The 72089-nt window shown below is 42.7% G+C and overlaps 1 protein-coding gene across 2 annotated transcripts; it reads left to right on the top strand.

Annotated features, from left to right (window-relative positions):
* Positions 1-32685: 32685 nt before the first annotated feature.
* On the top strand, positions 32686-62386 carry NUF2 (NUF2 component of NDC80 kinetochore complex). 2 transcript variants are annotated; one of them, XM_060644441.3, is made up of 14 exons: positions 32687-32813; positions 36109-36257; positions 37498-37572; positions 38538-38614; positions 39111-39172; positions 43867-43964; positions 45110-45183; positions 46487-46583; positions 47870-47932; positions 51398-51535; positions 53525-53665; positions 54826-55001; positions 56104-56239; positions 62038-62386. In XM_060644441.3, the coding sequence occupies exons 2-14, from the start codon at positions 36135-36137 to the stop codon at positions 62170-62172; spliced, it is 1395 nt and encodes a 464-aa protein (XP_060500424.3). In that variant the 5' UTR covers positions 32687-32813; positions 36109-36134; the 3' UTR covers positions 62173-62386. The 2 variants fall into 2 exon arrangements, with proteins under 2 accessions (XP_078297484.2, XP_060500424.3); XM_078441358.2 differs by lacking the exon at positions 62038-62386 and having other exon boundaries at positions 32686-32813; positions 54826-54993; positions 56104-56223.
* The last annotated feature ends 9703 nt before the right edge of the window (positions 62387-72089 follow it).

Below are 72089 nucleotides of genomic sequence, written 5' to 3'. Positions count from 1 at the left end.
TGGGCTGGAGAGCCCTGCGTCTCTTTTCGTAGAGGTGAATTCCCTGCTGGGCAGGGAGAACTCAATCCCACAGACTGGTCTGGGTGGCATCTGACTGCTGCCACCTCTCAAGTCGGCTCACCCACCCCTGCCCAAACCCACACTGATGTGCTCAAGAACTTCTGGAAGTCCATTATCTGGATTTTACAGCTCAAGTCGTCTTCGTGAAGCCTAGACTGGATATAGCTTGCTTGACATGCTTGCATCTTCCCACATCTTTAATCCCAATTTTCTCCTGGCTTGCTCCCTTGTAGACCCACTCCGTCCACATTCTTGGCAATCTTCCCGTTAAGTGTTGCCTACCAGGAGGGCTTTTTGCCGAATCCTTCAACTGTTCACTCTTCTCTGTATTGAGGAAGGAGATCACTTCCTTAGAATCTGGAAATCAGTTCTTTCCCTTGTCGAACCTCTCTAAAAATGGTTTGGGGTATTTGTATCTCCCGTCATCAGATGGGTATCCCCGGAGCCAGCTACTAGGCTAAGGGTAACTTAGTTACCATTTTTTGCCCCCTGCCATATTCCAGGCACTACTGTTGGGTAGAGAAGGAGCCCCAGTAACTCCAAAGACCTCATTCCTTCATGGATAAATTCTGGGTGCAAACAGTAGAGGCAAGTGGGAAAGAGGAATTAATTCTTTTTCTTTCTTGGTTTCCTGCCTTATTAGTCACGCTGTGTCAAACAGAAGAAATAAATGACCACAGCGTTGTCTAAAAGCAGGCAGTTCTTGCTGTCAGAAAGGTTGGTGTTTCAGAAATATTTTGTGTAAGAGGAAATGGGAGTCATTGGAGAGAAGTGGACAGTAAGACCATTTCTTTATGTTGTTGTTTTTAAGTAGAAATACTTTAAGGAGCCTGAGGCTCTCCATCCCTTAGCTCCTGACCCCTTCAGCTGGCATTTTTATCTGGGTGTGGTTGAGTTAAGTTGAAAGTCAAGCAGCAGGTATGGTGTGGCACAGGGTCATTTCCACTCTTTACCGGGGGGCAGCTGAAGAGGGGTTATGGCTGACGCATGTACGTAAGCCGTTTGTTTTCTTTGGCACAAACTGGGAGAAACAGTTTCTTCTCTCCAACCAGTAGTTCCTGGAGAACCAGCTCTTACAAGCTAACAGGCTTTAAATCGCATACTTTGGCATCTTTTGTTAGAATGAAGGCATTGCATCTTTAGAATATGTCTGTGAAACGTGTGCCCTAAAGGGTTAAATTTTATCTCGGCTAATGCTGCCTATTATCCTGGAAAGAACACGACATCCGCAGTCAGAAAATGTGAGCTTGGATTCCTGCTTTGTCACCTCCCGGCTGAGTGATCTTTGTTTCACAAGTCCCAACTTCAAGCTCTGTTCCTTTGTCTATAAAATGAGACTAATAATCATGTCTGTGTCATAGGTTGGGAAGGTGAAGTACAATGATACCTGTGAATAACACTTTGTAAATTCTGAGTTGAATAGAAGCTCATCTGTTCATTATTTACCCTATGTTCCATCCTACACGTCTCTCACTAAACCCGCTGGTATGACTTACAATCTTCATTTTTGCCCCAATTCCCGCCAAGATCACCTATGACTGCGTCATGTATTTGGATGCCCACCCAACAAACTGATCTTAAGCTTGACCCCAAAGGCAATCACATGGCTGATCCTGGACCTTGGATTACCCTCACGTCTGGAATGGTAAATTCCAGAGATCTGACAAGCATCTCCTAGCCTACAGCTGTTATAGTCCCCTATGTTGACCTACTCACCAATCTCCTTGAGACTTTGTTCTTCAATTTTTCCCCCTTTTCTCCCAATTCATCACTTTCCTGATGGTTTTCCTTCTCTTCGGTCTAAATCTATGGGGAATCTCTTAAATTCCTCTCACCAGCAAGCACTTCGAAGTCCAGAGACCCTTCCCCCTCTGTATCCACCCTGTCAACTCATAGCCATTGACAAACAGACATGTGCTTTGTCCACTCAGACCCTTGGCTTCTGAGCATCAATACAGGACATTCCACACCTGTGTGTGCTGTTGCCACTAGGACTTGGTGGAGTCCAACTCAGAAGCGCTCACCGCACCACCTGACAAACCTCCTACCCATCCCCGCTCAGCTCCCTTTTCCGTCCCTCGCGTGGGCTGGTCCACAGTTATTTTAGACTTCACAACCCCTATTAAATGTTCATTTTCCAAGATTCCCCTCAAAACTTCCTTTTTTTCTTGGGGCACTGGGGTGGCTCAGTCAGTTAAGCATCTGACTTCGGCTTAGGTCATGATCATCTGACTTTGACTCAGGTCATAATCTCATGGTCGGTGAGATGGAGCCCCTCATCAGGCTCTGTGCTGACAGCTCAGAGCCCGGAGCCTGGAGCCCAGAGCCCGCTTTGGATTTTGTGCCTTCCCCTCTCTTTGCTCCCTCCTCCTCCTCTCTCTCTCTCGCTCTCTCTCTCAAAAATAAATAAACATTAAAAATTAAAAATAAAAAAAAACTTCCTTTTTTCTTTGTGAATTCTTACTCCACTCCCTCCACGCAGGCTCTCTCAGCTCTTTCTGATACAATGAGTTATTTTCTCTTTCTTACTACTCATTTCTTTGTCTGGACTTAATACTCTGCATCTTGGGTACTATACTGCATGTAAGATTTACCTCTTTCTCTGGATTGCAAGGCAAAAGAAAGCAGGGATGTATCATATTCACTCATACCTTCCCAATACCTGCCATGGTGCCCGAAAATATCTACTTAATGAGCATTAAGAAGAAATTAAGAAGAATTAAAGAATTGAAGAAATAAGAGGGGCAGTTGGAACCCTAAGTGGACTTTGGAAGATGAGTGGCATAAAACCATGTGTGACAAACAGCTGAAGGATATTTAGAGACACACTATTGTCACAATGGTGCTCCTTATAACGCCAAGAAGTGTCCTTCACATGCCGTTGTGGAGTGAATGTTGGTATTCACATATAACACACGTGCTAAAGCCCTAACCCCAATGGGATAAATAAGTAATGGGGAGATCATGTACAGCATGAGTGGGACTTTCTTTCTTAATGTTTATTTTATTTCTGAGGGAGAGAGACAGAGAGAGAGGGCATGAGTGGGGGAGGACAAGAGAGAGGGGGGACCAGAGGATCCAAAGTGAGCTGTGCACTGACAGAAGCAAGCCCAATGTTGGGCTCGAACTCATGAACGCCGAGATCATGACCTGAGCCAAAGTCAGACACTCAACCAACTAGGCCACCCAAGCACTCCCAGTGTGGGACTTTAAGGCAAGGAAGTTTGAATTATTAATACTAACCTCACCTCATTTCTATATTCTAGGGCTAGAAATGAGCTAGGATTATGCTGGTTAAGGTTACCCATTAATTTTCTAATTTATCGTTGCAGCACTGTACAGGTATTAAGTTATTGTTAACTCCATTTAATATATGAGAACAAAAGAAAATTGAAGATTTAAAATGTCTAAAATCAGAGTCATTGGTAACACAATAGAAGATAGCTTTAGTTTTCTGACAATAATTTCGAATTATTTAGAATAGCCAACATATGGAAGCAACCCAGAGTCCATTTGATAGATGAATGGATAAAGTTGTGGCATATATATCTACAGGGAATATTACTCAGTCACAAAAAAGAATGAGATCTCGCCGTTTGCAACAACACGGATGGACCCAGGATGTACTATGCTAAGTGTTTCGTGTTGTTTTTGAAGTATTTGGGGGAGATAAGAAGGTTATTTAATCACCAACCTGCAGGCAGACAAAAACTGACTCGACTTTCTTACTTCCCTGGAATGATCTTTTTCCCTCTTGAATGGAATGAATGAATCATTTATTTTGACATTATGCACCCTGCCAAGTCTAACCGGAAAAGGGGACATAAATTCAAATGTAGCAAAGAAATGGGAGATCTGGATTATTAAACTCGAAAGGGTGACTATTTACTAGTGTAGAACTATAGTTGTTATATGCTGGAGTTAGGAGTACTGACCTCCTGTGTAGTCAAAAATCCACATATAGTGCTTGACTCCCCCCAAAGTTGACTACTAGTAGCCGATTGTTGACTGGAAGCCTCACTGATGACATGAACAGCTGATTAACACACATGTTGTATGTTAAATGTATTATATACTATATTCTTACAGTAAAGTGAGTTAGAGAAAAGAAGATGTTATGAAGAAAATCATAAGGAAGAGAAAATATATTCATAGCAGCGTACTATTAAAAAAATCTGCGTATGAGTGGACCCACACAGGTCAAACCCGTGTTGTTCAAGGGCTAACAGTATTTTCAACGTTAGGAATGCACAAAGTTAGCATGTATATACTTGGGGTCACTCTCCATAATTGCTCAGAGATATTTGAATTTTTGACAGAGTTTTTTTTTTTCTTTGCTTTGCTTAAAGACTTTGCAAGGAATAGCCTGCTATCCTGAAGGTTTGTGTTCCCCCCAAATTTATATGTTGGAGCTCTAATTCCCAATGTGATCGTATCTGGAGATGGGGTCTTTGGGAGGTAGATCATGAAGGAGCCCCCATGAATGATATTAGTGCCCTTCTAAGAAGAGACGCCAGAGAGATAATCTCTGTCTGCCATATGAGGATATAAGAAGGTGGCCATCTGCAAACCAGGAAGAAGGCTCTTACCGGGAACTGATAGGCCGGTACCTTGATCCTGGACTTCTCAGTTTCCAGAACAGCGAGAGGTAGATGTTCATTGTTTAAGTCACCCAGTCTAGAAGGTGTGTGAAAGCAGCCTGAACTGGTTAAGACATGGCTCTGTAGTTAGTTTCATCTGCGGGGGCTTCAGAAAGGGAATTTACTGGTCTAGAAAGGAGATTATTAGGCAAATAAACAGAGCTACTGGCAATCTTTCTTGAAAAACAATTTAAAAAATTCTACCGTTTTCATCATTAATGAAATTCATGCATCTGTTATTTGGATGTCTTTCCTCTGAGGACAACAGAAAAAGTCAAACGTCCTCTAGGGAATTAAGCATTTAAATTTCCCATAAACTTTTACTACTGAAAGCAGAGTTAATCAAGTCAGACGATGAGAAAGAAAAATAATCATTGTGTAACTCAGTTTTTGTCTAAATATACAAAGCCAGACTTGGCCAGAGACCTTGGTCTTTGCCCTTCCTCTTGATTTTTTAAGACTTTTTTTTAAATATAGCTTTTTTGAGTTTTATTCTAAATTTTTTGTCATATTCAAAGCATTTCCTCGAAGGGAGACCTCTGGCCTGTCATTGTAACTTGAAGTCCCAAACCTACTTTTAATCCTTTCTGACCATCCTGCTAATTGAGCATCTTTTAAGCCATAAAGCCAGAAACTAAATTAAGTGTTTCCTTTAGAAACTGGATACATCTAAAAGCACACAGTTTCCAGAAACCCGTCTCTGACCCTAACTAATCCTTATCACTTTCTTTTCTAGTAACAGACACATCAGAACCTGTAAATTTGGATCCAATAAAAGGCTGACCGAACCAATGGCTCTGAAGTTATACTCCCTAGTCCTCTACTGTATTTAAACAACGCATGAATAATAGTAATCTGCCCATGGCTTTTGAGTACTTGAGAGAGAGTGGAGGTGAGAGAGGACATTAAGTTTTGTAACGGTATTACATAGTAGGAAGAGCCCTGGAATGGGAGTCATTTCAGCCATTTGTTGTTCCATTGTGCAACATGATTCCCAACACCATGGTTGTCAAAGATTTACCAAACATGACCCAACTCTAGTAATGCTTCTCAAGCCTTATCTTTCTAGACCTCACTGCTGCATTTGACATTGTTGACCATTCACTTCTTGAGATTCATCCCTCTCCTCTGGCGTCTATAACAACTCTATCAACTGTCCCCTTTTCTTCTCTGATCATTTCTTTTTTTTTTTTTTTTTTTAATTTTTTTGACGTTTATTTATTTTTGAGACAGAGAGAGACAGAGCATGAACGGGGGAGGGGCAGAGAGAGAGAGGGAAACACAGAATCCGAAACAGGCTCCAGGCTCTGAGCTGTCGGCACAGAGCCCGACGCGGGGCTCGAACTCACAGACCACGAGATCGTGACCTGAGCTGAAGTTGGACGCCCAAACGACTGAGCCACCCAGGTGCCCCGTCTGATCATTTCTTGATAGTTATGTTTGCATGTGGTTTACAGGTTTTCAGTCAATAGTCTTGGTTATTTCTGTAATCTCTTCAGTTATCTCATCCATGTTCATCATTTTGACTAAGACTCATAGAGTGATGACTCTCAGATACTACCCCAGTCTGACTCCTCCTGAACCAGAGACTCATAACCTTTTGGACATGTCAGCTTGGTTGTCCCACAGGCACCGCCAACTCACTGTGTTCAAATCTGAATTCATTTTTTATCCCAAACACAACATCTCCCGTGCCAGTACTTGGGCACCATCATCTGTGCAGAAACCTGAAAGCAAGCATCGTCTTCTCATCCCTGGAAATTCTACCTTTTCGTGTTTCTTTTTTATTTTAATGGGTTTCTTCCTAATTGCAGCTTTGTTGGAAGATAGCTAACTTTCCACAAAGTTCACCATGTTGAATGGCACAGCATGGTAGTTTTTAGTCTGCTGACAAAGTTACATATCGATCACCACAATCTAATCCCAGCACATTTACATCACACTGACAAAGCCCTCCTTGCCCACTGGCAGTCACTTCCTACTTCCCCTTCCCCTCAGTCTCTTTCAATGATTAAGTCTACTTTTGATTTGGATTAGGGTCGAGTTGCACTGAGCCAGAAGGTTGATACCTGTCACTTTCCAATTCCGAATCCAATTGATTGGATTTTCCTATTCTGGACATTCGATATAAGTATAATCATATAATATGTGGCCTTTTGTACCTTACTTCTTCCTTGGCATAGGATTTTCAAGATCCATCCATACTGTAGAATATAACAGACTTTTATAGAAACAGAGAGTAGAACGGTGGGTGCCAGGGATTTGGGGGGGAGGTGGGAAAATGCGGAGATGTAGGTCAAAGGGGACAAACTTCCTGTTGTAAGATGAATACGTTTCAAAATCTAATGTGCACCACGGTGACTGTAGTGAATAATACCGTATTGTATACTCGGTATTTCCAGAGAGTAGATCTTAAGCTTTCTCACCATGACAGCAAAAAACTATGTGGGGTGATGGGTGTGTGAATTACCTTGACTCTGGTAATCATTTCATAACGTACGTGTGGTCGGATCATCATGTTGTACACTTTAAAGATAGACAATTTTGTCATTTTTTTTTCCTCAATCAGGCTGGAAAAAAATTAAATAATTAAAAAGGAATGAAGTTCTGCCTCCTCATATGTTTTGAACCTGCTCCTTTTTGGCATTTTTTGTTTATTGTTGTTGCATATTCCAGTTTGATCACTGTTCTAGGTTGTGGCTCTATCACGTCTTGCCTGGGCTGCTCTGATCCCTTCCTAACTGGTCACCTTTTCTCCATGATGCAAATAGAAGTTCGAGTAAATTCAAATGCATAATATGTCCAGGCTTAAAACCCTTTGCATGCCCCATATTTCTATTTTAAAGGATAAAGTCCAAGTGTCTGTCAATGATTCCCTGCAAGACCTGTTCCTGCCTCAGAAAACTATCACCACCTTCGGCCTCCACATTTTTCTTGTTGTTAGTTCCTGTATGCACAATACCCCTCTGCCTTTGCTCCTTCTTTGCATTTCCCTAGGATACCTTTCCTCATGTTCTTGGCTTGGCTAACTCATGTATCATCTTTCCCAGAAAGGTTTTTCAGAAACTCAAGTCAGGCAATTCGTACACCTCTCTCATAGTACTTATGTTACCATACTCAAATTTTAAATCTAGGAAATGCATGGCTCTCCAATCAGATAGTAGGGTAATCAGATAAATGGGAAGATTTTTTTTTTAATCTTTTAAGAAATCTTTGTTCTCTGAGCATCTAAATACCAATGCATAGTAAGTACCTAATATAATTATGTTGCGTTAAACTTAATCGTGATAGTGACTGTGACCTTGGAAAAGTCCACCTTTCTAAACATTATTTTTTATACTTTAAAGTGCTAGGGTTGGATTAGTTGGTTAGTTGGTCTCTTCCAGACCTAAAATTCTAATTATATAATTCTATTACCTTCTGGTTCAGTGAAGCTATGCCCCAATTCATATTTGATCTCACAAACAATATTTGACTATTCTCTCCTCCTATATAATTCTTGCCAGAGCTATTGTGCAAAATTTCTTCATCATTTACTAAGCCATCCGAATATATTTGTCTCTTTAGGATAATCTAATTATGTCTTTGTTGCTAACAGAAGTTTATGGATTCTCTTGTAATAAATAGCATATTGAATATTACCATATTCAATATTATATTCATCTCTCTCATGGCAAAAAATCCACATTCAAGTATCTTGTTCAGAAGATACGGCAGCTCATACAGAAAAAAATACATGAAGCTTTTATAGATCAAGACTTTAGGGCCTCCATAGCTGGAAGAGAAAAAGGTAAGCCTTTAAATATCATAAAAAGTGTTTCCATTCAATTCTTCTTTCCATAACTTCACCAGATGAAGGCTATTCTGTGAGATCAACCCAATTTGAATTTTTTTACTTACAAAAAAATTAAATACAGTCCTAGTCATGGCTGTTAAAATAAGAAGTATCACTTGAATAGAATTCTTTGGGCTTAGTAGTAGAGAGAAAAAGGCCCAAATTATGTTTATAAGTGGCAACCACCAGAATTTAATGATTTCAAATAACAGAAGAGTTGAGTCACACTCTGTTGTTCACCCCCTGGACTATATTGACTTAACCAAACGAATCAAAACATTTCTTTTGGAACTATATGGATCCCAGTGCTGCAGACTGTATTTTGAGAAAGAGAAACCAGGCCATTTTAAAAAAGTAGTGTCCTCTGTTGAATCAAAAGACTCAGCTACCTCATGTCAAATCTCTAGGTACAGCTTCATTGTTTTATTTAATGTGTTGTGAATTCCCAAGATAAAAGGCATAGATATGCCAACACAATTACTTCAAAAATTTTTTTTTGTTTAATGTTTATTTATTTTTGAGACAGAGAGAGACAGAGCATGAACGGGGGAGGGTCAGAGAGAGGGAGACACAGAATCTGAAACAGGCTCCAGGCTCTGAGCTGTCAGCACAGAGCCTGATGCAGGGCTCGAACCCACGAACCGCGAGATCATGACCTGAGCCGAAGTCGGACACTTAACTGACTGAGCCACCCAGGAGCTCCAATACAATTACTTTTTAAAACCCAAATGGAAATGGTTTTAATGTTGGACAACATTTAGGGTTAGACAAAATCTTTTCTATTTCCTCCGTCCTTATTTTTCTAGAAATCTGGAATTGTCAATAGGCCTAATAGCCATCTTATTTGTGGGACTGATACATCGATTCTTTGTGGTGCAGACTAGATGGTATTAAGGAAAGTATTGTGTGTTCATGTTCCATCAGGCACATTATTCTGATAAAGAACCTTAAAAGTATTGGTATCATATATTTTTGCCGTTTAATCCTAGGTTGGCGGTAAAATCACTGGCCGTTGGAATCTGGGAGAATACGTTCCAAGGGAAATCAGGCACTTCTTTTTGGTTTGGTTTCTCGATTTATAATTTAGCCTGGATAATTTTCCTTTGTCTCAAATAACATTTTGGAGAGGACACAAACATTTTAAATAATGTCATTATTTGTCAAAGTAATTTGAGCATATTAAGGTCGTTCAGAAAATATGCAACAATATAAAGAAGTACACGAAACTGGCCCATCAGCTGATCTCTGGAGGCACCTATAATAAATAATTAGGGCTAACCTGTGCCCATAGAGTTTTGTCCTGCCTTAAAAAAAAAAAAGGATGTTGTGAGCACTTCCTTTCTTAGCACTTTGAATAAAAAGGGAAGCACAAGATTTTCTGTAAAAAAATATATGACTGAAAACTAAAAATAGGAAAATAACCTGTTGCCTTAGTGGACTTAGCTCAAGAAACAAACAAATCATGTAAATTTGAAAAAAAGCAGGGAGCTTGAGCTATTTCCTCAGAAAGAGTTATAGAATCAGCAGAAACAGTGATGGTATTATGTTAGCCGGAAAACCAAAGGCATTACTGTGCTATGTAGGGAATTTGGAAACCAAATGAAATGGATCATCATTTAGGACCGTAATAACCAGAATTTTTGTCAGCTGATTCAACATACATATGTAGTCCAGAAAAGGGGCCAAAATGCTTGCACACTTTCCTCATCAGAGTCCCCCACTGATTCAACAGAGACAAACTTAAATATTTTATAAAAATATTTATTTATTTTTGAGAGAGAGAGAGAGAGAGCACATGGGGGAGGGCAGAGAGAGACAGAGAGACAGAGACAGAGACAGAGAATCCCAAGCAGGCTCCTAGCTATTAGCACAGAGCCAGATGCAGGGCTCGAACTCATGAACTGTGAGATCATGGCCTGAGCCAAAATCAAGAGTCAGATGCTTAACCGACTGAGCCACCCAGGTATCCCCAAATTTAGATATTAATGGCTAACATTTATAAAATGCTTACTTGTCAGCCACTGTTCTAAGTAATTGACATGGACTAACTCATTTAATTCTTAAAATAACTCTTGGAAGTCAGGACTACTATCTTCCTCATTTAACAAGGTAACAGATTCAACCTTAGCCATTTGATTCCAGAGAATCTGAACGCTAATCACCAGATTATCCTGCCTCCCAGATCGAGACATACAAGATCCTTTCTCTCTCCCTCTGGTCTTCCTCCCCTTTTTTTCTTCTTTTTCTGCCCATCCCCACATACTCGAATCCATTTTGGAAACCCTCTAGGCATCAAGGTTTAAAGCAAATATCCGGGCTCCATCCTTGATGGATGACATCACATAGATACTGTGCATCTTCAGAGCAGGCATTTTGTTTCTTAAATTCCTCAGAGTATGGTATTTAGAAGACAGAACAAGAGTTCTTTCTCTTGACAATTGACTGCCACTTGTTATTACCGTCACCAAGTCTCAATCTTTTTTTTTTTTTTTAAATCAGTTCTCCATTTCACGGAAATGGCCAGAGTAGAGAAAAAGGAATGAGGAAGAAAGAGAATTCCCTCTTACCACACATGTAATTGAGAACAGGGAGCAAAATGAAATAGATCCACAATTGTTTTGTAAAAAGACAATTTAATCATAATTGAGTTTAAGATGAACAAATTATTCTGATAGCATCTGTAACAGCACACATAATGTTTTGTTTTACCCTATTTTATTTTTTGAGCTGGGAACCATTGATCGCCAAGTCATTAAGGAACATATCAAAGGTCGGTTTTGCTTGGGAAGGGGAAAGAAAAACACTGCCATAACTGTTTATCATTATCCATTTGTAGATGGGACTTTTAATTTCTTTCATTTCATTTCTGATTGATTTGACAAATATTTACTGAGCACTAATGATATCCTAATGCAAGGAATGGAAGGGGACCCAGGGCAGAGCAATAGGAACTGTAGAATGTACCTGTGCATCATCTCATTTGGGGTGATAGGTCAAGTACATACCTGTGTGTATATCACAACTAGTTAAATTCCAAATTACTGTTATGATTGCTACTATGCAGGTAAAGTAGATCATTACTTACCTTGTGGCTTCTGGCAGGAAGAAACAAATTCATACTTCCCTGTAAAAGGACACTCACGTTTCTGTGATGGAAGCATAAAACTGACAAGATGGCCTGTTGTGTGTTAACCTTGTCCCTACTCGGAAAGTCAAACACGTGTTTCCCAAGATGGTGAAGCCAGTAGTATGTTCTCTGTTTTCTCGGGGTAGGCACTGAAGGGATGGAAAAGGAGCCGTGTAGTGCAGCCCCTGGAAACCAGATGATCAAAGTGGACAGGGTGGTTGTACAAGAACGCATGTTCCTTTTCGATCCTTTTCTATCTTTGGGCAAGCGCTCGGTGTTTACAATGCCAGTCTTCTTTCCTTTACAGATTTTGCATCTGGTAGGAAAGACCTGTGGGGAAGCCAGTTGCAGAATGGCCTCTGTTCCTTTTGGTATCTTTCCCAATCTTGCAGGGCTTTGCCACACCATAGGAGAGTGACAGCAAAGAACTCAGAGGTCTTTGACCCTGGGCGGAGGCGCACCATGGCAGAGACTTTCCAGTTTGTCTCTGCTCTGCCTCCACAGTTTAGGTACGCCACACAGGTCCCTTCGCTTCTCCCTCTCTGCTTCATGTGTAGAATGAGGGTAGTAACATCAGCACGGGGTTATTATTGTAATACACAATAAAGGAGCACGTACGGAAATACCTTGAAAAATACGTACAAGGTACTGGTCTTTGCTGATGGAGACTCTGCAAGGAAAACCGAGATGTCTTCTCATGTAGGGAAACCATCTGTGGCACCGGGATGAACGTTTTTGAGAAATAATGGTTTGGATTCTGGTTCCCAGAGGCCTCTGCTATCTTCTGAGAAAATGTCACTTATCTATGATTTTGATCTGGGTGTTATTCTTTCCTACCTGAAAGGCAAGCCAAGAGTTTTCTCCTACCAATGGTGTCTCCAGTGTTTCAGGTTACAACTTTAGTCGGTCATTGCTTGGGGAATATTTGGGAGAAGGGGCAGAAATTAACCTTGTAAGATGACTCATCTGTGTTTTCTTAAAAAAAGAAAAGAAAAGAAAAGAAAAGCACACACGAGGAGCACAGATTACTTCAGAATATCAAGTCCCACTTTTTTTTTTTTAACGTTTTTATTATTTATTTTTGAGACAGAGAGAGACAGAGCATGAACAGGGGAGGGGCAGAGAGAGAGGGAGACACAGAACGAAACCATGAGATCATGACCTGAATGGAAACCAAGAGTGAGACGCTTAACAACTGAGCCACCCAGGCGCCCCTATCGCGTTTAACTTGTACTTTTTTCAAGGTAAACAGTAAACTTGTCCCTCTTCTAGAGAGGCAGAAAGACAAGGAGGAAGAAGGGGGTCACGCTGATATCTGATTCCCAGAGGGTGACTGACACTAATGACTCCTGTGGGGAGTAAGGCTTGTCAAGCAGATGGGATGGAGGCCGATGGTCTCATCATTGTCACCTCAGCATCACCTGGAACAGAGAGTGATGGCTTGCACGTGGGGGCCACCCAGACAAACGAGAGCTGCGTTCTAAAGCAGCCTATTCTCAGTGTCCCCAGACATCGAGCCTAAGATGCTTCCATCCTGAATGTGACTGATCCTAATTCCATGCTCTGTGACGGAGCGGCCTTCACTGTCTCCACCTTGACTTCAAAATGTCCATCAGCGCTCAAGCACTAACCAGGTTTTCAAGCGCCACCTCCAAATCATTTGATAAAATTGTCGTGGGCGTTGCCTGACCATTCCGTTCTTCCTTCGTGTTGCGGTCTTATTTTTACGTCAGCTGTTTTAAGGCTGAAGGTGCTCTCACAGTTAGCTCCTGGGGGCTCTGACAGACCTCAGCAGGATTCACGAGTCTCACGGGAGACGCAGCTTGGAGAAGGGGAAGGTCACCTTTATCTAATTGGAAATAAATCTGAGAGTCTCACAAACACGAACCCAGAACATTATTAAAAACAAAGAAGGAAGCAGGGCCAAGAATGTTACCCAAGCAAATCACTCAAGGGCAGGTCTTCTGGGACTGGTAAAATCACGTACGTTTGCTGAAAGCCTGTAGGAGTCCTCCTGTGTCACAGCTGTGCGCTTACCGAGTTTATTGACCCCAAATACCAAGTATGAGAATAAAGCTAAGACACAACTCACGCTGTGCTGTGCATAGGAATGAGCTCAAAGCAAGCTGCAGGCCTGGCACGAAAGGCAAAGGACTGGGTAGTTTTTCTTCCACTGCAAATCTATTTTAGATGCTCGGTAATGGGGACAGGAATGAGGTTGAGGAGAAAAGATATGAATAAAGGTAGCTACTGGCAATAATTCATTTGTAAAAGAAAAACGCCCAAATGGGGAGGCATTATCTGTAAACACAATTTCAGCAGTCCTGGCTATATCAGACTTTGACAGGATGCTTTGGGTGACTGTTCCTCTTGGTGCTTTTCTCACAGATCTTAGAAATATATCATCAATCTTTGTGGCCCATTCTATGTCAACAACTGAGACAGAATTCTAGCGGACAAAACCAGAAACAAGAAGAATTATCCAGAATGAGTCTCTACAATGAGTAAACTATTCTATTCCTGCTCCAGTCCCCCTTCTCTCGGGCTTTCACAGGCCATGAACACCAGACTCTGTTACCCCATCAAGCACAGAACATCCCTGAGATTCCCTGGTTCACCAGCTGAGCTAAAACTTTCACACCATCTGGACAGACCAGAGATAATTAAGTAGAAATGCCTACTTTCATTTAATAATTACCCAAAGACACTCAAGCTCTTCCCAGGATACCCATTCAAACTAGATGATGTTTCGGGGCGGGGGGTGCCTGGGTGGCTCAGTCTTTTGAGCATCCAACTCTTGATTTCAGCTCAGGTCATGATCTCATGGTTCTTGGAATTGAGCCCCGCGTTGGGCTCTGTGCTGAAGTGTGGAGCCTGCTTGGGATTCAATCTCTCTCTCTCTCTCTCTCTCTCTGTCTCTCTCTCTGCCCCTTCCCTGCTCATTCTCTCTCTCTCTCTCTCTCTCTCTCTCTCTCTTTCAATAAATAAATATTTAAAAAAATGATATGATATTTCAGGACAGAAATCTAGTTTTCCTTTGGTATTGAGAAAATCATTTGAGAGCAACTGTTTCACCCAAACGTTCCAAATATTAACTTCTTGGCTTTTCTTTTTCTTTCTTTCTTTCTTTCTTTCTTTCTTTCTTTTTTTTTTTTTTTTTCAGCTCAAGTGGGTATGTTGTTCCTTATTTTAAAAGATTTATTTCTTCATAAAGAGAAAAAAATGAATATTGTGAAAGGAAGTTTTCTATCTCCTAACAGCATCTTCACCTGTTACCACAAAATAAGACACTTGAGGCTAGAGGGGAATAAGTAGTAAGTAAAATAATAATTCACTTAGCAGTTAGTATTTAGTGAGCTCCTCCTGTGTTCCAGATATATGTTGGACTTACTCATAACATCCAAGCATAACTAGAGCGTTGTCGGTCCCAATTATAGATAAGGAAACTGTGCTTCAGAAACCAGAAATAAGATCATACAGAGGGGAAATGTGGATTTGAACTCACAGCAAAGCTTGTGATCTTCTCATTTTATCCCATTTCCCCTCTACTTACTATATTTGTTTTTTTTTTTTAATTTTTAAATTTTACTTATTTTGAGAGGGGGTGCGTAGGGGCAGAGAGAGGGGGGAAGAGAGATAGAATCCCAAGCAGGCTCTGTGCTGTCAGCAGAGGGCCCAGCTTGGGGCTTGAACTTACTAACCATGAAATCATGACCTGAGCTGAAACCGAGAGTCAGACGCTTAACCAACGGAGCCACCCAGGGGCTCCTTTACTACATTTGTTAAGATGGGCGTTTTCTTTTGTGAACAGAGATGACGTTAACGGACCATTTTTTCTTGGAGATGATTGGTTGGGGACGATTCCTTCACACTCTCCCTTCTCTTGGTGTGAGGTGTCACCTCAGATCAAAAACCTTCAAGCACCCAGTACAACACCTGAGCCTCTTCAGATTTCCAGCCTCCATCCATCCTGTCTCTGGCCAGGCTCCTGTGGTGTGGCCCAACTCTACCTCTCCAATCCCTTCTGCCATGATTTCCCTTCTCACAGGCAGACCACAGGCCCATGAAGTGACTAGTGCCTTCTCTTATTCTGTACTTTCCTACCTCCAAGACCTTTCTTTCTTTTTTTTTTAATATGAAATTTATTGTCAAATTGGTTTCCATACAACACCCAGTGCTCATCCCAAAAGGTGCCCTCCTCAATACCCATCACCCACCCTCCCCTCCCTCCCTCCCTCCCCCCATCTACCCTCAGTTAGTTCTCAGTTTTTAAGAGTCTCTTTTGCTTTGGCTCTCTCCCTCTCTAACCTCTTTTTTTTTTTCTTCCCCTCCCCCATGGACTTCTGGTAAGTTTCTCAGGATCCACATAAGAGGAAAACATATGGTATCTGTCTTTCTCTGTATGGCTTATTTCACTTAGCATAACACTCTCCACTTCCATCCACGTTGCTACAAAGGGCCATATTTCATTCTTTCTCATTGCCACGTAGTACTCCATTGTGTATATGAACCACAATGTCTTTATCCATTTGTCAGCTGATGGACATTTAGGCTCTTTCCATAATTTGGCTATTGTTGAAAGTGCTGCGATAAACACACGGGTACACATGCCCCTATGCATCAGTATTCCTGTATCCCTTGGGTAAATTCTTAGCAGTGCTATTGCTGGGTCATAGGGTAGGTCTATTTTTAATTTTCTGAGGAACCTCCACACTGTTTTCCAGAGTGGCTGCACCAGTTTGCATTCCCACCAACAGTGCAAGAGGGTTCCCATTTCTCCACATCCTTGCCAGCGTCTATAGTCTCCTGATTTGTTCATTTTAGCCACTCTGACTGGCGTAAGGTGATATCTGAGTGTGGTTTTGATTTGTATTTCCCTAATGAGGAGCGGCGTTGAGCATCTTTTCATGTGCCTGTTGGCCATCTGGATGTCTTCTTTAGAGAAGTGTCTATTCATGTTTTCTGCCCATTTCTTCACTGGATTATTTGTTTTTCGGGTGTGGAGTTTGGTGAGCTCTTTATAGATTTTGGATACTAGCCCTTTGTCTGGTATGTCATTTGCAAATATCTTTTCCCATTCCGTTGGTTGCCCTTTGCACAGCAACGGAAACAATCACCGAAACTAAAAGGCAACCTCCAAGACTTTTCTAGGGCCACCAACTCAGTCAGGAAGGCCCTTCTCCCTGCCCCTTCTGCCTTCATGAGACTCACTCCTGCCACTTTCCCAGCCCTCCTCCAAGGCTTCCCTTACTTCTCGTGGCTGGAAGCAATTTCTCCTCGTGCACTTTTAGAGCATTCTCTGTATATTTTGTGTAAACTTATCCCTTTTCACACTGTAATATGGTATTTATATTTGAGTCTTATTTCACACTTTAGAGCCAAGGGAGGGTCTATACCCAATTCACTGTTTTCCACAGAGCCTAGCTTATAATTTTAAGGATGCTAGATTTAGAAAAAAACTATATATTTAAAAAGGACATCTACTTAAAATTGAATTTCAAATAAAGTGTAATTTTTAAGTATAATTGAATATATGGGGTGCCTGGGTAGCTCAGTTGGTTAAGCACTGGACTCTTGGGTTTTGGCTCAGGTCATGATCTCGTGGTTTGTGGGTTGGAGCCCCACATTGGGCTCTGTGCTGGCAGTGTGGATTCTGCTTGGGATCCTCTCTCTCTCCCTCTCTGCCCCTTCCTTGCTCGCGCTTTCTCTGTCTCTCAAAATAAATAAATAGATAAACATTAAAAATATTTGAATATGTAAACTATTACATAGAACATACTTACATTTTTTAAAAAGTACCTATTCCTTATCTGAAATTCAAATGTAAGTAGGTATCCTGTATTTTACCTGGAAACTTTAAAAGTAGATATTCAAATTATTTAAAAAACTTTTTATTTATTATTTTTGAGAGCGTGAACAGGGAAGGAGCAGAGGGAGAGGGGGACAGAGGACCCAAAGCGGGCTCTGTGTTGACAGCAGAGAGCCCGATGTGGGGCTTGAACTCATGAACCGTAATATCATGGCCTGGGCTGAAGCCGGATGCTTAACCGACTGAGCCACCCAGGTCTCCCCTCACCACGTGGTTTTTGAATGAATGAATTTCGTGCAAGTCTCCAAATCTGACTGCTGTATCATTATAAGCTCAAACAGTCATAAATTACAGATAGCTTTGGAAAGGGTCATAATGGCAATTAAGCCCAACCTTCTAGTTTTAGGATTATTTTTCAAAGCGGGCTCTCTCTGAGACTTGCTGCAAATCACACGACTAGCTGGTATTGTTTTAAAAATATAACATAGATCCCTGAAGCTTTAGAGAGCTCTAAGGTTGGAGAGAACTTGAACCTTCTGGACGTACTCAGTGGCTCGTTCTGGGGTTTCCATGTATGACTGTTTCAGCCTCTGTTTTGCTGCCCTTATGTCTCTCTACACATCTGCACATTGTTTCAAACTATGAAGTCTTAAGAATCAGGGACTGTCCTGTCTGTTGGGTCACTGGTCAATCCTGCACGCTAAATAGAATACAATTACAAAAAGACCCCTGCTATATGTCAATAGAACCAGGACGGACCTCAGGAAAGTGATGGAGGCCCCACCTCTCTGTCTCCTTGCCCTTTGGAAACTCAGCCCAGCCCACCGAGCTTCTGTCCTTACAGGGCCCCGGGTCTCTGGCCCTCCTTCCTCCCTTCGGAGGCTTCCTCCTGTCATCCGACTGCCAAGTGGAAAAACAACCTGACAAACTAAGCTGAACGTTAAATGCCGACATGGATTTAGTGGGTTTTGTGTGCACCTCCTCCAAGAACCAGCTCAAACGCTATACTTTGTGTGAGGACTCTATTGATTTCCCCCGGAGATTAACTGCTTCCTCTTGGGGGTCTATCACCACACTTCAATCAACTCCGTGGTATCATTCTTCACGGGCTGAAGTACAATTAGCTGTTTATAAACACACACACACACACAGACACACACACACACACACACACACACACACACGCGCGCAATGACCTCTTCAAGAACAGGGACAATACCTTCTTTATATGTGTGCTGCTAACATCTAATATAATGTCCATCTAATAATAGGCAATCAGTATATATTTCTCCTATTTTGATAAGTTTATTGAATTGGGATTCCTAGGTGTATAACAGCCAATACAGTGACTCTCAAATGAGTAGAGGGTCGAGCACCGAAAATAGCCAGGAAAGAAGCTTTCTTCTTGTCTCATGTTCTAACGAGCCGTCTTCAGTTATGTCTAGCAGTCAGGCCTGGAGATTCCTTCTAAGAATAGGATTATGACTGGTTCAGGAGTGTTTACAATGCTAAGCATTATAAATCTTAAACTGTTTTTTTTCTTCTAAGTGTTGCCTCCAACGAAGCTGTTTTGAATCTCTTCTGTTTCTTTAATAGCATCTTGGGCAGATTCCATAACTTTCTGGCCACTTTTAATCATTAAAACACAGACTTGTCAGTTCAAAACAGGAGGGGAGAGGGTGAGGTTCTTACCCTACTCTCATTCCTTCATTCTGGGCCCATTTTCTTTGAAGTTGAGGGCAAGGAGGAGGGACAGGAGAATTAAAGGTCAACTTATAAAACCATCCCTATCCTGGACCAAGGTATAAGGCATTTCTGGAATTCCCCTGGTTTGGAATGGCTCTGTCCTTCACTGGTGGCTTCTGTTGAACCAGTGCTGGTCTCTCTGTAAGGAAAGTGTCCTTCGTTTCTTGGAGAGGTGTTCACTTGTCCCAAGGCTAGTCTAAGTCCAGCCCTGCTGCCATATTTTTTGGGGGGTAAGGGCTCCGTCCCTTGGTCCTATGGCTGCCTGAGCTGCTCTAGAGACCCTGCCCCCACCGAACCCCTGTATCCTGTCATTTGGAATGACAGATATGATGGGTTCTCTTCCTAAATACTTACGTTGGTGCCTTTGAGCCCTGCAGGTACAGGCTACACCAGCATACTTTCTGTATTCGTTAATATAAGAATAAGAATACAAATATAAGAATAAGAAATAGGCACTTTTGCCATGTTTACAAACATGCTCTTCCTCTGAATCCCTTGTCAGGTTTCCCTAAGGACTCCCTCCCCACGCTCCACCGTTTTCCAGTGGGAGCTCTACAGTGAGCTGCAGGCTGTACAGGTCAGCAAGGGACAAGGAGACAGACTCTCCCTTCTGTTGGCATCTCCAACTCTACCCAGGATTCTCTTGCAGCATATGCCCCTTGACCATCCTCTTAGGCAACTTTTCTTAAGTAGGGTCAGCGGCCCTCCCCTGGTCAGCCGTGAGCGATGCTCTAAAACTACATCACCAGAGTTGCGCCGCCCCATGCTGGTCTAGAACTCCTTGCAGAACCCACTGTTAGCAAACCAGCCTGTTAGCAGCAGTCTGGGGCTTGGGCACATTTTAAAAGTTGTTTCTACGCTGACACTTTGTTATTCTTCTTTTTAAAATTTTTTTTAATATTTATTTAAATTTGAGAGAGAGAGAGAGAGAGAGAGAGAGAACAAGCAGGGGAGGGGCAGAGAGAGACGGAGACACAGAATCCGAAGCAGGTTCCAGGCTCCGAGTTGTCAGCACAGAGCCCAACGCGGGGCTCGAACTCACGGACCATAAGATCATGACCTGAGCCAAAGTCGGACGCTCCCCTGACTGACCCACCCAGGTCCCCCAGTTATGCTTCTTTCAATTTTAATCTTCACGTAGTCACTAAGTGCCTAGTTTAGAATTCACAGACGCTGTCATTCCTGCGAAAATTAAGACAATCCTCTCTGCTCTGTTGGATACAACAGAACATTTTTTTCTCTATGAAAGAGATCCAAAGTGTCACCAATTCTATCAACTTTCTGTTTGTTCCTTCTGAAGTTATCCAAGCAGTGCTTTTTAAGAGGATGGTTTCTAAGAAAAATAAAATGAATCACATATATTCAGCATGTTGCTCTCAAAGGGCATTAGTAATGCAAACATAATAAGTGATTAGTACTCAATTTTAAAAGTACAAATCCAGTAATTGTATTCTGCTCAGAGGGGAGCTGGTGCATTTGTCCTGGCTCAAGCCCTCAGGCTATTTATGGACCCTGTGCAGGAAGGCTTTTGGTTCATGATGTTGTGAACCTTGTTTTTTGGGGTTAAATGGTGTTCTCCAAGAGAGGTATATTGAAGTCCACATCTACAAAACCTCAGAATGTGACCTTATTTGGAAACAGGGTCTTTATGGGCATAATCAAGTTGAATGAGGTCATTAAAGTGGCCCTGATTCCAATATTACCCGTATCCTTAAAAGAATGGGAAATTTGGACACAGACGCACACAGACAAAGAATGTCATGTGAAGAGAAAAGCAGAGACCGGGGTGATACTTCTACAAGCCAAAGAAAACCAGAGACAGCCAGCAAACTACCGGAAGCCGGGGGGAAGCAGGGAACGGGTTCTTCCTCACAGCCTCCAAAGGAATCAATCCTGCTGACGCCTTGATCTTGGACTTCTGGTCTCCAGACTGTGAGACCATGAATTTCTGTTGTTAAAGGCAGCCTGTTTGTGGCACTTGTTATGGCAGCCCTAATCCATAAGGCCTTTCTCTTGATCTCTTAACTTCTAAACTCATGTACCAAGGGCACTCACCTCCCATTTGGGAGAAGCACCTATAGGAAACGAGGCTAAAACAGAGGGCAGAGCTCCTGGGATTCTGTGGCCGTGCTGCCCGAAGTGTGGTTTTCCTGCCCTTCCCCCTCCAGCCTCTTTACCTCACCCCCTTTCTGAGGCAAGAGACGTCATCACCCAGGAAAAATGAACTATAGTGCATTCTTTGTTCTTTTCCCTGAAATGAAATTGTTTTCTCCAACATAAATGTAGAATTCTACATCGGCAAAGTGGCAAATAGTTGGGGAACGTAACATATTTGTGAAACAGAAATGAGAACTTTTTGGCTTTTTTTGGTGGAGGGGAAGCACCCATCTAGAAAAAGCCTCTGCTTCACTGAGAAGGAAACTGAAATAATAGTAAAAATATACGATGTCTGTCCTCCTCTGCATATTCTCTCCACCCCCACTCCCATTCCTGGCACAGAGCTTCTGAAACCGTCGTAATATCCTCAGTGAAAAGGACACTAGGAAGATCTTTTGTTCTAATATTTGGTTTTTGAGCCTAGTTCCTGACACAGGGCTCCTAAATCCTTTGGAATTTCTCGGGTGATAGAAGAATCTTTTGTTCTAATGAGAGGACTCGTGGTGGGCTTCGTGGTGGGCTTCTGGATAGCTTCAGGATGGGGGCTGGTCACCAGGAAGACGAAGCCATGATTAGAAGCTTAGAATTTACAGCCCTTCCCCCGTTCTCAGGGCAAGGAGAGGGATAAAGATTGAGTTAATGATCAATCATGCCTGTGCGATGAAGTCTCCATAAACATTCCAATACTACGGGGTTCCGAGAGCTTCTGGTAGGTGAACACATTCACATATCAGAAGGTAGTACCCCAATTCCATGGGGACAGAAATTCCCAGACCTCGTTGTGTGTCTCTTCATCTGGCTGTTCACCTATATCTTTTATCATGTCCTTTGCTATATAATAAACCAGTAAATGTTTTTCCTGGAGTTCTTTGAGCCATTTTAGCAAATTATTGAACCTGAGGAAAGGGTCATGGAACCTCCAGTTTATAGCTGGTTGGTCAGAAGCATGGGTGACAGCCTGGGGCTTGAGACTGGTATCTGAAGTAGGGCAGTCTTTGGGTTGAGTTTTTTAAGTTCTTTTTGTTTGCTTTTTAATTTTTTAATGTCTATTTACTTTTGAGAGAGAGAGAGAGAGAGAGAGAGAGAGAGACAGAGTGTGAGAGGGGGAAGGGCAGAGCGAGAGGGAGACGCAGAATCCGAAGCAGGCTCCAGGCTCCGAGCGGTCAGCACAGAGCTGGAAGCGGGGCTGGAACCCACAAACCGTGAAATCATGACCTGAGCCGAAGTCAGACGCTCAACTGACTGAGTCACCCAGGCGCCCCTTAGGGGCTGACACTAACCCCCCCGGGCAGATGGTGTCAGAACTGAATTGAATTGTAGGACACCCAGCTGGCACTGGAGAATTAGGTGGTGTGGAAAAAACCACACACATTTGGTGACCAGCAGTGAAATGGAACGTTGACGGGAGTAACGGTCTTCCCTTGTCACTCACCTAGAGAAGAATAAAAAGTTAAGACATTATTTTGCACTGGCCAGTAGTCTGCCCCAATTTGGGGTTCTGAAAATACAGTGCCTGACACATAGAAGTGTTCAATGAATTCCTGTTGACAGACAGTGATTATCACTATATTTATAATCTATACAAAATCTTTGCAGTCCTTGCCAAGTGTGATTTATCCTGGGGTTAGAGTCTTAGTTCTAACCATGCGGGTGGTTTGGCACCGTGCTTTCTGTCTCCAAGCCGAAAATGAAAACCCAAGAGGGGTGAAATAAAATGTCCTCATTCCCTCACACAACTACACCCTTGCCGCGGTTGGTTAGGGGAGAAATAAAGTGATCTTGAGATAACTAATTCATTGTCACTCCGGGTAGGAGTGATCTCTGAGCATAATATAGCTGTTTTATTTCTAAGAAATAAGGTCAAAATTATGTAAATACTATGACCATGAAGTTTTCATGTAGAGAAAATAGTGGTTTTCTTAAGGAAATTAATGCTTAGGGTGGGGATAAATTACTAAATGTGTTTTGTTTTAGTTCATATTAACTGCAGGAAAACAAACAAACAAACAAACCAACCCACCCTCAGAGGACAGCAGGTCAATGAACGGAACCAGAAGCAAGAGGCAATCAACAAACAGCTAAAGCAGTGAGATTTCCTTTTAAGACAAAGGGAGAGACTGGGAGGTCTTGGGACTTTCCTCCCTTTGGAGAGACGGTAGGTCCTGGAGAAACGGGGGCTGGGAGAGACCTGGAAGCTGTCAAATTGTGGAAGAACAGGGTTGGGTATGAGACGATATCTACACAGGACACCTCTGAAGGCCTAGAATACCCTTGTGAGACTGCCAGCCCACCCAAAAGCCTCCAGAGGGTCATAAGGCCTCGAACAATCGAACAACACAAGGAGGCAAATTAGTTAGGTCAAAGGTTCCATGGGCTAAACCCTTCCCAAAGGAACTGCTTAACGCCCCCCGGGGAACTCTCTCATTGGATGCGTGTGTGTGTGTGGGGGGGGGGGGGGGGGCAGGGGTCAGGTTGCAGTAGCTACAGACAGATCTTTTATTATGAGGTTACTCGGGGCCCAGTTTTGGTTCCCTGCTTTCTCAGATACGTGACTATGAGTAAACTGTTAACGTTTTCTTACGTGATTTACACTGTTGGCTTTTCATCGGAAAATGGGCCTAGAAACGACTTCAGGCAGCTGTGAGCATTCATGAGGTAGTGCACGGAGAGGGACTAGAACCTGGGAGAGCTTCTATGAATCTGAGTAATTATTAGTATTAGAACACCACAAGTAAAAGATGTATGAAAGGGAAATGTCTTAATGGGCTATCCTGGGAACACTATTCGGTATTAATTTTGAATTTATATGGCCAAACTCTATTGACCAGGTCGAATCTGCTTGATAACAGTATTTTTAGAATACTGTTACTTAGTACTTACGTAGAAGTTGTTGATAAAACGTGGAGTCTCTTTCTTGAGAGAAAACAGAATTAGGGTCTATGAAAAGATGTTTGCAATTGAGAAGTGATTTCCCTGTAAGGGTTCACTAACTACAATGTGTATTAGACTTACCCTGAAGGTTTACTTGTCTGTTTGTTTGTTTGTTTGTTTGTTTAGAGGGTGGGCAGAGAGAGAGAGAAAGAGAGAGACCAAGTAGGCTCCACATTCAGCACGGAGCCTGATACGGGGCTCAATTCCATGACCATGAGATCATGACCTGAGCCAACATCAAGACTGAGCCACCCAGGCACCCTTAGACTTATTCTAGGTAAGAGAAGTCACTAGCATAAAGGAACTAGCATAGGAATGACAACACGACACAAGAACTATTGTTCTTGACAAGCTCTTGACAAGAGCTATTTTCCCCCCCGAGTTTTCTGATTTGTGACACTGTTATTATTGGTCTCACTGTAACTTTCTTTTCCAAAATTTGTTATGAATGATACATTTTAACATTATTATTTATTAATAGTTTTTCAAGTTTTTTTTTTTTTTTAATTCCAGTTAGCTAACATACAGTGTAATATTAATTTCGGGTGTAGAATTTAGCGATTCATCACTGACATACGACACCCAGTGCTCATCACAAGTGCCCTCCTTGGTGCCCATCACCCATTTAACACATCCCACAACCCGCCTCCATTTGCTCTACAGTTGAGAGTCCGTTTTCTGGTGTTCCTCTCTTCTTTTTCCCCCTACGTTCACCGGTTTTGTTTCTTAAATTCATTAATACTAATGTTTTTTCTTGCGACTCTCATAAACACCCTTGAAAAAACTGGAATTACCACAGGATGTTAAAATATCAACATTGGAAATACCAGAGTATAAAATTTGTATTTGAAAAAAAAATGTCACATTGGACAGAGATTTTTATCAGTATCCAATTAGTTTGGGCTATTAATCCCTAAGGTATTCTACATTACCTAAGTTAAAACAAGATGTTGGTGTGAAAGTTGGGGAGAGGACACGAGAGGGGTTAGAACGTAACACACTATGTGTTTGCTCCCTTGGATCTGGTTTAGAGCTCATCGAAAATGAGCCAAGGACATGTATTTTATGGTTCCGACCTAAACATTCCATTTGAGTCCCTAACAAAAATAAGGTTTAAACTGTTGCAAATGCACAGCTCAGTTCCCAAATCCACCAACAAAAGTGAACACAGCCAAGGAATGAAGGAGATCAATAGGTCTGGAACGATTAAAAGGCAGTAAAAGCAGCAGCTACTTTGACTTCAATCCTCTGTGTCTTCTTTAGCCTGAACTCTAAACGTGTAGTTTAAAGCCAATAAATTTAGAATCTAATTATCCCCCCCCAGAACATTGTGTGCGATGCTTATCACTCTAATTCTTTTGACTTATGTAAAAGAAAATGAAATAAAACTTTCAAAGGGCATAAGGTTAACGTTAATGCAACCACGCCACCCAGTGAATATGCCGTGCATACAAAAATGTTCCTAGAATTTAGCATTTTCTTTAAATATTAGTGCATTTTCAGTAGACCTACAGCCCCAACTTTTCCTATAAAATCATGCACTAAAATAGTAGTTCAAAACAATATAAGAGCATTATACATTTCTACCTACTCATACAGAATTACAGTTAAAATGTTCAAAGGCTAGTCCAACCCTTGTAAATAAAGGGTTTTGCATATTCGATGTAACCTCTAATGTTGGCAAGCAATAGAGGTTAGATGACAGGTGAAGGAGGCCCATTGTTTTCTGTCTTATGAAATGTTAGGCAGGCACAAAACAATGACATGCCTTTGCAGTAGGAAATGTTGTCTACACCTCACAATAAGAAGTTTCAGAGATTTTGTCTGATGCCATTCAAGCAACATGAGCTCATAATTTCACTTCAGCTTGCTATTCGTGGTTAGTCATCATTTTTAAGAAATGAATGAATATTATTAATAATTCATAGAAGTGGGTTGAATAATGGCATCAGTGATACAGCAAAATAATTTGTGAATTAAGCGACGTGATGTGGTCAAAAATGCTGTCATGATTTCATGTAGGATTACTATCCTACCTTCTACCAATCAGGCCATAGATATTGTTTTCAGTTTAAAGTTCACAAAAATTGAATAGACAACTTTTTTGGTCATCCTTTTATTTTGCTTAGAAATATAAGCCCTCTTAAGAGGGGGACGTATGAAGAACCAAACGAAGTACAATAAAAACCTCCTTTCACTCTGACCCCCAGTTTCCCTGCTCAGAGGCTACTACTGTTATTACTACTTTCTTTTGTTATGAATCATGTTTATTTATTTATTTTTTAAATGTTTATTTGCTTATTGAGAGAGAGAGAGAGAGAGAAACAGTACAAGCGGGGAAGGGGCAGAGGGAGAGGGAGACACAGGCTCCAGACTCTAATCTGTCAGCACAGAGCCCAACGTAGGGCTCGAACCCACAAAACATGAGATCATGACCTGAGCTGAAGTTGGAGGCTTAACTGGCTGAGCCACCCCGGTGCCCCAGATGAACCATGTTTAAAAAGGAATAGTTAATTTCAACAACAGACGTTAACGGGGTGTTCAGTTTGTGCCAGACGTAGCGTTAGGTGCTAGGGAATCAAGTCATTAAGAACCAGCCCCGTGAAGTGGTTGAGACAGACACAAAACAGATCATTTCCATGTAACATAAACTTTTATTTTTTTTAAGTATGCAAAGAATCCACTGATCTCTTCCAATTGTCATGTATCTGGACATTTTCATGTGGATCTCCCACAGGCATCTCGAGCTTGACGGGTCCAAAACTCAACCACCACTCACCACCCAAAATGAGCTTCCTTCTGTAAATCAGAGAATGACACCCCATTTATCCAGGCGCTTGAGCCAGAAAACTCTCGCTAAACAGACATTTATCAAGCATCTACAACAACTACGGACTTGTGCTAGGCTATGAATATATGACGGTAAATAGGGTAGTTCTTGTCTTCACCAAAACCTGTTTATGAGACTCTGTCCTTGCTTTCTCATACTTCTGCCCTCCTTGTCCAATCAGTCATCAAGTTCTGCCTCTTCTACTTCTTAAATTCCTCTGAGACCTATTTCCATTACACTGGCAATACCCTAGGACAGGCTGCCCTCTTCTTTCCTCTGGATTACTACACTGATGTCCCAGTTGGTTTCTCTCCCTCTTGGACTGGTTTCCTTGCCAATCCTGAATTCCATTTTTCTCACAAATTTCAGAATCATCATCTGAAATACAGACCTAATCATGTTTATATTAAACCTAAACCTTCAAACTTTCCATCACCTTTAGGAAGAAGTCCAAACTCCTTAACTAGTCCTAACTCCTTATGACTAGAATATTCTTCATGATCTGGTCCCTATTTACCTTCTCAGTCCTGAGTCTACAATCTGTGTTCACAGACTGTGCTCTCCTGTCATGCGTGGGCCTTCACACGAGTTGCTACCTATATCTTCAATGCTTGCCTCCCCTCCACCCCTACCTTTAACCTGGCCAATTTCTAGATATTCTCAAGCATGAAGCCAGTGAGACTGAACTGCATTAAAAATTTTTTTTTTTATTACTTGCCTCCTTTCCCTATGAGAATATAAGATTGGTCAGGTCAACTATTAGATTGGTTTTTACCACATTTGTTTGTTCACTATTCTATTTCTAGTATCTAGCTCAGTATCTGGCATAAAATTAGGGGCTTAATATTTTTGTATGAATAAATGATTGCTGGGGACAAGTCAACTAATTCAGACTGTGGAATAGGTAAAAACTTCTTGAAAGACATCTGAAAAATAAGTAAGGATAAGTAAGAGTCAGGCAAAGAAATCAGGATAGTTCAGAGAGTCAACAAACATAAGTCTCAAAGTATAAAACAGCCTCATGAACGGGAAGTAGGTGTGATGGGGAGGTGAGGTTGGAAACATAGATAGTGACAAGATCATGGAGGTCCCAGCAAGCCAGGCTATGGAGTTAAGACTTGATGTTGGAGGTGAGAAGAAGGATGGGCAGAAGAAATCTAAGCCGACAAGTGAAATGGTCAGGTTTACATTTGAAACTGATCATTCTGGCTGCTACTTATAAGATGAAGTTGGGGGTGTGGGCAGGGGTGGTAAGGCTAGAGACAGCACTGAGATAGTTGAAATGAAAGGGTCAAGTTAAATTTGGAATGGCTCATGCGCCCTCCCAATGTAACTATTTAGAAGGCAAAGAAATTATTGAAGGAGTCACCAGGAGGACATGACCGCTGGTTGACCTACGAGTTGGATGCTGGCAACTGGAGGCTCCCCCCTGACCACCCTGCCCGTCCTTGGAACGTGCATCCAGCTTGCCTTCCCCCCTCCCAGAGGAGGTTCCAAGGACACAGCCTTGTGACAGTGATGTGGTGTGGAGAGCCATCTGGATTGTATATGTGACTGAAGGATTCTATATAAACTGTTAAGATTTGGCAGGCAAGTGTGGAGGTCCACTCCTCTTGTGGGCACCCAAGACAAGCCTTGTGTGTAAATTCCCTTGCCGATTCAATGTGCTATGTACCAACCTGGAGTGGCCCATCTCCCCCAGCCCTCCAAGTATGGGTCTGGTTACACCCAGGTTACACCCGGCCAAGGAGTTTGTGAACCAACAGAAATAAAAGCCTGAATCTCAAGGGAGAAGTCAGGAATAGCAATAGATTTAGGCTCCATGAGCAAACGGATTAAAAAAGTGAGAGTGGATGATAATCCCAAGGAGAAAATATAGACAAAACAACAACAACAACAACAACAACAACAACAACAACAACAACAACAGGTTGGAACTTACACTGGTTAAGACAGAGAAAGAGCCAGCTAAGAAGTGGGAGGCAGGTAGAAGAAACAGGGAGGGAAGCAAAGGGAATTAAGTTTCAAGGAGGGTCTGTCTGCTCTAAGGTAGCAAATGTAGCCCAGAGGTCTAGAAAGAGAAGCACCGATGCATAGCATTGGTGGAGGTGGTATATTTCATTTTCTGAAATAAGCAAGGAGGTACATGTGGCGGGGAGGGAAAGGGAGAGGCAGGAATGTGTTGCCTGATGGCTTGAGTTTTCTCACTTCCCTGGAAACAAGACTACAGGAAATGTGTGTGGCCCCTAGACAATCTCTGTTCACATGAATGGGTGCCTGATGGCAAGTAGGGAGCAGGATCCAGTCTTAGGATTTCCCCTATTTTCTACCACCCTAGACCAAGTGAAGCGACTTTTCATCCTTACTTATCTCCCCCAAACAAAGCAGAGTAACAATTTGGAACCCAGCACTTAAAAAAGGGATTTACTTTAACCCAAAGTACTAGCTTTGTGTTACAGGATGCCATCGTCTAGCTGAGCATCCCCATCACGTGACTCAAAGGTCTGTTCGGTCCTTACAGGTCTGTCACACAATCTCTCTGCGCTCTAGGGAGGGAACATGAAATGGAAATGAGAAAAGGTACAGGCATAAAAACTGCAGGTGAACGTGCACGTGTGTGAAGTGCTTGAAAAATACCTTTGGCCACACTGGCCCCCTCCTCCTAGAGAGAAGGAGGGGCTGGGAAGGGGTTGAGGGAAGTGGTAGTTTGTTACAAAGTTTCCTGAAAGCTGTTAAGATGGGAAACAGAGGGATGATAAATTAAAAGCGTGTCAAGAATCAAGAGGTGAGCTGAAGCTGGAGACCAAGACTCTGTCATCTGTCCCCGTGTATTATTTCCTCGAGGGTGCCAGGGTAGGGATCTGTGGGATCCATTCAGGGGTAGTTTTGACAGCACCCGGGTCAGAGGCACCGGACGCAGGGAGTTTGGATGCTGATAAACCCTGCAGTTTAGGCTGGGAAGGGAGGCAATGGCCTGAGGGCTAACAAGGATAATGAAATAAAAGTATAGATATTAGAGCATGTGAGGGTACACAGGTACCGAAAAACAAGAGGCCACAGTTGTAAAGAATGCTATAGGTTTCATTGTCTGCTGTAGTTAGTGTCTTTCTGGATGATGATGAAAACTCTAGAAAGTCTGAGATTTCTACCCTTCCAGTCTCTACCTCACTACCTCACACTGCTCAGTGGCAGGCAACTGAATTTCTTTTCTTTTTAAGAAATGTTTATTTATTATTGAGAAACAGAGACAGAACATGAGCAGGGGAGGGGCAGAGAGAGAGGGAGCCACAGGATCAGAAGCAGGCTCCAGGCTCTGAGCTGTCAACACAGAGCCTGATGCGGGGCTCGAACTCACAAACTGCGAGATCATGACCTGAGCCAAAGTTGGACGCTTAACCGACTGAGCCACCCAGGCACCCCTGGGCAACCGAATTTCTAAAAAATCACACTTACCCTTGTAACTGAGTTGATTTTAATAAATACCCATTTGCTTTTTCACACTTTTCATTCTAATAGAACTACCAAATCGCCACAGCTCTGGTAAAATTATCCCCCAACTGAACAGTTATGCTGTAGAGTTCTCTTGCTCGTCCTTCATCTCAGTTTTTCCTCCCCTATTGGGTCCATTCTCTTCTTGGCCTACACAGAGGTCACTCTTTTCTCCTTTGGACTCTCAACAGTTTACATATTTTGTTAAGCTCTTACCATTTGCAAGATATTTTACCAGGGACCAAGTATAAATACTATCAGTCAAAAGAACAGCTAACATTTTTTGATTGCCCACAATTCTTTCTTTCTTTTTTTTAATGTTTATTCATTTTTGAGAGAGGAGGGGGGAGGGCACAAAGAGAGAGGGAGACACAGAATCTGAAGCAGGACCCAGGCTCCAAGCTGTCAGCACAGAGCCTGATGCAGGGCTCGAACCCACGAACCATGAGATCATGACCTGAGCAGAAGTTGGATGCTTAACCCACTGTGCTACCCAGGTGTCCCAAGGGCCCACAGTTCTGCCAGGTACTTTATAAGAACTAATTCATTTAATCTTCATGACACCCTGTACGTTGAATAGAAAGGTTATCTCCATTTTTGAACAGGTGGAGACCAGCTTAGGTTAAACAACTAGCCTGAGTCCACATAGGTAGTAGTAGGTAGTGTGATTGGGGATTGAACCAGCTACTTCTGATTCCAGACCTGTGCTCTCTGTCCTTCAGTGTCCCCACTTCCCCTGCCTCTGAGGAGATGTGCTCCCGTAGAGGAAGTGTATGTACAAGTAATGAATTTGATTTGGCAAGTGCCAATGAAAGGTCGTTTTTCTCTCCTTTCCTCACTGACTCTCTGAGATCTCTAATATTCTATTTTCCTAACCTACTTTTGAGTTTTACGAAAGTCTGACTTTGAGATTTACCTAAGTACATGGGCTTAGATAGGGGAAAATTAGCCCTCAACTACTTAATATGGAACGTATTTGTTCGAAACGGTATAGACTTCTCTGTGAATACGCACAACAAAGCACCAGAACGTCTACTTCCAACACAAGATTTTCAGCGTTTTCACTTTATCCAGTCCAGACTCCCCATCCAACATACGACCCTCACCAGCTAATACTCTACCCTGCCTGCAGTCAGACGCAGGTCCTATTATGGCCTCTCCGTGTCCCAAACCGCCATAAAACTTAAGGACTTCTCCAATGACATCTAGTCCAGTCTGCATCACTCTTGGCTTGTGATCATGTATGAAGTGCCCTTCACTGGGGACGTTTGGGGAACAGTTGGTGCTGGGCAGCACCTGCAGCGCCTGGCTTCTATGGAGAGATGCACGGAGGGAGGGAGGAGCTAAAATCGGGAGACCTGGGTTCTGCTACAGACAGTGCCGCTTACTGTCTTGGTACAAATCACTGCTAACCCCCGTTCGCCTGTCGGCAAAGGTGAACGGCTTTGACGAGACGTACTCGTGGGTTCCATCCACCTCTCGAAGTCGTGCTCACCAACGCCGGATCAGGGGGCCTGTGTCAGGATACCGGCCGTGCTACTCACAGACTACCGTGCGCGTCCTTGGGCCAGCTCCATAACGTCTCTGATTCAGATCCCTCATCTGATGACAGTATCTATTCGCCCCTTCTTCCTTCCCCCCTTTTAATGTGGCCTAACAGAACGCGTGCGCTCACGGTCAATATCAGATCATCGGTATTATCATCACCCTGGGACTCACCCTGCCCCACGGGGAGCCCTACATCCTCTCCCTTCTCACTCTGAGCTTGGCTCAAGACTCTAGGACGTCTTCGCTGGCTTTTGCTCTTCACCTTGGGCCCCAGACGCTCTCAAACGTCCGGGGGAAGGCCGCAGCACCCCACCCCCTTAACGCCCGACCCTTCCGGCGAACCGCGACGCCCCCACGTCCTGCGGACTCCAGGTCCGACTGGACGTCGACACCGCGAAAAAGGGTTCCGCTTGGAGTCGGGCGCGCTCGCTTCGCAGCACAAGCCCCGCCCGCCTGGAGTCTGTTGAGCCTTACGGGCACCCGGCGCGGCCGCCGCGCAGGAAGTGGGCTGGGCGGAGGGGGCGGGACTTCCAGGAGGAGGCGGCAAGTTTGAAAAGCGTCGACGGTTGTTGTCGGCCGACTTCTGCCTTCGCCTGCAGCACCTCCCGGGGCTCGCTGCTCTCCCGCAGGCGGCTGGCGCGGTAAGTGAACGCGAACGGACACGGGAGGACGGGAGGACGGGAGGACTGGAGCCCGGACGCCGGGCCTGGCAGTGTTTTCGTTGCGCGCAGCGCTGGGGAGGAGGCCGGAGAAGCCAGCCCCCGGGAGGTGGGGGCTCTTTGGATTTGGCGTTGGTCCCAGAAGCAACCTAGGCTCCGTTCCTACGAAACGAACGAGTATCGTCTGGTGCCGCGTAGACTGTGTGAGAAGACACTTGAGCTGAAGCTGGCCATGTGCAGCTTGTGTTTATATGTACTGTTAATCCGCTTAGTTAGAAGGCGGTAGGGTTGAGATGCTCATCAACTTCCTGCAGACCTCCGTTGCTCACACATCGCTTACCCACAAAATCAAGAAAGGCAAACATACATACTTAACCCAAACGTCGAAGGAAAGAGCCGTACATGTATGGCACTGTGCCTGCGTGGGACGATCCTTTTCTCTGAACGACTTCGGGAAACTTTTTACAGTACTTAATTTATTGAGGTTGAGAGTCATTTCTGTCTGTTTTTGTTTATCGCCTTTGCCTCCCGGAATTTTGACTTCCATGAACTAGTTTGTGTTAGCAAGACGAAGTGTGTACAATTTAAGAGGTATTCTGCCAACGTCTACTCGGCCCAGCGTCTTTGGTGTTGCAAATACATAAGAAACCGGAGGGAGCATTAGCAGATAATCTCTGCTTCCTTGCTAAGCTCTCTGAGGGTCACTCTACGTATATTATTAGGTCATTTGTATGCTTTAAGAGAGCTCAGACGGTGTAGGTGGGAGGCCTTTCCCCCCACCGGCCAAAAATGAATCGGAACGGAAATTGAAATTGGAAATGGCAGATGATTCCAAAAAGAAGCACTGGGAGTTTGGGAAACATCTTGGAGGAGACCAACGTGAAACAGAAAAGTCATTGAGTTACTAAATATTGGAAGGTTTCAGAAACCAACGCTAAAATTTGAATTTATGTGGTGGGTAGGGTAATTGAAGTATTTCTGTAGCGATGTTACCTGAGGCATGTGATGTTTATAAGGGTTAATCTGATAACAGAGTGTGCAAGGCAGAGAGGAGAAGGATGTGCGACAATGATTACGAAGGTCTTTTACACCTGCTCTTTCTCTAGCGTGATGATCCTTGATCCAGATGTAGCTTGTTGGTTTTTAAATCTGTGACTTAGATGAAAATGTGGAATGTGTATTTGTGCTGAAAAGGACACCTAATATGTGAGGTGTGTCAGGATTTGGAGTCAGAAAGATGCGGGCTATGGAATGAAAGCTTGAATTTATGAGGGTCAGTGATGGGAAGTGCAAATCCTCGCCTAAGGTTCAAATAGTTCTCTAAGAAAAACATGGAGAAGTCCTGGCTTCATAAAAGTGGGTCGCACTGGAGAAGTTCTGGGAGTTTTTAGTTGATCGTGGGTGTGTGCGTGAGTGTGTGTGTGAGAGAGAGAGGGAGACAGACAGACAGACAGACAGTAAGTGCTACAGCGGTAGACCAGAGCAGCAGTGGCCAGGGTCACTGTATTGATCTGCTGCCCTCGACAAACCATCTCTGGAGTCTCGTGTTCAGTTTAAGCATCAGATTTTAAGAAGACATTGACCACAAAATAGTTGGTTTTAGAGGAAAGTGAGTAGAACGGTAAAGTCTCCAAAGTGATGTGTGAGGAGCGACTATACTTACATCATGCTTAACCTTAGAGAAGAGGCGGCTGAACAGGGACGTGGTAGCTCTCTTCACACTTTTGAGAGTGGTGTCACGTAAACAGAGATGAACATGCTCTTTGTAGCTGCACAGACTGGAAAGGGGACCGGTGGGTGAAGGTTACAACGCACGGATTTCTGCACAGTCTGCCCAAGAGTTATCTGATCGTTAGAGCCATAGTGAAGCGGGAAGAAGTTGCCTTGAGAGTTAGCGAATTTTGTGATGTTTGCACGTGTTCAAGCAGAAGTGGGAAGTTACTTGCCAATGGTCTTTCAGATTGGCTTGCTACGTTTATCAGAGTTGAGGCAAGTTACCGAAGCTGCTTTTTAACTGTAGTGTTCTAAGAAACATTAGGAACCTAAAGAATTGGGTGTCCAGAATTGTGAGTCACTTCAGTTTGTTTGCAAAATGGAACATAGCCACACGGGATCTCCTGAGTTACGCTACTGCCTTACAGAGTGGGGGGTCCATATGTAATAAACCGGGTGTTGTTAACTGAGTGGCGGAGGCAGGGGCTGCTCTCCGGTGCTCCTCCTGCTGTGTTACCACTACTGCTGTTCTCCTGGGCACAGCTAGAAATACGAAGAAAGCGTTGGCTTACCGGGGCTCCAAGTGTAGTGTCCATTCTGTAAACACAATCCCAATACGCTGTGGCAGGCGTTAGAACAGTTAAAGGCTCTAGGGCAGAGTTTCTTAACCTCAGCGGTATCCACAATCGGACGGAATAATTCTTTGCTGTGGGGGGCTGCCCTGTGCATTAGGTTGTTCAGCAGCGTGCTGGTCCTCTGCCCATAGGTCCCAGTAGCGCCCCCACTCCAGTCCGGACAACCAAAGATGTCTTCAGACATTGCCAGATGTCCCCCCACTGGGGCGGGGGGGGTGGGGGGGGTGGGCGACATTGTGGGAACTACTGATCTAGGGGCACAGGCCGGAGTACCTCTGAGGGCCCTGAGGGGAAAGTGGTTTTTGTTGTTGTTTTTAAAGTTCTCTTCTCCGGTGATTGGAATGCCTTCCAGTTACAGCATTCTATTCCTCCTGTATTGTTTCCCCTCTCTTCTTCCTACGTGCATCTTAAATCTTATTACCCGTCTCACTATGTGTACATTGCATAGAATGTAAGGTCAGAGTTCGGTTTTATTATGTGCCCTCTGTTGCTACTGTTTATATACAGCTTCTGCTGATAGGGTTGCCTCTGTATCTTGGTTTGAAGAATAATTCTCAGGACCAAACTTGTTAAACTCCATGCCCCCCAAATTTAAAAAAGAAAAAAAACCATGCTTTTTCAGGTATATTCATGCAAAGTCCTCTTTCCCATATGAAAGAGAACAGCGTTAGGAAACTTAGAGAACGATGGTGCCATTTCAGAATAAAAGATATTTTAGGATCCATATATCCACATTTATAATTCAGATGTATGATGTAGGATTTTTATATATATGTCATTTGTGTTCTGTTACTGGGATGTTTGATGATAGTTATCACTACTATGAATATTCAACCTCGGCTTGTTAATTTTACTCCTGTTTATCAGCTTCTGGATCAAGAGATCAGCTGCTCTTGCCAGGTTACTGATCTTTGTTTTTCTTCCTTCAGACTCAGGCTAGCAGGACATTCCGAGGATGGAAACTTTGTCTTTCCCCAGATACAATGTAGCGGAGATTGTGATTCATATTCGCAACAAAATCTTAACAGGAGCTGATGGTAAAAACCTCTCCAAGAATGATCTTTATCCAAATCCAAAGGTAATATGTGATTTGCATGTGGGTGATGGCATTTAAATACAAATGAAACTACTTAGGTCTGCAGTGTTTGTGGAGAAGGGCATGTATGCTACCTTTTGATGTAAGCCAGTCATTTTAATCCAGAAGCAATCTCTCACTTCTTGTAATTTTAAAATCATGTTAAGTCTGTATCTGGGGTGACTTCTACATTTCCATTAGGAATTCAATTCTTTAATATGGTAGTTTTCTTTAAAAAAAAAAAAACCAACAAACCTTCTAAATCATAAGCGTATTAAAGTATATTATTATTGGAGTGGTGGTCTGAGTGCATTATTTATTGGTAGGGCTTGAAGGAACCTATTCCAGGTGGTTTCCAACCACAAAAAAATTGTTTAGAAACAATTCTCTTTGGAAGCTTGCAGATTAATTTTCTTGCATTGTGCCCCAAGGGGGGATTGAGTTGTTTTGACAGGCATCGTTCTTATTTCTTTAGTTATTAAATGCAAAAATGAACTATTTATGTGTCACAGAAAATCCCAGAGTCTCCTTCCATTTTCCTGTGTTGGTCTTGAAGTGATAACATAATAAAACCTGGTTTAATGATGTAGAACTCAAACTTGGTGATCTCAGTGCCTTTTTAGTTCTTTAAAAGGGAATGAATAATCTCCCAATAAATGAACTTGTATATGGAACAGAACAGGTTCTACAGGCCAGCGTTTGGCAACTACTGTATTAGAAAACATTTAAAAAATCCCAGGCTACCCTGTTAAGTTTATATCCCCAAGGTCATGGTGTTCACTTAAACTATTAACATCTTGGGAAACCTTAACATCTAGAACATGAACTAAGTTTGCCCATGGTCTTTGTTTAAAAAACGAAAAGAAAACAGAACACCCCACCCTCAGTGTGCTTTAATTTTTGCCACATGTCCGCAATCTGTTTTGAAAGACTAACCCTTCTTCCCTTCCCTAATGTGGATGGATTGCTTGGATTGGATTGGGTTGGATTGAATATACTTGCTCTCATTCTGTTCGGAAGCTGAGACAAATAATCTTATTCACCACCTACTACATCCGAACAGACTGGTAAGTGTAGAAGTGTGTTAAAATTTGGAAAAATTGAGTATTTCAAGGGCAATAGAGCCATTTTGTTTCTCTTTTCTTCTCTGCATCCAGTGGTGACAATATTGGATGGTGACGATGATAGTGACACAGCGTTACAGTCACGCGTCTGAGTGTGAACGGTTGTTTTTCTCTTGTAGCCCGAAGTCTTGAACATGATCTACATGCGAGCCTTGCAAATAGTGTATGGGATTCGACTGGAGCATTTTTACATGGTGGGTTTAAGATGAGGCAAAATTACGTTCTTCTGCTGTATTTCCCTCGTTCGCATCGCATGCTGGTTTCAGGATAAGAAGTTCTTGACTTTGTTTTTAACAAAGTCAAAGGCCTATGTAAAATTAATGTCACCTACAGAAGAATCTTAGGCATAATAGTGGCTTATATTGATAGCCTTAGTAAGACAAGAACAGAAGTAAAAGACTTAAATGGCACGACTCCTCGATGCTGTGCAGGTATTCACAGACGTACAGACTGGTCTGCAGAGACAATAATGAACGACGGTGGAGTCTCCACAGATTCTGTTCTCTTCCGGGGCAGGACTCCCAAAATAGGGGAGAAGATATGCACTAAGATTGGGAAAAAATGAAATGAGGCAACTGAGCTTTTAGCAAATTAGATATTTCTAGTAGGAAAGGTCATTTTTCTTAATTTTGTCATTGTTACATCTTCAGGGCATTATCTGAAGTTTTAACTAAAAATGTAGTATCTTTAGAATCTCAGCAGTATGATTACACGTTGTTTAAAAATCAAAGGCTTTGCTGCTTATTTGCTATGAAATCTTGCCAAGGCTTAGTTTCTTTGTTTATAAAATAGGGTCTTGTAAAAATTAAAAAAGAATATGTCCTAGCCTGTCCTAGGGTTCTTGTGAAAATTAAAAAAGAATATGTAGAAAATGCTTAGCCTGGTTCCTGATACCTAATATGTGCTAGCCTTACCCCTCCATTGTTTCATTCATTTGAAACATCTTTACTGAGCTCCTGCTGTGAACCTAGATTATAATATTAGCAACAACTCTAGTTTTGTGCTAGGATCTATATTGTTGGCTGAATTTAAAAATGTTTTTAATGATAATAGGATTATTTTAATGTTAACTTATGACTAAAGTTATCTTGAGGTTGAAGATTTTTCTCGTTTTGTCCAATGAGTGTGTAACTTAGATTTTGTGATGTGTCACATCTAGATGCCCGTGAACTCAGAAGTCATGTATCCACATATCATGGAAGGCTTCTTGCCAGTTAGCAATCTGTTTATTCATCTGTGAGTAAAGTGCTTTTATTTTCTTAGACCACCTACATGCACATGCGCATTACATTAAGCTTTCTTAATGACAGGGTTTCTTGGAGAGAGAATTTCTGTCATCTCCCTCTCCACTCCATCAGTACGTTCAAGATTGCAGACTTCGCCCCGGATAGAACTAACTGCTTCCCTCTGTGGCACTGTGAACCCTGCTTGTGATGGAAGTTTTGAGATGTTGTGAATCTAAAATTGTTGGGAGTGTTTTGAGTTCTTAAAGAGTCCTAGTACCTCTAAGTGTGTGTTGTTTATTAGAATTTATACCTTGGTATGGCATGAATACCCGTAGAGTGTGCAGAAAACATAGGTTTCTGTACTGCAGGATTATGCACGGTAGTAGGCTTCTGACTTGGTCTTTTGATGTTGAGAAACATCTCCAGAGAGCTCTCTGAAAATGAAATGTTTATGTCCTATGGTTTGTATATAATTTATGACATTCTTTCTCTCCTTCGTCTTCAAGGGACTCCTTTCTGCCCATCTGTCGGGTGAATGACTTTGAGATTGCTGATATCCTATATCCAAGTAAGTGGGAATTTGAAACAGTTTTTAATATCTGACTCCAATCTCATATATTACCTTTCCATTAACAAATGTAAAAAAAAAAAAAACTGTAGGAAATTGGCTTTAGAAAGTGTATCCCATTCTTAAGGATGAATTTTTTCATATCCTATGACTGGAATTTTTTCTTTCGTAGATCTGCAGAAAAACTCTTTTCTTGATCTGTTTTTCTTAACTGCTTACATTTAAAAAACACTCTGTAAATTTGAAAATAAGCTTATGAGTAATATACAAGCTGTGATATTGCATAGCGGATTCTTCATACCAATTTTATCAAATGTAAGAATTACTTTTTACCATGAAGAGAATATCTTTTAGCACTGCTAAGAAGAGCCTTGATATTAGATTAAAATGTCAATTTCTCTTAACTATTTAAATGCCCTTAATTCGTTTGACTCTTTGATATATGTCTACTTACTTTTTAAAGTTTATTTATTTATTTTGAGAGAGAGAGAGAGAGAGAGAGAGAGAGAGAGAATCCCAAGCAGGCTCTGCAGTGTCAGTGCAAAGTCGGTGTGGGGCTTGAACCCAAGAACTGGGAGATCATGACCTGAGCTGTAGTCAGACGCTTAACCGACCAATCCACCCAGGCACCCCTGACTCTTTGATATTTCTATGTCAAGTTATTTTATGTTGCAAGAGATTCAGTGTGCCATTTAAAACTGTTTTTTTTTCCTCTTTCTGATGTAATTTTTTGTTTTGTTTATCAATGTATAATTTACACAAAATAAAAATTCACCAATTTTAAATGTATAATTAAGTGAATCTTAACAGGCGTATAGAGTTGTATAGCCACTACCACAGTCAAGTATAGAGATTTCGATGACCCTGCAAGAGTTCTCTCAGGTCCTTTGCAGTTGGTTACTTCTGACCGACGCCCCTTCCCTTGCAACTGCTGGGCTGCTTTCTGTCACTGTAGTTTCTTGACTTTTCTAACATCTGATATAAATGAAATAATCTGTAGCCTTTTGCATTCGGCTTCCTCAACTTAGAATGCTTTTGAGATTCGTCCATGTTAATTGTATTTATTAGTACTTTGTTTCTTTTTATTTTGGAATAATATTCTCTTGAAAGTATAAACCACAACTTATTTACCCAATGATTTACTCAGGGGCCCGTTGAGAGACATTCGAATTGTTTCCAATTTTTGGCCGTTATGAACAAAGCTGCTCGGAAGGTTAGGTTACAAGTCTTTGTAAGAACACGTGTTTTCATTTCTCCGGGTAAATACCTTGCGGTAGAAATGCTGGTTCACGGGGCAAATGCATACTTACTGTTTTAGGAAACTGCCAAAGCGTTCGCCAAAGTGACGGCATCGCACCATCGGCAACATCTGGTCATTTCAGTTGTTCCATATCCTCTCCTGACTTGCTTGGTATCAGAAAGGTTTAATTTTGGCCATTTTAGCGGCTATGTAGTTTTATCTCATGGTTTTAATTTTCATTTCCCTGATGACTAATAGCAACATGTTTTCATATACTTATTTACTATCCACGTATCTTCTCTGGTGTAGTGTCTTTTTGAATCATTTGCTTGGGTTTGTTTGTTTAATTAATTAACTAATTATGTTTTGAATTGTCTTACTGAATTGTAAGGCTTCTTCAGATATGAAAATACATAACTTACCAGATATGTATTATGCAAATATTTTCTGCCCGTCTATTACTTGTCTTTTTAATTTTATAATAGTGTCTTTTGAAGAGCAAAATATATTTCCATTTTGAAGATTCTAATTGATCAGTTTTTTCATTTATGATTCATAAAACCAGTTTTTTGTATGTACTATTAAAAAAACCTTGGTTGCTAAGATTTACTCAGATACTTTGCTTTAAGCATATTATGGTTTTAGCTTTTACTATTTAATGCTTGAATTTTTATATATTATGTAAGGTCAAGGTTCATATTTTTTCCTTTTTGCATATACTCATCAAATTATTCCAGCACCACTTGTTTAAAACAGTATTCTTTTTTTTTTTTTTTTCTAAAGTTTCTGTATTTACTTAGAGAAGTGGCAGAGAGAATAAGAAAAAAAGAGAGACTCCAAGCAGGCTCTGCGCTGCCAGCGTGGAGCCCGATGCGGGGCTCAAACCCGCAAACTGTGAGATCATGACCTGAGTCGAAATGCTTGAGTTGGACGCTTAACCTACTGAGCCACCCAGGCGCCCCTGAAAAGATTATTCTTTTCCCATGGAATTAACCTTAACACTTTTTGTAAAAAATCAGTTGACCAAACACTGCACACCTATTAGAAGAGGAAAAATCTGGAACACTGATAATATCAAATGCTGGTGGTTTATTGCCAAACTCCTGAGTGAGCTTTGGTGTTTCCCCTTTTTAGGGAACTTATACACTTCATTTAAGTTGGCAGTTTATTAACATAAAGTTGTTCGTAATTTTCCTGTATCATTTTTTAACAGTCTTTGGGCTCAGTAGTGAAGTCCCCTGTCTCATTCTAATATTTATCATTTCTTTTTCACTCTTGTTTTTCCCGGACCCGTCTGGCTAGAGGCTTATCAATTTTATCTTTTTGGAGAACCAGCCTTTGATTTCATTGATTTTTCTGTATTTTATTTCTTTTCTCTATTTTATTGGTTTCTGGGCTTATTGTTATTCCTTCTCTTCTCATGCTTTCTTTGGATTTGCTCTTTATTTTCCCACTGTTTTTTTTGTTTTTTTTTTTTTGTTTTTTTTTTTTTAAGTAGAAGCTGAGGACATGAATGTGACAGCTTTCTTCTTTCCTAATACAGGTGTTTAGTGCTATAAATTTCCCTTTCGTCCTGCTTTAGCTGCATCCCACACACTGATGACAGGTTGTTTCTTCTGTGTGTTGTGCGCGTGTGTGTGTGTGCACTCACGTACACATGCACGTGTGCCTTTGGAGTGTAAATTTAAGCTTGTCTTCAACAGTCTGTCTTTAACAGAGTAGTCCTGCGGTCTTCTGCTTCTGGGGTTGAGGCCACATCCCTCCTGAGATACATTTTTGCCTTTGGCAGTTGTTCCGGGGTTATCATTGGACAAAGATCACTTTTTAATTCCTAATTTTGGTAGTTCTCAGACCACATATGTAGTTGAATTCAAACTGGAAATCCCTATGGTAGTCGGCTCCGGGTTTAGAATTCTCAGTGTTTGTCTTCTTGCCAGAGATAAGGCTAAGAGACAGTGTTACCTGACATTTTCCTCACTGGCGTGAGAGATTTTCTTTCCCTAGTCTACCTTTCCACTAGACACGTCGCCTTTTAGCATCCCACATCTTCTGGGGCCTCTCCGCTCCAATTCCCAAGGCATTTGCAACTCTTCCTACATGAAAGTTCATAATCCAAACCATTTGCTTATTTAGTCTGGACTTATCTCTTTTGGTTCTCCTCCATCTGGTTGCTTGTAAGACTTTCTCCTTATCGTAAGTTTTTAGCAGTTCGATTATGATGTGCTTTTTGGGGCATTTCTCTTTGTCGTGTTCCCCCTGACCCAACTTAGATTTGCTCACTTCCTTGCCTATGTCTATAGTGTCTATCAAAGTTGGAAAATATTCAGATATCTGTTATAAGTTTTTGCTGCCAGTTCTTTTGGTGGGGCTCCGATGACACGTTTGTTATGCTACTTGATGTCTCTCGGCTCATAGATACTCTATTCATTTTTTCTCTCTGGCTTTGTAGATAGGTTTGATTGTCCTGTCTTCATTTTCACTAATATATCCATCTCTCAGGCCGTTCTGCTGATCATCCCATCTGGTGTATTTTTCATTTCAGATATTTTTTAAGTATAAAAGTTTGATTCGGGCTTTAAAAAAGAAATTCTTCCCCGGGGCACCTGGGTGGCTCAGTCTCAGTTAAGCCTCACACTTCTGCTCAGGTCACGATCTCACAGTTCATGAGTTTGAGCCCCACGTCAGGCTCTGTGCTGACAGCTTGGAGCCTGGAGCCTGCTTCCGATTCTGTCTCTCTCTCTCTCTCTCTCTCTCTCTGTCTCTCTGCAACCTTCCAACCCCCACCAACCCTGCTCACACTCTGTCTTCTCTCTCAAAAATAAATAAACGTTAAAAAAAATTAAAAATCATCCCTTTATAATGCTGATGTGTCTCTCTGTGTTCCTGAACAAACAATATCTGTATAGAATAAAGGCTCTCAGGAAGATATTAGTTTGGAGAGGCCAAGGCATCTAGAACTCGTAAATTCTAGTTGCCTTGGGGTCCCCAAACTCCACACTCTATCTCTGTGACTCAGCAGGACCTGTGAGTTCTGATGGTGTCCTTCCCTCCCAGCCTGAAAAGTCCCAAGTAGCAGGCTGGTGCATGAACAGGGTTCACTCATGCGTTTGTCTTGGGGACTGCTGTCCTGTGGTGCCTGTTGTCCGGTGTCTAAAATCTGTTGCTTCATACATTTTGTCTGGTTTCCTAGTTGTTTAAGATGGGAGAGTAAATCTGCTCCCTATCATTCTCTCTCAGCCAGAAATGATTTGCCATTTTTTTTTCTTTTTTAGTTATTAATGCAAAGATCATTCTGATCTTTATATTAGAGCACATTTTTTTTGCACTTTGGCTAATTATAGCACATTCTCAGTTTTATTCTATAAACTGAGCCACGTATATAGTGGGAGAGGATGAATTTTTATTTTCACATTGTCTCCAGGATTTATTTAAGGAGTCTTGCTTTCTGTTTTAGAGGCAAAACGAACAAGTCGGTTTTTAAGTGGCATTATCAACTTTATTCACTTCAGAGAAGCGTGCCGTGAGACATACATGGAATTTCTTTGGCAATACGTAAGATTTAAATATATTTTGGGGTCACATAGCAGATCAGTAACATCATTTATGAGCTACTAACCTGTTTTGAAATAGTTGTCGTGGGTATCTAATTGTCGTATGGCTGTTAGAGCCCAATTTATTTTAATATTTATGTGAAGTTGAAGATTTTAATGACTGGAAAGCCTCTCTCAAAAGGAGTTTTTCTTTGCTATTTGATCATGTTAGGGAACTTTTGTTCCCTTTTGTTTTCTTCTTGTAGCTGAGGCTCCTTTTCCTATATTAGGAATTGTAAGGGAAGAGAAATAGTAACGAATCTGTCTGTTTTTATTTAATTAGATATTTGAGGTTTGTATTTGCTTTCTAAAAAATAGCCTAAAAGGATGTTCTGTTTATCAAGCTTGCCCAACATTGTGTTACAAGATTCAAGCCAAGTAAATCACTCTAACAGATGGAAACTCGTTTCGTCAACAATTTAGAGAATTTGGAAAGATTATGGGTCATCTGTGTGATTTGTTTCCATCTGTCCTCAGTGTGGGGTTATCATATTCTTAGAAGAGTGCCAGAGGACCACCAGACAATTAGAACTTAAGCTCCAGCTACACTGAGTGTATATGTAAGTGCTTCCTTGCACAAATCCCGTTAAGCTTATGCTTCCTCAACATCACACACTCTCCAGAGCTTACACACGTATTTGCTACACACACAGAAACATACAGTTTTGCTTGGCTGATTTCTCATTTTTTAAGCCACAGCTCAAACATCTGTTGGTTTCATGAAGCCCCGGGGACACTCCTCCCCAGCCGCTACCCACGTCGGGTTTGGGTGTCATTGTATCTAGTCCTGTAGCAGGTTGCTCTGCGGTCTTCCGGGCGTGTGTCTGACTCTTCTAGGAGCTACTTAAGTCCGAAGTGTAACTTCGCCTTCTTGGGTATTGTTCCTGGCACTTAGCGCAGTGCCTGCCTATGGTAGGAACTTGGCATTTGTGTGTGAACAAGAAAGTTTCTAGTTCACTCATCACGAATGCCTGTTCTCTCTTAAATTTCTTATTTCTGATGGTGAAAGATGAGGGGTAAGCATTCTGTGGTGTGAACCGGTAGATGTTTTTTGAAACACATCGCTGTTTATATTGAAAAGCACTAATACAAAATTTGCTTTAACAGAAATCTTCTGTGGACAAAATGCACCAGTTGAATACTGCACACCAGGAGGCACTGATGAAACTGGAGAGACTTGAGTAAGTCGGAGATTTACGAATAAGTACGGTTTCGGGGCGCAGAGTGAATCGCGGGTAGGACTTTGCAGTCCTGCGGTCCCCTTCAGGTCTCCCCCACTGCCCTCACTAAATAGCAGACGGTCTAAGTTTACCTGTTCTAAAAAGAAAAACTAGCTTTCCTTCTTTCTAACTCTTCGTACATAATATATTCTTTAACTTTATCCTTGTGGTTAGTGAAATTAGCCTGAGATGTGTAAAGCCGTGAACTTACCTCCTAAGTTGTGTCTGGAGTTACTAGTGTAGGGGACTAACTGGCCTCTGTTCCTTAAGGTCTGTTAATTCTGGGCAAGTTTTACTCCTTCAACACAGCTTTGTTTTGCTTCGTTGGTCAGTGGGGAGAGTCATTCAGGACTTGTGATTTCTTGTCCAGGTACATAGACTTTGAGCAGAGGGATTTTTTTTTTTTTTTATCCCTTCTGATTTCTTGACGGTTTTGAGTTGACCTGCTTCGGGGAGAACATTCCTCACCTGTCCGTGTGTAGATTTAGAGACAGCCAGAAGCTGTGAAGTCTAGGGGTAGGAGGCAGGTAGTAAAATGTAACAGGTAAATTTGGCGTGAGCCAAGGGGAAAGATGAGGAACAAACCAGGAGCAGGTGTTTCCAGCATGTGCAGCAGAACGGCCCTGTCCCTAACGAAGCCTGATACACACATGTACAAACCAGGAGCCAAAGGATGAGAGAAAAATGGGCAAAGGTTGAAAACGGGATTTACGGAGGAATATGTGCAAATAGCCAGTTGAAAGCATGTCAAGATTATTCGGCGCGCTAGCAGCCAGGGAAGTGATAGCAAAAACCACAGTTCTAGACCGCGTCTCAAAACCGAAGTTGAGAGCCACGCGCAGGGCAGAGACCTTTACGTGGGCAAGTGCTGGTAGGAAGGACGGGCAGAGTAAAGGAATGCGGGACCCAGGAGAGAGAGGGGAGGAGAGCAGCCAGGCAGGAACCGGCACGAACAGAAAGGGATGTCCCGCCCCTCGTATCAGGAGCCCGAGTTAGAAGGGGCAGGTATGAGTGCAGAGGAGTCCATCCATAGATTGGGAGGTGGGAGGCCGAAGGAGCCCATCTGATTTTTATTTTCTGTGTCGTAGAGGTCAGGTCATCTATTTTAAACCCCTGTCACATGAAAGGATGAGAATTCAGACACATGAAAACAGTTTTTTGTTTCTTGTTTTTTCATCTGAGTTATTTGAGGACAGGGACGGTTTTGGCCTTGCACAGTTAAGAACTTGATATGTGTCATTTTAATCTATTTTGCTATGTTTAGTTCTGTTCCAGTCGAAGAACAAGCAGAGTTCAAGCAGCTTTCAGATGATATTCAGGAGCTGCAGCAATCACTGAATCAAGAGTTTCGTCAGAAAACGGTATCAGCTGTGTTGACCGTAAAAATGAAACAGCCAGTTAATCTTATCAGCAAAAATGGGTTTATGTGGGAAGAGCAGAGAGTTGCAGCTTGGTACATGTCAGCTGAGCACGAGCCGAGGGCTAGTCGGACAAGGAGAGCGATGTTACTTTATGGAGAAGGAGGGGGTTGGGAGGGGCGACTTTGAAAGAAAGTCCACGGAAGAAAAGCAGAAGTTGAGGCTGCTGGTGGCTTCTCCTTGGCTGAGTGGCGCTGTGGTTGGGGGAGTTGATTCCCAGTGGAGATGCCATGAACCTCCTGCCAGCATTGGGCCTGCGGTTGCCGAGGCTTCCTGTAATTGACATGGAGTGGTGCGGGGTGAGGGCTCCCCCTCCTGGCCTCCCGACTCCATGTGAGCGAGGTCTCGTTTTATTTTCACGGTTGTTAGCTTAAACTTTAAAAACACCGCTTTTTTTTTTTTTTTTTTTTTTTTGGTGGGTGTGGAGGGGTAAGGGAATGTTACTTCCAGTTGCTAAAGATACAGGGTACCTTGCTGTGCCCACTTGTGCCCCTTAGAATGGATGTATACTTCTGTTGACCATGAGTTATTTATTCGTGTTGTCAGAGTTACACGCTGTCTCCTTGACTAGAGTTTTTTAGGATTTCCCTTTTTCTGCTCCCGCCGTTCCCAAACTGTCCCATGGCACCCTGGACACCACAGCGAACCCGCAGGGGTGTTTCAGGATATTTTAAAATTTCAAGGGAAACAATGATAAGCAGCATCTGCCATACCCTGCTTGAACCACCTGTTGAAGATAGTCCACAGTTCCAACAACTCACATTACCTTCCTTTCGTGTCTTTGTGAACCTGGGTTTTGACATTGGCCATGCTAAAAAACCAGTACTACGTGAAAAAATCTCAGAACAGGAAATGAGGATGTCTGAGTCCAATCTGATTCCAAGATGTGTGCATTTGTGCAGTGTGCAACAGGTACACACATCCAATTTGGGAGTAGTTGTGGTTATTTGAGAATAAAATAAACATCTTTTTCTTTCAATTTGTATATATTGCTTTTTCAAAGGGCTACTGAGTTGTTAGGACATAAGTACTTATGCACTTATTTGGACTTCACTGCTTAGTAGAGGAGCTGTTAGATACTTGTTTTGGAGCAGTGGTATCACAAATAGATAAGTTTGAGAATATATATTATGGTCTAATCCATTTAACTCCTTTCTTACCTTTATGTTAGTGGCAAATTTAAATCTATTTTGAATCATTAGAGAAGAGTTGTTTGCTTTTTTCCTTAGATAGTGCTACAAGACGGAAATTCCCAAAAGAAGTCAGAGATTTCAGAGAAAACCAAGCGTTTGGTAAGCTCCTTTTCATATAACTAGCCCTGAAGGTTTGACTGTGTTATGTGAGGAATGTTTGAACTGCGTGTGTTACGGTCACATGTTTCTCCCTTTCTCCTTAAAACGAGACTAATTGAACTTTTCTCAATTTAAATACAATAGCTGACTACTGTCAAAAAACGGAAACACAGAAATGTGTGAGGAAAGCGAAAATCACCTGAAAGCTCCCGCACAGTCTGAGATGTGTCCCAGATGACGCTTGTCTCTGCGGACAAGCACGTGTGATTGTACACGGGGAATGCTAGACCCTTCACGCCTCAGACCTGCCTGCTTTCACGTAACAAAAGAGTGTAGAGAGTTAGCACGTCACCGTCGATCCTCAATCATCTAAATGGTTACCCATGGTTGTGCGTTGGGCTAACGTAGCTACTTCTAGTGTCCTGTTGATAGACGTCCGCTGGCTTCTAATTTTTCTGCGATCGGACAGCAGCGTGTACGGGCTACACACGTACGGGCGTCGATATTTGTGCACCTGCTGCCCTTCATCTTGGAATAATTCCCACATGTAGGATTTCTGGGTTAAGGGGAACACACGTGTAAAATCGACCCACCGAGGGGCCCCTGGGTGGCTCAGTCGGTTGAGCCTCTGACTCTTGGTTTTGGCTCAGGTCGTGATCTCAAGGTTTGTGAGTTCGAGCTCCGCGTCGGGCTCTGTGCTGACCATGCGTAGGTTGCTTGGGATTCTGTCTCTCCCTCTCTCCTTCCCCTTCCCCTGCTCACTCTCTCTGTCTCTCAAACATAAATAAATAAACTTGAAAAAATATTTAAAATTGATCCACCTTGCTAAACTGACTTCTAAAAAGATATCAACTTGCATTTCTACTGATACAATATGAGTGTTCTTTTCCCTACACTCTTGCCAAAATTGGATGTTTTTAGTTTGCTCTCTTTGTCACTTTTGTAGGAAAAAAAACACCTCATTTTAATTTTGATTTTTTTTGATTCTTAGTGATTTCGACATCTTGATTTAATGGTTTACTGTTATTTCTTATTTTGTAAGCTATCTGCGTTCTTTTCATTTCATTTTTTTAATTTATTTTTTTAATGTTTACTTATTTTTGAGAGAGAGACAGAGCACAAGTGGGGGAGGGGCAGAGAGAGAGGGAGACCCAGAATCCGAAGCAGGCTCCAGGCTCCGAGCTGTCAGCACCGAGCCCGACGCGGGGCTCGAACTGACGAGCCTTCGAGCTGTGAGATCATGACCTGAGCCGAAGTCAGACGCTCAACCAACTGAGCCACGCAGGCACCCTGCTTATTTCATTTTTTTTAAAGAAGATTTATGAGTTTGGGGTATTAACTATTTGTCTTTTAAATTCATCATTTTTTCCCCATTAGAAGGCTTATGTTTTCAATGTGGTAAAATGTATAGACATGGCCTTCATGGTTTGTGGCTTGAATTCTTTACGTAGAAAATACCGTCCCACTTCTCATTTGTTTAATCCCACATTGTCTCGTTGTACTTTTATGGCTTCCCTGTTAACACTGACAGTTTAATTTTTTTTTTTTTTTCTTTTTTTTTTCAACGTTTTTTTTTATTTATTTTTGGGACAGAGAGAGACAGAGCATGAACGGGGGAGGGGCAGAGAGAGAGGGAGACACAGAATCGGAAACAGGCTCCAGGCTCCGAGCCATCAGCCCAGAGCCTGACGCGGGGCTCGAACTCACGGACCGCGAGATCGTGACCTGGCTGAAGTCGGACGCTTAACCGACTGCGCCACCCAGGCGCCCCAACACTGACAGTTTAGATCCACCTGAAATTTACTTTGGTGGAACATGTTCCTTGTTTTTCTGTCACTCTTTTTATTAGCAAAGGCTTTTATCTGAGTAGTATTGGCTGTGGTTCAGTTTTATTATTCATTTCTTTCTGTCCCATTTAAAGCTACATTAAAATAAAATCATTCTGTAATTATAATATCCAACCTAAGCTTTTTATAAAGGGAAAAACTGTGATGAAAGTCAGTATTAATTGGAAGGAAAGTGATCACTAGGTTTGTGGAGCATGAAGGAGAGGACAGTGGGGCGGTCTACTAAAATAACAGACACACTGTTTCAAACATTTAACTTGCCTCCCTGAGTTAGTTGGAAAAAAGGTGACATCAGTTGTGGTACTTTTTAGTTAAAAAAAATAACTTGTAGACAAGTTACACGAGCCACATAGCAGTACATTCCTGTTGTGAAACACTCAAATGGCATAACGTGTGTATCGTTATATATGCAGGGAGAGACAAGGGACAGCGAGTGAGACACAAAGCCCCTCTTCTCTGGGCCCGCTTACCCTGCAGGCCACACCCTCCCGTCCTTTTCCCTGACATGGTGTGCACCTGTGTAGAGGCACATGGTTGTCTTGCTTTTTCATGATTCTGCTTTCGTAGAAACTATTCCGTTTTGTGTTGTATGTTGATCTGTAATTGGTTCTTGCACTTCATATTTCTTGGAAACCTTTCTATATCGATTCATTGAGTCATAGAGTGTTTCAAAACAATGTAATTTATCAGCTAATACTTTGGGAGGAAGTTCATGTGAATATTTTTCTTTTTCTATAATTTTAGACTTGCAGAGATTTTTTTTTTTTTAATATTTATTTATTTTGAGAGAGAGAGAGAAACAGCATGAACAGGGGAAGGGCAGAAAGAGAGGGAGAGAGGGAGAATCCCAAGCAGGCTCCGCGCTTGAACCTGCGAACCGCGAGATCACGACCTGAGCCGAAATCAAGAGTCAGAGGTTCAACTGACTGAGCCACTCAGGCGCCCTTACACTTACAGAGAAGTTTTAATAGCGTTTTCTGATGCCCTTCACCTCAGTTCCCCGGGTGGTTTGAAATTCGGGAGACTAAGGAAATTTGTTTTAATTCAGCGAGCATGTGTCGATCACCCCCCCAGTGCTAGTGCTTGGTGTGTGCTCTGGGAACACAAAAGAACTTTACACAACTCCAGGTCACCCAGCCAAAGGCAGCAACACATACGAAGTACATACGGATAGCGTCCCCTGAACGGTGATGGTGTTGTTTATAGAAGGACGTAAAGGCAATAGGGGCAGGATTTCCAAGGATTAATGGAGCTCACAGGCGGCACAGGGCTGACGGTTTTCAGAAGGACCGTGCTGATCAGAGAGACATCGCTGGCACCTTCCGAGCCTAGGCCTGACGTTAGCAGGTCGTAGGTAGAGCGGGGCCCTGGTGGGAGAGGACCCTGGCGAGGACGGGAGGGGTACACGGCAAAGGGCCTTTGAACGTCCTGCTCAGGGGCTTGGTCTTCGGCCCACAGACGAATGGGAACAAATATGCAGGCGAGTGACAGGGTCGTAGTTGTGCAGCCGCCCCCACCACGGCAAGCAGAGACCCCGTTCCTTTGTCCTTTTCCGTTGTCGTAATGGTAAGTTACCAGTTTTATTACTGTATCTAACATAAATATGTTTTCTCAACAGAATGAACTAAAATTGTCCGTAGTTTCTTTGAAAGAAGTGCAAGAGAGTTTGAAAACAAAAATTGTGGATTCTCCAGAGAAACTAAAGAATTATAAAGAAAAAATGAAAGATACCGTCCAGAAACTTAAAAATTCCAGGGTGAATTTCCTTTTTATTTAAAAAAATTTTAATGCTTTTCTCTATATGTATTTTTTCTTTTTAGCAACTCTTGCTTAGTGGTGTGTTAATTTTGTGGTATCCAGTTTATCTACATTTCTTTTTTTCTCAAGCTTCTTGCCCTTGTCTCTAAGATATAGCTCTTCTCTAAAGCAGGTGTAGGGAAAGGAAGTACAATTTTAAGACATTTGTTCAATTATACAGCAAAGTTTTGAGACCTTGTCCTGGATGATCAAAATAGAAATTCTTTGTCCTTGTGAGACCTGCTTACTTTATATGATGGAGAAAGGTATTAAGTTTATAATCAATTACATAATTACGGATTATAATATGTATTATGAAAATGCGTAGGGTGTGCATGTGTTGGGGTAGGAAGTACATGGGAAATCCCTGTACCTGCTGCTCAGTTTTACTGTGAACCTAAAACTGTTCTAAAAATACTTTTTAAAAAGTGCCAAAAAGAGAAACGAACAAAATAATATGGGGTTCTTTGAAATAATGCAATGATGGTGGTCTAATTTAATATTTTGGAACTCTGGGAGTAGAGGGGGAAGGAAGTAGAAATTGATGCTGACATCTGAAGGATAAACAATGTTTATCCTACTAAATGCATGGAAGAGCATCTGAGGAGTGGGAACAGCATTTGCAAATTCTCTGAGGTAGAAGGGAGCAAGGTATATTCAAAGAATAACACCTTAAACGTAAGAAGGGGAATGGCATGAGGTGATGATAGAAAAACTGGCAGATTTTTCAGGGTGCTGGATTTTACTGTGGGAGCAGGACATACCACTGACTAGTTTAAAAGGGGGATGTTGGAACGTGATATAATTTATGTTTAAAAAGATGATGGGTCACTGTGGGAGATGGATGGAGGTGGACAGGGACAGAAGTAGAAGTGGGTGGACAATTTAGCATCCTTTGTGAGGCAGGGTTTTTAAACTCCATTAAAGGAACATTTCTGGTTTATCTCTGAATTCGTTATTCCAGCCATTCCTGATCATTAAGATCCTATTACAGGAATAGACAGCAGAACGGAAATGAAAGCCAACAAATAGATCTGAGTATTTAAGAGAAAAGCGTAGTTTATTTAGTAAACAGTTCTGGCTCAGTTGGCCATTCATTTAGAAGAAAAGGGAGCTGGGTCTACACCTTGTGCCATTTACAAAAGTAAATTCTATGTGGATTAAAACTTAATTTTAGAAATTTTAGGAGAACATTTGTATAATCTTGAACTGGGCTAGATTTTTTTTTTTTTTTAAATTAAGACAGGAAATCCAAATCTGTAGAGAAAAGAGGACCTATGGAACATGTTTATAGTGCATGAGAGGTAAAGGGGTTATATCTATGACACTCAGAGATGCAAAAGTATTTACAAATTGGGAAGAAGAAGACAACAGAAAAGTGAGCAGTCATCTGATGAAGCGTTTCACTGAGGACAAAGTCCAGTTGGCCAATAAGGTGGGCGGGGACGGGGACGGGCCCCTGGGAGAAGGAAAGGAAGCCTGTTGTTCCAGGGGTTGTAGTAAACATGCTCATTTTCTAATTTCAGAAGACGAATTAATCTTTTAAAAAGAATCTGCTGTAGCAATGGTTATTAGAAAGATGAACAGGAAGATTATCATTGGTAATACGATTGCCCAGGAGTAATTAGGAGTAGTTTGAATATTAGCAGACACGAACTCTCTTAAACTCACCATGAATAACCTTTGGAAGGTACTTCAGTGAGTGATTTAGTAAAATTGTGGCAGTTCTCCACTGTGCAAGGATATCTGGCAATTAGGAAGCATAATTATATGTACTTAGACACGTGTCAGTAATAGTGCTTTCTCCCTGACCCAGAAACTTAATTGTTCTCTGCTCTTAAGCTTTCAGTATTAAGTGCAGAAATTATTTAAGAGCAAACACAGGACTGCAGTTTCATAAAGGAGACTATCACACTGGCTTTTATGTTTTTTGTTTTCTCTCTCAAAGCAAGAAGTGATGGAGAAATACGAAATCTACAGAGACTCAGTTGAGTGCTTGCCTTCATGTCAGCTGGAGGTACAGTTATATCAGAAGAAAATACAGGACCTTGCAGACAATAGGGAAAAGTTAACCAACATCTTAAAGGAGGTTTGTATTATGTAGCATTTTAATGCTTTTATTATGTAATGGTTTACTATAGTTGCTTGGATTTGCTTTTACTTTTTGTTACTATTTTCCTAAAGAAAAGCAAGGTCATCCTAGAGAACAATAGATGTGGCAGTGTATGCTGGGCAACGAAACATTCTTCTTCTTTTTTTGTTTTTAAATACTTACCTTATTTTATTTTTGAGAGAGAGAGAGAAAGAGAGAACGAGTCGGGGAGGGGCAGAGAGAGGGAGACAGAGAATCCCAAGCAGATTCTGAGCTGTCAGCACAGAGCCTAACATGGGGCTCGATCTCCCGCACCGTGAGATCACGATCTGAGCCGAGATTGAGTTGGATGCTTACCCGATGGGGCCACCCAGGCGCCCCAAAACAGTTTTCTTGTTGCACACAGTAGTGGGAAGGCCTATGTTAAACTTTCAGATGAGATGAATAATAAATTCAGTAACATGGCATATTGCCATGTGTATTTTGGGGGAAAAGTAATGGAATTTTAAACCTGTACTAACAGTTGCAAATGCGCCGTCCCTGGGGTCTATAAGGAGATTTAGGTTTACAATGTAGGCCCTGCTCTGGGGGTCCACAGGTATACTAATGTTACTTAAGTTTCTCAGGCTGGAAGCTTGAAAATCCTTTGTCACGTCTTCACTCTATCATAGTAATCCAGACTATCCCCAGGATCACTGACTTTGCATTTGATAAAGGACTTCTTTGAGGGAAGAGAGGGGTAGAAGGTGAGGTTGCCTGGGGTAACCTTTCCCAAGCGCGTACTCCCTTATCTGCCGTCTGGAGTCAGCAAGAAAAGAGTGAGGTGCACCTGCTGTAACGGTTCCTTGCACTTCCCCTTTCTCCTTGTTCCTCCTACCTTAGTTCAGGCCCAGCGCCCTCGGCACAGCCTCTCGGCTGGTCCTCCTAGCACACGGCTCTGTCCTCATCCTCACTGATGAGCGACCCCGTACGGACCCCTCGCCGGGTGTCCCGTCCTTTCCCAGGGTCCCCGGCGCCTTCCCGTGCCCTCCGGACGGTCCGGGTTTTTCTCATCTTCCAACTGTATCTTCGTAGAGCTCATCCAAGAAATAGACATTCCTCTTGTTTATAAATCCTAATGGGTTGTATTGACTTTACGTCCTTGTGGTAAAACGCAGAGCCTGAACTTGGAGGACCAAATTGAGAGTGATGAGTCAGAACTGAAGAAACTGAAGACTGAAGAAAATTCCTTCAAAAGACTGATGATTGGGAAGAAGGAAAAACTTGCCACAGCACAATTCAAAATAAATAAGAAGCACGAGGACGTCAAGCAGTACAAACGCACGGTGATTGAGTATGGAGTCATTGTCACTTCAATGTGTTAGAGAAAATAAGCGGGGAAAGCTAGCATGTTGTCACCTCCCTAAGATTCCAAAGCTCCTGTAATCTCAAAAAGGTGTCCCGCCTTTGGGTGACCAGAGATGAATTCATTATGAATCTCCTAATGCTGTGTGTGGATGGAGAGATGTTGTAGGTCCTCGGTTTTTCCTTTTCCGTACATCACACTAGTTAGTGTTTCCTTTGCCTGGTTCTCCAGAAGGGCCTCTGGTATCTCTGCTCATATCCGTGCCCTCTCGGAAGATGAACCGCCTGGCCCGTCTTACAGTCCAGCTGGGCTATGGCATTATAGCATCCATGTTTTGTTTTGAGAAAAGGTTGCCCCCGTTTTTTAATCTAGTAAGAATTAATACTTCAGTAAGCATGTTATTGTTGTTAGCCAGTGTGCTTCCTGTCCGTTCCCTTTTGTTTGTTTGTTTGTTTGTTTATTTATTTAATATTTATTTATTTTTGAGAGCAAGAGAGACAGAGTGTCAGCCAGGGAGGGGCAGAGAGAGATGGAGACACAGAACCCGAAGCAGGTTCCAGGCTCCGAGCTGTCAGCATAGAGCCCGACGCGGGGCCCCAACCCATGAACCACGAGATCATGACCTGAGCCCAAGTCAGACACTTAACTGACTCAGCCACCCAGGCGCCCCAGAGACTGTATTTTTAGAGTACACACCGCATGTATGCCCATAAGACCCATGTTTCAGCCTGTATATGGTGAAGATTTCCTTTGTTCTGCCTCATGCGGATGAAGAAAAAGGGCAGAAGCGGTGGCTTTTGTATTTGTGGCCAATCCGCCTTGCAGGAAAGTTGTACTGATTCACATCCCCACCCGTAGTACAGGAGTGAAGACACCTGGGGGAGTGTAACTTCAAGTCTCCGCTTTAAATAATAGCCCTCGGGGGCTGCACCACACGGAGTTTGCATCCATTTGCTTTTATGTCTTGAGAAGGGGTTTAGGTTTGTCAAACAAATCGATGCGATCACTTCGGAGTCGGTATTAGAGTTAATGTTTTCCTTTTCAGATGCTTGAGTGGACTTAAAATTTAGCTGTCTCTGTTTTCCTTTAGAGATTGCAATAAAGTTCAAGAAAAAAGAGGAGCTGTCTATGAGCGAGTAACCACAATTAATCAAGAAATCCAAAAGATTAAATTGGGAATTCAGCAACTGAAAGATGCCACTGAAAGGGAGAGACTGAAGTCCCAAGTGAGTGTGTGTTCACAAGTGAATTTCACATCGTCTACCAGCTCACAGTGGCGGTTCCGTCACCCTCATCTTCGGGGTTTGTCCATTCTCTGAAGCAGAACTTGACCTCCTACGTCCTTGGGTTCTGTCTCCATTCACCTGTGTTTGTTTGTCTCCTTCGTACCTTTTCTTCACTGGTCTTTCCCCCTGGCCTGACTACAGTTAAGAGCAGGTGCTCCCGAAAGGCTCTGACCGTTTTTTGATAAGTAAACTTGCATAATGATCGTAAGTAATGTCCTCTAAAAAGTTTCTCTCCAAATGATTTATCATCAGTGTTCAGTGTGTTTGAGTTGTTACATGAAACGAAAAAGCTTAGGTTAGTCCCTGTGTGAGGAGACTTTTAATGGTATCTTTATCACAATTCCTGAAAGTTACTTACTGGTTTTATTCTTTGCTTGTTTCAGCGTATTTATTTTATTTCGTACATAGTTCCAAGTTTAATGAGGACACACATCTTGACTTCCACGTTTGTGTCTTCCAAAATGTCAGTGTAGTGCCAAACATAAAGTGTTTACCTTCTGTCCTTTTCTTAACTGCTGATGTCTCAAAGAAGTAATCTATTCCTGATGTGTTGATTAGAGCTCATTTTCTCTTAATCTTCTTTTTTTTAATGTTTTTTTTATTTTTGAGAGAGAAAGAGCACAAGCAGGGGAGGGGCAGAGAGAGAAGGAGACACAGAATCCGAGGCAGGCTCCAGGCTCCGAGCTGTCAGCAGAGACCCCGACGTGGGGCTTCAACTCGTGAACCGCGAGATCATGACCTGAGCTGAAGTCGGACGCTCAACCGACTGAGCCACCCAGGAGCCCCTCATTTTCTCTTCACTTTTGAAGTTTGACCTATATCCTCAAGACTGGCCCAAACTGCTACCAGAAATCACTGAAAACAGCCCTTTATCACGTGAAATCCCATGGCCTCTTTTTTTTTTTTTCTTATTCTTCACCTTACCTATATTGCCATATTGGATCAAGGTTTCCTAAAACCTGAAAGCTGAAAAATGTTTAAATACTTGCCGTCACTACCTTCCACCATCCACATCCAGTTTGCCAGGAGTCAGAATGCTAAAAGCCACTGCAGACACGCCCCTCACCTGTTCTCGGGACTGTTATCTCCTTGAAAGAGGTTGTTGCACGGCCACTTGTAGGTGTGCATGTGCATACACCGAAGGCTGTCTTGAGGCCACTGTGGAGGGAAGGAAGCAAGAAAGGAAAGGAAAAGGGCTGTGTTTCCCTGTGCCTGTCTGCCCAGTGTGCTGCCCTGACTTTTTCTGCCCTTCCCTTTTCTTTCTACATTTCAACGGCTTCTCTTTTTTCTGCCTCTTACCTGGATATGCACCAAGACTCAGCCTTTGTCCCTCTGTTTATCTCTAAAAGTGGCTTACAAAGATCTTAGAGGAGATACTTAATCCTCCTTCTTAACCAAATCACTCAATTAATATTTATTTGTTATCACAGGGTCAAGCACAGTTAGTGAAGCAGTTACTGTGGGAGGACTTCCTGCCCCTCAGCCCTGCTTGCCTTATGTTACTGTGTGCAACGCAGAGATGTCTGGCCAGTAACATTTCAAGTTTCTCGACAGCAGCAATTACGTGTTTTTTATCATTGTACGTGAAACCGTGCCTAGGCGGGTGCCTTCTATGTAGTGTGCTTTTCATGAATATTTGTAAACTTGGATGGTCCTCTAGCATGAAATTGCTAAAACTGGCTCTGTATTAGAATTCAAACAGGAATTGCAAAATAAACACAACCCCCCACCCAGATGTCCTGAATTAGAATCCTCAGCAGCGGGGTCCACGGACTGGAATTTTTTATTGTGGCTTTTGAGAACCACTGATAGGTTCCGCTTCATTGTTTTCAGTATCACCGAGCCCATAACCACCCAAGCTGTTTTACCAGGACAGCTTTGGTTGTTAAAATGTTACTTGTCGTTTTTAGTTTAGAATATAATTTCTGTAGTCTAGTGAACCAGGATCTCTCTGGAACAAATCTGTATCCTCCTCTGCTTAATATCACTGCAGACATTTGAGGATAATGATCATGGGTTCCTTCAGCCTTCTCATCTGGGTTAATGAGCCCCAGTTTTCCAGCCACTCTTTATATAGCTTAATTTTCAGATTCATTACTATCCTGTTTACTGTCTCTCCCCCCCCACTCCGCCCCGTTTCCTGCTTGTCATTATTCTGTTTAAAATGTAGGACCTGGTTCTAAACATAGCCTTCCAAATAATGGTGTGGCCAGCCCCCGAGCACGGCGCTCCTGTTAATGAAGTGTGATCCTGGCTTGGATTTTTAGAGCAACAGCTTGCCCTTGGCTCATATTGAGCTGGTGATCAATTAAATGACCCCTATCGTTTCCACATGTAGTTCTGCCTAGTTAAAATGTCTCACCGTACTTTAATGCAGCCATTTCTTGGAACTTTTAATTTAGAATTTTATTACTATTTTTTCAAGGCTTCATTTATTTCCTTCAGTGTGGATTTCAAAGGATCAAGGTCGTTTGAAATCTTTGTATCACTCACATTAACTGTTTTTCGTGGCTTAGCTGTCACTCGCACACTTGACCGACATGCCTTTTTCTCCAGAATAAGGATGTTGACTAGAATTGGGCCCTTTGCTGTGTTAAGTTTTTCTTCCTTCAGACTGGCAGAGAACCTCTGATCAAGACTTGGGAGATAGTTGTTGAAGGTGCCTGGTGGTTCTAACCTTTACCCAGTCTGCACTGTGATATCCGTTGGTTCTGAACAGGACGGGGGCGTCTAAATCCTTGGCGAATCACGATGCATTTTGCCAAAGAGCTCCTTTTAGCTTCTTTCATAAGCACCCTCCGTGGAAAGGAAAAGATGCACTGCGGTTGCCCAGTTATGCTGTGTGCGATTCTCTGGGACCCTAATGATCTTCACATTCCTTTCTTCCTTAAATATCCTTTTTCCCAGAGATACCTGCCTCTTCTGCTTCCAGTTACCACCTTTATTTGGACGGGTTTTCTCATAGTCTCTTCCTGTTCTGTCCAGTGACCTCAACTGTGCTCTTTTTCGTAACTGCCTGCTGGATATTTTCCGTGGGCTTGCCCACCTCGACAAAAATAACGTTTTCAGAGTGACATCCAGATGACATCCAGCATCTTCCAGCAGCCTTCCTCCTCCTCACTTTTTCTTTCCCCCTGCCCTTTGTCTCTTTCCCTTTTACTCCATTTCTTCCCAATGTCTTCATATGATGGCATCATCACTTTCTATCACAAAGAGTTGAAATTTTGGACTTTGTTTCGATAATCCTGGTGTCCAGTCACAAGGTTAATGTTAGGATTTTTTAAAAGTCAGTGACACTGTTCACAACCACCCTTTTCTGGTCTACTTCTGTCGCGAAATTCTGTGATGCTCGTGGACTGTACCAAAAACTTGCTAAGTTTCTTCCTTGACTTAGGATTCTCTACATCAGATCTGCCCTAAGTGCTGCCAGATTCATCCCGCTGAATATCACTGTTGTTACACTTCCCTGGTGAAAACAGGAGCTCCCTGTTTTTTCTGTACTTTATTCATCCAGGCACTCGTTCTCCAAATGGCCTGTGCGCCTGCTGGGTGCCAGGTGCTACACCTGTCTTGGAATAAGTTGTGACTAAGGAAGGCATGATCCCTGCCTTCTAGGACTTTTATTTTAAATGTCTGTTTATTTTTGAGAGAGAGAGAGAGCAAGCGTGCGTGTGTGCACGAGCAGAGGAGAGGCAGAGAGACGGAGACGGGGGATCCAGAGTGGGCCCTGCGCTGACAGCACAGAGCCTGACGCGGGGCCCCAGCTCGCAAACCGCGAGGTCGTGACCTGAGCCGAAGTTGGATACTTGCCCGACTGAGCCACCCAGGTGCCCCTGGATACAGAATTTAATTGGAAACTAAAACTGCATTTGTTTGGGCTGTGGTTTCTTGTCATTAACGTCCTGTGAGGGCCATGAGGGTCGGCTTGCTTCTGTTGCCGTGCCCTGGAATGGGCTTTGATGCGTCACTCATTTAGCTGGCTCCATCTGTGGGCTTTGGTTCCTCCGTGAGAGTCTGTCTGTTCTCAGAAGGAGGGGGTTTGGGGGTGTTGAAGCGGTGGGTTCAGATATTTAGATTGTGTATCTTTATTTAAACACTTAGTTTTAATAGTTTTTCACGAGTACTGCCTTACTACCAAATTTATTCAGCTTCCTTTTTAGTAAGAATAAATGTACATTCCTATGGAACTGGGAAGGTAAATTGATCTATGGCTGCTGAATGTGCTTTTTTTAAAATGGTGTTTACACAAGCTAGCAACTAATTCACCTTGTTTTTCCTTTAAGACTTAAGAAATAAAGCTTTCAAAAATGTTTGATTTATTTTCTTAATGATTCACATCCCATAGTTGTAGTAATTTGATGCCCAATTAGATCTTAGAAATCTAAATAAGACTCTTCTATTTTTGTATTAGGATTTAATAACTATCTGTGTTTGGATTTGGGGAAGTGTTTAGCCTTAAGCATCTATTTATATTCACGGAATCTTGAGCAGGAGTGCTCACACTTGCATAGATGTCAGAGTCTGGAAATAGTTTTGTTCTTTTTGGAAACACTGTGAACTGCAATATATTAAATTATAATCTATATAGTTTGTTCAAAAAGAGGTAGTGTCTACACTAAAACTTAAGCTTAGATAAGTAGTGGGGCACCTGGGTGGCTCAGTTGGCTAAGCATCTGACTCTCCATAGCAGCTCAGGTGGTGATCTCAGGGCCCTGGGATTGAGCCCTGCGTCGAGCTCCACGGTCCACGGTCCTTGCTTAGTGCAGAGCCTGCTTGGGATTCTCTCTCTCCCTCTCTCTGCTCCTCCATCGCTCGCACGTGCACTCTCTCTGTTTCTCTTAAAACAAATAAACGTTTTAAAACAAACAAAAAACCCCTAAGGTCAGTAGTAGACAAAGTATAGGTTTAAGAAAAAGTTAATGGGAGGGACGATTAAAATTAAGAACATTATCCCCGTCACACCCATTTACTGCTTTTTCTTCCCATTGGAAAAGGACTGCTGTCTGCTATTTTATTTCAGTGATGAAACTATAAACTTTCAGAATGCCACTTTTTCTTGTACTGAGGTTTGAGAATTGTTTTGTTCAAGAAAAAGGAATAATATGAAGGTCAAAATCATTCTATGTAAAGTACGAGAGAGAAGAGAATGCATGGAGGCCAACTGGCTTCTTTTATTTTATTCCATCTATAAAAATTGTTCTCTCGTGGTTTTCTAAATTCTTAGCCCATCCCCATGTTTCTATGAAAACTCATTATTGCTTATTAGAATTACCTGATGGCTTTATTAAAGCGGCTCTACCATGTATTTTCCAGTCCTCCCGATTACTTCTTAGACCTGCATACACAGCTTTTTAGTGGTGATCGGGGCCAGATGCACAGGGTGTAGTGGTATATACAGTCAGTAACCCAGGTACTTGCCTGGTACAGATGAAAAGCTCCAAAGTAGGAACTGTTCCTTGACAATTAGAAATATGTTCTTGACATCGTGGAATCCAAGGCATTGTTGTGCACATCTCTGCTTTCTTCTGAGTAGCAGACTTTTTCGTTGTGTCTGCCCAGCTTGCAGAAGGAATTTTTAAAACGAGCTGGTACACGTGTGCGTGCGTGTGCACATACGATCGTTGGGGCTTTAAAATATGACTAATGCATATTAACGAGATGGCTCGAGTTCTTGCCACTCATTATCAGGTTAGCTTGATGCATGGGATAATCCTTACTCCAGTTCATTTCCCACCTAGGAAATCTTTCTGAGTTTGAAAGCTGCTTTGGAGAAGTACCATGAAGGCATTGAAAAGGCGGCAGAGGACTGTGGTGCTAAAATCGAGGAGAAAACGGCTGAACTGAAGAAGAACATGTTCAGAACGTCGGCTTGATTAACGCAGGCACTTGTCTTTCCGCAAGCAGCTAGCCGCCTTCCTTTTACATTGGGAAAGAGGACAGTCGGTTGAAGTTCTTGGAAGTATCGGAAGCAGCACGTAATGTTGGCTCAGCCGTTTTCACGGGCTCTTATAGGTTGTTATTTTGTAAGAGAACATGTGTGATGTAGACTTTTATTAACTTACAATTAAAATAACCTGTGCAGCTGTTCATGTGTCTCCTCTGCCCCTGGTTGTCAGTAGTTGGAATAAGACAAAAATGGGTGCACTGGAACGCAAAATCTTCCTGTTGCCTTCTGCTGCCTTTGCTTGCTTTGTGGACATCAGGAGGTGTGGTATCACTGAGCAGCGTGGTCCGGGTCTTGTTCGCTGCTCACTTGGGCAACGCGCGTACATATTTCTGTTACTGCTCTGTGGGTCCTGAGAGACGGAACGGGTGAGCCAAGATTTGAACCGGGCTCTGTTTGGTACTGGAGTGCGGAACGTGTGTGCTGTACCACTTTCTAGCGTGATTACTTGCGAGAGAAGGTTTGAGTGTGGCGGTCCAGTTCTTCACTGATGCTTCACTTAAAAATAAACTGTCAGTTTTTCCACCAGCAAAAATGGGATTATTCAGTAATAGAGAATTGCAGTTCAGGACGTGCAGGCAACGGCGGGACCACAGGCGGGTCCGGCAAACGAGAGGAACACTGTCTCCGGAAAAGATGGATGTCGGGAGGGGTCGTTTGATGCCAGGTCCGTTGGAGAGAAGTGAGAGTTGAAGGCGATGATGGTTTCTCGTCGGCTGAGTTGCCAGCGTGGTCTCTTCCTGGTAGGAGATGCAGAGCTCATCGCTCCCTGTTGGATGACGATTCCTTACTGTGGACGATTCTTTTGTTGGGATCTGCAGCTGTCGTTCTTCCAGTGATTGATGTTGAGAGGTAGGGCTCCCCCTTCTAGCCTCCAGACCCCACTGTGGTGAGGTTTCCTTTTGTTCATGTTCGCGGCGCCACGACACCTTTATGAGGAAAATGAGGTAAAATGCGCCAAGTGCCTAGAAGAGTGCCATGGTAGATATCAATACGTATTCCATATTAGCATCTGGAGTCATGGGAAATCCGGGTATTTCTGTCTCTGTCAGAGATAATAAAATATTAGTGCAGGTAGAGACCAGCCTTTCAGTGAGAGGAAAAGCCCTGGAATGGAGGCACTGGAGAAATCTGGGTGTCCAGGGAGGGATAGTTGGGCTAAGGCTGAACTATTGCGCTGTTCCTTTCTTGCTTCTTTTTAAATAGTTAGAATTTTAAGCCTTTAAAAGGTCTGTTTATGAGGCTAGGTAACAGGTGTAAACATGACCATGTCTCTTTTTATTTTATTTTGTTAAAAAAAAAAATTTTTTTTTAACATTTATTTATTTTTGAGAGAGAGAGAGACAGCGTGGGAGCAGGGGAGGTGCAGAGAGGGAGACACAGAATCCGAAGCAGGCTCCAGGCTCTGAGTTGTCAGCCCAGAGCCCGACATGGGGTTTGAACTCAGGAACTGTGAGATCATGGCCTGAGCTGAAGTTGGACGCTTAACCGACTGGGCCACCCAGGCACCCCTAGACAATTTTTTTAAATGTTTATTTATTATTGAGAGAGACCACAAGTGGGGGAAGAGCAGAGAGAGAGGGAGACACAGAATCTGAAGCAGGCTCCAGGCTCTGAGCTGTCAGCACAGAGCCCGATGTGGGACTAGAACCCATGAGCTGTGAGATCATGACCTGAGCCGAAGTCGGACACTCAACCCACTGAGCTACCCAGGCGACCCTCTCTTTCTTTTTATATTTAAAAGTTTAACCCCCTGGACCTATCTCCACCTTTAAGCTGTTGTCCCCCACCCCTACCCCCAACCAAGATGCCACCTTACACTTGTCAGAATGGCTAAAATAAAAAAGAGAGGGAGGAAGCGTTGGCAAGGGTGTTGAGAAAAAGGAACCCTCATGCACTGTTGGCGGGAATGTAAATTGGTGCAGCCACTGTGGAAAACGGTATGGAGGTTCCTCACAAAATTAAAAATAAAATAGAATATGTCGCAATAATTCCACTACTGGGTATTGGAAACACGAATTCAGGGAGCCACATGGGCCCCTATGTCTATGGCAGCATCATTTAGAAAGGCCAAGATAGGGAAGCAACCTAAGTGTCCATCGATGGATGAATGGACACAAGGTGTGTGTGTGTGTGTGTGTGTGTGTGTGTGTTTCAGAATATTACTCAGCCATAAAAAAGAATGAGATCTTGCCATTTGCAACAACATGGATGGACCTAGAGAGTATAATGCTAAGTGAAATTAGACATATTATATGATTTCACTCAGGCGGAATTTGAGAAACAAAAAAAAGGGAAAAATGAAAAACAGACCCTGGAATCCAGAGAGCAAACTGCTTCTCACCAACGGGGAGAGGGTGAGGGGAGGGGGATCAAGGGCACACTTTGCATGATGAACACTGAGTCATGGACAGAATTGCCAAATCGCGATATGGTACGCCCGAAACTAGTAATAGTTACCGTGACTGGTTAATTAACCTTCAAAAAGAACCGGATTTCTAGAAACCGTAATCCTATCCACGTGAATCTGCGTCCTTCTCTGCCCTTCATGACATTGTTCCTTCTATCCGTGCTAATTTATTGGACTTTCTAAGATCACCAAAACATTGCTGATATCCAAGTTCCCTGGATACTTGTTCAAATCTCTATGTTTCTTACATTCCACCTGCCCGATACTTTTTTCTCTTTGTCTCCGTAGCACCACTTTCTTGGTTCTCTTCGCTCCCTGTCCCTTTAAATGTTTTTCCCCCGGGGGCCACTTTCAACGTTCACCTCTGAAGTGTTTGTGTTCCAGGCTTCTGCCCTTGATCTCCTACCTCTTACTTTTCCTTGAAAACTTTTATCTACACCCATAGCTTCCACCACAAGCTAGAAACATCTATGCAACTCTTACTTGCACTATGTACGTTTAATTACATTTTTCCTGTTTCCCCTGAATTTCGCACTTGTATATCCAATAGTCAGTAGATGGTTTTAACCTTTTGGCATTCTGGTGGAGCTTAATGAGCCCTCTCAAAATGATGTTTTCCGTGCATGAAATAAAATGCAGGATTGCCAGGGCAACCAATTAGATTCAAGCACGATTATCAAAATACTCAACACACGTTCTGCTAAACAGTGTCACTAACTACACTCTGCCCGTGTTGGAAAAGTAACTCCTCTGCTTTCCCTCTTGTGACACTCGCCTCACTCCTTCATATCATTTAGTTGCAAGAGCTGTGGCTCGATGGACCCCACTCTGCCTCTTGTCACGTCTTCACCTGTGGTGCAATTCACATCCTCATTTCCTGCCCGATGTTTGCCATGATCTTACCAGGATCCTGGTCTCACCACCCTCACAAAGGCATCGGGGCATTTTAAACATGCAAGTTAGATTATGTCAGCGATTTGTGCAAAGTCTTTTTGGATTTTCCAGCTGTGCCAGGGTGACGTGGTGACCCCACGGGGGAACCACAGGATAGTTGCGATTTGCAAAGGAAAACAGCGATAGTTGCTCCCTATTGGACACCATGGAAACTACTAGCCCAAGGTAGTCCAAGGTTTCAAAGTTCGATCACCCTGCATTCCTTTCCATGATACATCTTTATGAAGTGGGTTTCTGGCATTTGCTGTGATAATAAGTATCACATAGAAATCATTATGGAATAAGAAATGAGGGTAGTGAGGTCTAATCTGATTGCAAGCTTCCAGAGCAAGTTTCGAGAATGTGTACAATGCCCAACAGGCATGCGTATCCACTTAGTAACTGGTTATTTAAGAGCACAATAAAAATAGTCTTTCAGTTTTTGTGTTATTTTTCCTAAGCACACATTGTTAGGACATAAATGCCCCTTAAGTTGTTCTAATCTAACTACTTCTTAATGGACCTGTTTTTGTTTGTTTGTTTGTTTGTTTTGTTTTGGTTTGTTTTGTTTGGCCAAGGGGCACACTGAAAGAATCTCTGAAAGACGAAGGGCTTCATGAATGAGAAAGTCATGGGACCCCTCACTTACAGGATAAAGTAAATGTGATGAGTTCTATTAAGACCCTTCTTAATCCAGACTCTGGCCTTGTCTCTCGCCATTTCTCATCAGAACTTTATCCTGGAGCGGTAGCAAACTGGTTGAGTGTCCTTTTGGCGCATCTCACTTCCGTGAACTTTCTGTTTGCACGTGTTTTCTCCCTTAGCTTATGTTTCTCCTTTGTATGTTCATGTGGAAAGTAGTCCATTTTCAAGTCTCAGTCCAAACTACAGCTGATACACCCTTTTAAACTTTATATCAGGTTTTCCTTTATGTCTGTTATTATTTTCATTAATTTATATCATTGTGAGTTTTTACACATCTTCACTTGCTAGACTTAATGTTTCTTGAGGCCGTGTCTCCCCCAGTTCTCTCTAGTACTTTCTAGGGCAGCATTGTGCTAAGCACCTGGTAGTCACTTATGTTTAGTTAAGGCACTGCCATTTTTTCCTCCCGTGACCAAATAGTGTATCCATCGAGGTCAGGTTTATCTGAATCCCGCAAGAAACTTATTTCTCTCATCCTTTATTTGATTTATTTTTTATTTTTTTGTTAATTTTGAGAGAGAGAGAGAGAGAGAGAGAGAAGGCAGGAACAGGGGAGAGGCAGAGAGAGAGAGGGAGACACAGAATCTGAAGCAGGTTCCAGGCTCTGAACTGTCAGCACAGAGCCTGACACGGGGCCCGAACCCATGAACCACGAGATCATGACCTGAGCCGAAGTTGGACACTTGACTGACTGAGCCACCCAGATGCCCCTATATCTTTGGTCTTTTTTTGCACCAAACACCAACATATGTTCTGCTAGTTTGAGAGCTTTACTCTCCCCCCCAAACAGGTAAGAAAACAAACAAACACACATTCAAGAAGCCCTCAGTGTAATCCAAATGATAACCTGTATTTGGCCGTTAACATTGAAGAATACAGTACAAAATTTGAAGTTTTTGTCCCAAAGCCTTCTTGAACATATATGACTTATGTGAGCGGCGTAACGTTTTCAAGTTTATTCGCGGGGAAACTAGTGCTCTGAAGGAAATAAATGGCATTGTGTGTGACACTCACTGCGGCCTGATCTTGAGGGACGTTCTGCACGTATTTAGACTCTAGCCCCTCTTGTAGGAATCCAGCCACTCAGCTGTATGTAGAGCAAATATTTAATTTCCAATTCAACTGACATATTTCAAGGAGCTAATCCATTTTATGACAAAGCAAGGGAAATTGAAATATGCACCTTGCAGGCTAAACTTAATACATCTGATTTTAGCTTCGCGGGATGTTTCCTATTTTTAGTAAGACCAGAAAAGTTTTATATGAAATTCCATTTCAAATTCAGGGCCCGCCACCTACTTCAATTAAGTTGGCTCTGTCCCTTTGATTGAAAACAGGACTCTGTTCTGCCTACCCATATTGCCACCAGGGGGCATAACGCAACTTGCATAACCAATGCTAGAATAACTTGGTTTTCAGATTTGAAAGCTGACAAATTTAAAGTGATAGCAACGACTGAAAAAAAAAAAAAAAAAAAACAAAAACCAGTGTCAGAAAGAACTGAGAGACAATCTAGAGTCAAAATAGATTCGAAACAGTAACTTAAAATTATTTAAAATTTCGCTACATGGATAATTCTTCCCAAAGCTCCAATTTCTGACCCAGTTTTATTATCTTTTTAAGATTATTTTATATTTTTTTATTAGAGTGTGTGAGCTGGGGAGAGGGACAGAGGAAGAGAGAGAATCTCAGGCAGGCTCCACGTTCAGGGCAGAGCCTGACTCGGGGCTCGATCCCACGGCCCCTGGGATCATGGATTGAGCTTAAATCAAGAGTCAGACACTCCACTGACTGAGCCACCCAGGGGCCCCTTAAGATTATTTTATCTGAGTTATCCTCCTACTGCTTGGTTCTGGAATTCTAGCTCAGATTCCATGCAACTCTTAAAACCGGCTTTTCCTGAGACAAGAATTTGAGATACCCATACGACGATGAGCGAGTCACTTAGGAAACAAACCCAGATCGCCACTGGCATTGATAACTCAGGGACATTCTTTTTTTCCGAGAAGATTACTGGTCACATCAGTCCCTCACATCATCACCATCCTCTAATCCATTCACACTGCCTCCCCATAGATCTTCCTGAAATACAAACTTGGTCATCGCTTCCCCCACTGCTTAGGAATCTTTGCCGCTCGCCATTTCAGGATAACTCCAGGGCCCTTCGAAGGTCAATGCCGCAACGGAGGCAGTATGGTGTAGCACAGTAGTTCCCAGACTGTCACGTTTGTGAAACATGCCTTGATTTGGTGCGTCTCTGGGAATCTACTCTTGAAACAAGTGACTAAGTGACTCTAATAACAGGGAGCCTTGGGGATCGCTTTATGAAGCTTTGCTCTGTGATTTCTTTTGTTTCCTTCTTAATTTTATTATGTTAAAATTATTTATTTATTTTTATTTTTTACTTTTTCTCTAAATAGAATTTATTGTCAGGTTGGCTAACATACAGTGTATCCAGTGTGCTCTTGGTTTCGGGAGTAGATTTCCCGCGATTCATTGCTTACATACAACACCCAGTGCTCATCCCCACAAGTGCCCTCCTCACTGCCCATCACCCATTTTCCCCTCTCCCCCTCACCCCCCATCAACCTTCAGTTTGTTCTCTGTATTTAAAAGCCTCTTAAGGTTTGCCTCCCTCTTCTGTTTGAAACTATTTTTTCCCCTTCCCTTCCCCCACGGCCTTCTGTTGCTATGTGATTAAGAGCATCGGCGTTAGAATTAGCCCTCACATTACTTTCTTTATCATAAAATGGGAGTAATAACTACGTCTCTAGTACATAAGGACCGAGGGAGTTTGGGAAAGCAATTAGCACGGTGCCTGCCACATAGCAGATATTCAAATGGCAGCAGGTGCCGCTATAGACATAACTGTTGGTAGATCGCTCCGGGGACCAATCTGATATGCTTTCTATCTTCTGCCCCACCTCTACTGCAATCCTTTACACCTACTTGGTGCCGAATGAGTAAATGTTTGCCGAATTAAAGAATCTGGTCTGCTTGACCACAATGGGCGCAAGACCCTAAAGCAAATAGTTCATAGGGAAAGAAATCAGCCTTGTATTTTCAGTGCAGGGAACAAAGGTCATGACAGTCTTATCTTACCAGGGAGAAGGAGCAGGTGCACGCGTAGAAAAGGTGCAGACTTCCCTTGGCTCCACAGGGTGTCGCTGCTGACTCTCCTTTCCAGGTTAAGCGTAGGTGTAAGAATGACATCAGGAGGGTTCTCAGACCTCGGTGTGGATCAGAATCACCTGGAGGGCTCAACCAGCTTATTGCCCCAGCGTTTCTGATTCCGTAGGGCCGGGTGGGGCTCTAGAACGTGCACTTCAATCAAGTTCCCAGGTGAAGCTGGTGCTGCTGGCTCGGGGTCCCAGTTGCAGAATCACTACTTTAAGGGGCATCCACCCACAGCGGGGTGAGGTTTTTTTTACAGGTCTTATGCGTGCAAGTCAGCTAGAGCTCTTCTCTTGTTAAAATAGTCATTTAGTGGGTCTGGGTGGGACCTGATACCTTGCATTTCAAAAAGGAGGTGATCCTGGGGCGCCTGGGCAGCTCAGTCGGTTAAGCATCCAACTTCAGCTCAGGTCATGATCTCCGGGTTTGTGGGTTCAAGCCCCGCGTCGGGCTCTGTGCTGACAGCTCAGAGCCTGGAGCCTGCTTCGGATTCTGTGTCTCCTTCTCTCTCTGCCCCTTCCCCGCTCACGCTTTGTCTCACTCTGTCTCTCAAAAATAAACAAATGAAAAAAAAAAATTTTTTTTTTTAAATGTCTGTTTTTGAACGACCTTCAAACCCCGTGTTTACAGCTGACCAGCCATGTGAACTGGGACACCCAGCCTAAGGTTCCTCGTTTGCGAATCAGGGACCGTAGCGTCTTTACCTCGCAAGGTTGCCGTGAGGGTTAAAATCAGATGATAAATGCGAACTACTTAGCACTCTTTGTAAACAGCTGTCATCACTAGTAAAGTCCAAGAAATAGAGGCGACGGAAATGGCTGTGGCACGTGTGAGGTGAGATTTTACAGTTCGAAAGAAATAGAATCTAACCAGAAAAACAAGTCCTACTGTACTCGTGATTCCAGCCACCCACTACCAGTGTTGACGTATTGCTTCAGCTCTATCACCAGGCAAAGGAGAGAGGATTCAGAGAAGACCGAGATGCTTAAAACCTTCCTTTCGACCAGATTCGAAGAAAAAAAATGTCATGGGAACGTTAATCCCTCTTAAAAAGTTCTCTGAACTCAATTGCATTTTTCCGGGAGGGCGAAGTTGTCCAACGTCACCAAAGCATCTTTATATATCAGTTCTTTGGAAGCCAGAGACTGTGTTTTTTAATCTTTAGAACTTAGCACATAATGGAAGCGAAGTCATATTTGATGAACAACTGAGTGAAGAAACTTCACCGTATTCAAAGGTATAATAGGGTTGCCCCTCATTGGTTTCTTCCATGAATTCTCCTCCTTCCAATGGCTCCCCATTGTCGTAGTTTTAGAGCCACACATCCCACATTCCGGAAACCACTCCGTTCTGGGCAAACCAGGATGGGTGGCCTCCCTAGACATGTCTTATACATGAAGCCCTGTTCGCCCCTCGCTCCTACCCCTGGCTGGGCTTTCTTCAGTTTTACAAAGCCTAGGCTCCCTCCCCCTCTTCTTTTTTTTTTTTTTTTAATTTTTTTTTTTAACGTTTTATTTATTTTTGAGACAGAGAGAGACAGAGCATGAACGGGGGAGGGGCAGAGAGAGAGGGAGACACAGAATCGGAAGCAGGCTCCAGGCTCTGAGCCATCAGCCCAGAGCCCGACACGGGGCTCGAACTCACGGACCGCGAGATCGTGACCTGAGCCGAAGTCGGATGCCCAACCGACTGAGCCACCCAGGCGCCTCCCTCCCCCTCTTCTTCACTCGGTAACTCAAACCACATCTACTAAGAGTCCACGTTATACCGGGTCCGATACGAGTGCCTTGAAAGAAGTGAATGCGTGATTCCTGCTCTCAAGAAGGATCCCTGGATGTTTGTCAACTCTTAGACTTTCTCTCCGTCCACGTGTTGTTAGTTGTCCCGTTTGCTCCAATCCGGGCGTTTGTACTCCGTGGCTGTGTCACCAGTTAGGTCACCGGGGCCAACTCTTGTGGCACAGCTAGTCCGGCCTCTGCCAACAAAGAGAAGGATGACTTTTTTGCTTCACTTTTTTATGTCCAGGGTGAAGGGAAACTACCAAGGTTCCTGTGAGTGAAGATTCTTTTTCCAACTGCCCAGAAAGGTGGGCAGGGGTGCAAGGCCAGAGCGCATGCTCTCATACCCTACAGAGCATCTGCCCAGGGGTACACCTCGCCCCTCACACCTGTCCCTCTGTGGGATCTAGGCATTCGAGGAAAAAAACCCCTCTCATCTACGCACTCAGCCATAGAGCCCCTCAGCCCCTGTACCACATCCCAGGGCCCCCCTTTTGTAAGTGCAGTACCTGGAAAGGGAAAAAATACAAATCTTGGACTTTGGCTGGAGCTACTCCCCCCTGGCTGTGACTTTTAACTATGTAATGACACAGCAAAAAGGTTGGTGGTATTCTAGAACTCTGTGTAACTTCTCTATATTTGCAATTTGAAATATAAAAATATGAGCGCTTGGGTGGCTTAGGCAGTTAAGCGTCTGACTTTGGCTCAGGTCATGATCTCGAGGTTTGTGAGTTCGAGCCCCATGTGGGGCTCTGTGCTGATGGCTCAGAGCCTGGAGCCTGCCTCGGATTCTGTGTCTCCCTCTCTCTCTCAAAAATAAATAAATATTAAAAAATTTTTAAAAAG

Source organism: Panthera onca, chromosome F1, assembly GCF_046562875.1.
Source record: "Panthera onca isolate mPanOnc1 chromosome F1, mPanOnc1 haplotype 2, whole genome shotgun sequence".
Classification (NCBI taxonomy): Eukaryota; Metazoa; Chordata; class Mammalia; order Carnivora; family Felidae; genus Panthera; species Panthera onca.
Note: the sequence above shows the minus strand (reverse complement) of the source record. Positions and strands in the feature narration are given on the sequence as shown.

What these genes read in the sequence shown, in the direction of transcription:
- NUF2 (XM_060644441.3), top strand. Translation starts at nt 36,135, where the DNA reads ATGGAAACTTTGTCTTTCCCCAGATACAATGTAGCGGAGATTGTGATT. An exon ending in ATCTTTATCCAAATCCAAAG is followed by an intron (nt 36,258 to 37,497) that starts GTAATATGTGAT and finishes TTTCTCTTGTAG; the next exon opens with CCCGAAGTCTTGAACATGAT. An exon ending in AGAAACTTAAAAATTCCAGG is followed by an intron (nt 51,536 to 53,524) that starts GTGAATTTCCTT and finishes TCTCTCTCAAAG; the next exon opens with CAAGAAGTGATGGAGAAATA.